The 70,998-nt window shown below is 50.0% G+C and overlaps 1 protein-coding gene across 1 annotated transcript; it reads left to right on the forward strand.

Moving 5' to 3' along the window:
* Positions 1-5,795: 5,795 nt before the first annotated feature.
* Kcnk5 (potassium two pore domain channel subfamily K member 5) lies at positions 5,796-48,069 on the forward strand. The gene is made up of 5 exons (NM_001039516.2): positions 5,796-6,326; positions 41,351-41,462; positions 42,361-42,527; positions 42,674-42,842; positions 45,585-48,069. The coding sequence occupies exons 1-5, from the start codon at positions 6,141-6,143 to the stop codon at positions 46,460-46,462; spliced, it is 1,512 nt and encodes a 503-aa protein (NP_001034605.1). The 5' UTR covers positions 5,796-6,140; the 3' UTR covers positions 46,463-48,069.
* Positions 48,070-70,998: the final 22,929 nt, after the last annotated feature.

Consider the following 70,998-nt stretch of genomic DNA (forward strand, 5'->3'; position numbering starts at 1 on the left):
TTCCTTCCTTCTTTCCTTCCTTTTTCCTCCTCCTCTTCTTCTTCTACAGAATACAACTTTATTGCTATTTGTGAGTTTCTTCCTGGTAAATCTAAAGCAAGAAATGTGCCACTTGGTCATAGATACTGAACTCATTGAAAAAAAAATGTTGACACAGTTTAACAGGAGCCTCCCTTCCCTCATCCCCCAGGTTTTCTAGTCATCTATGAGAAATAGAGAAAGTTCATAAAAAAACTGATAATTTCACACTGTGATTTTATAAGACATTAAATATTGTCCCACTACAACAAGAGTGAAAATGGAATAAACATATTGAGTATTGGCCTTCTGAGGTGAGAGCAATACGACCACTGTTTTCCTGTCTGACACATTGTCTTTTGCTAGCCAGACTGGCCTGGAACTCACTATATAGACCAGGCTAGCTTTAACTCTTCAACTCTCCTGCCTCAGTTGAGCACTTGTCCTAGTTTGCTTTCTCGTTCTATGATAACACATGATCAAAACCAACTTGGGAAGGAAAGTGTTTATTTCATCTGAACGCTTATGATGTGCCGTGAAAGGTGGTCAGAACAGGATTTGGAGGCAAAAACTGAAGCAGAGGCCATGGAAGGACACTGCTTACTACTGTGCTACTCATGGCATGCTCAGCCTGCTTTCCACTACAGCCCTGGATCACCTACCCCCCGGGATGGCATCGATTAGTAATCAGGAATGCGCCTCACAGACTTGCCTGCAGGCCAATCGGATGGAGGCATTTTCTCCTTAACTTTCCTTTCCCCAGATCCATCTAGCTTGTATCAAATTGACCAAAAGCAAGCAAACAAAAATAAAACAAAAGCACCTTACCACCAAGGTATGGGCTTTTTTTCTTTTCGAAGGAGGAACTTACTACATTTTATTTGTGAGGGTGTGTGTTTGTGTGTTCTGGTTCTCTCCTCTCACCACATGGGACCTGGGGGTTGAATTTAGGTAATCAGGCTTGGCAGCAACTTCATTCATCCACTAGGCCATCTTTCTGGGTTTGTTTACTTGTTTTTTTAAGGAAATAAGTTTTTGGTGATTTTTTTCTCTTTTAAAAAGTGAATGTGTTACCCAACCATTTTGTGTTTTTCGTGACTTTTTTTTTTTTAATCTCTTTTGACTGGACTTGACCTTCAGAGGGAAATTCATAGACTGGGCAGCGATATTCTTAAACAGAAATAGGTGATCAACTTGCTGGGTCTTTCACGTGACCACCGTGTAGAAGCGGCCAGTGTAATGTAAAATCTACATTTCCAGTTTAGATCCACAGTCCCTTTCCCAGTACTTACTTGCAGCTAGGCACAGCTCCCGGGAGACACTGAGTCCCCACAGGAAGCTGCAGATCCACCCCACTGTCCAGGACTGCAGTTCTCCGTCCTGGTACTCCACACACCAGTTAGGGGCTGTAAATACACTTTCAGATGTCTTCAGGCCATAGTGGGTTTGTCCCAATGGGTTGTGTAAGTATGTGTGTGGGGGATTGGAAGGGCAGTAATGAAAGGATTATCTAGTGTTTGTTTTACCAAGAGGATAATCCAGTCGCCTATTTGCAATGAGGAAGAAACAAAACTGGGTGTGGATCCTTTGGTGGCCAGAGCCTGCCATGACCTTGGGCTGTACAACTGTTCACTCTGCCAAGTCCTCCAAGAGGGACTCAGGCACATCCTGGGGTAGAATTGCTGTCAACTCAACTCTAGTCTCAAAACCCCCAAACTGCCTCTTAGGAGACAGCGTTCCAAGATGACCATAGTATAGTAAGGGCCAGCAAGATGGCCTAGTGGATAAAAGTTCTTGTTATGAAGCCTGAAGACCTGAATTCAACCTCTGGAAACCTCATGATGGGAAGAGAGAATAAGTCATGAGAAAACTAACATGTGATGCTAAAGGAACTCCATTTTACGTTAGTCGTCCATCTTGGTACCTAAAAGCCATTTATCTCTGACTCAAGTTCCCTGCAGCTTTGATTCCTTGACACTCTCCCAGAAATGTACAGTCTGCGACCATCTGCATGTTATGATGTGACTGACTCCTGATTTCGGCTTCTTCCCACTCCCCACCAGGGTATGTTCTCATATATATATATATATATATATATGTATATATATATATATATATATATATATGAGTACACTGCAGCTGTCTTCAGACACACCAGAGGAGGGCATCAGATCCCATTACAGATGGTTGTGAGCCACCATGTGGTTGCTGGGAATTGAACTCAGGACCTCTGGAAGAGCAGCCAGTGCTCTTAACCCCTAAGCCATCTTTCTAGCCCTTGATTTCGGCTTCTGTACCTGCCTTTGCAGGTACTCAAGGTCTTCCTGAGGTTGTTGCCTTTAAAGACCTATCCCTTACCCTTTCTCATGGCATATCTCTGATTTGGCTTAGAGTCTGTGGCCCTGCAGGCAGTTTTAATAAGTTTGGCCAATTATAATCTAAATTGAATCTGGGGGACTTTCCCAGTGGTCTTAAACTCTGTAACAAGCATCTCTTGCATGCACATACGTACATGTATACCTATATACATACTTAAATAAGTAAGTAAAAGTAATAAAATTTACACAAAAACTTAAAATACATACTTTGTCATCCCCTCTCCTCCCAGTACAGACTTTTCTTTTTTTTTTTTTCTGTTTTCTGTTTTTAAGACATTTTATTTAGACATGTTGATACTGACAAAAGCCCCTACTGGGTGCCCTACCCTTTAGAGGATAGACACAGTTCATGTAAGCAGTGTCCATGCAGCTGTGTCTGCTTCTGATCTCCTGGGGAAAGCTTGATCCAAATATGAGACTAGGGAGAGGAGAAATAGAGAAGGGACTCATTCCAGTTGGAAGGGGACAAATAAGAGAGGAGAGTCAGGGGGAGAGGGAGATACAGAAAGGTCAGGGTTGAAGCTACAGAGGAAGATGGACAGACAGCATGGTGGACACAGCACGGGGAACGCCAGAAAGAAGAAAGCAACAAGAGACAGAGGCACAGAAGGGAAGGACGGAGAGACTAAAAATAAAGACATTTTGAATAACGGAGCTGGGGAAATAGATTTCAGTTGGAGAAATGCTCGTGCACAAGCGTCAGGCCCTGAGCTCGATGCCCGGGTTCCAGGTCTAAACGAGAAGCAGGAGGTGGGAGGGTATTGAATTCCAGTGCTGAGGGGTCCAGAGAGAACGATCTCTGGGGCCTGTTGGCCAGCCGGTCTGACCTAATCCTCCAGCTTCAGGTCAGGGAGAGTCTGTCTCAAAAAGTGAAGCTAGGGCCTAGGAAGATGCTTCAGAGGTGGACAGTGCTGGCTGCTCACACAGAGGAACTGAATTCACACGGAGGAGGCTTACGACTGCCCGTTCCAGGGGACCCAGTGCCCTTTCCGGCCTCTGTGGGCTCCTGCATGTACATGCTGCACATAAATTCACAAAGGCCCTCACTGACGTGTAAATACAAATAAACAAATAAGATGGAGTACCTAAGGAGTGACTCCTGAGGCTGACCTCTTACCTCCATGCATGTGTATGCTGAGAGAGCGAGAGAGAGAGCGAGAGGGAGAGAGAGAGAGCGAGAGAGAGAGAACACTTTGAATAAAGATCAATCCATCTGAGTGTATGCTTCAGTGTTTTTGTGAGGCAGTGAAGTGGAAATAAGAGGAGAGAGGCCCCCTTTCCTTCCCAGGAAGAGAGTTCAGCTGCTGCCAGGGAAGGGAAATGGTAGAGAAATTTTTTTCAGGAGAATCAGGTGACCTCCCAACTGGTGCTTTTTTTTTTTTTTTTTTTTTTTTTTTGATTGAGGTGTTCACACCCCATGCAGTCCCTGACTTTAGAACAAGGAAGGTGAGCCCCAGCCATGAAAAGATAGATGTCTGGACATACTTGGGACAGAAGTCTGGTCTCCACAGTCAGTGGGAGGCTGTGAGATTGGGGTTCACACCACATCGGGAATATTGGAGAGAGAGGGTGCGTAGAGAAAGAGAAAAGAAAGCTGTTTAGGGCAGGCAACACACGGGTCCTGCTGGGGAGTGGGGCCTCTGGGGAAGCAGCATCCCGAGGCGCGGCCCAAGTCCTCCTGATGTCTGGAAGCACCAGGAGGAAGCTGGCACTGACGGTCATTGCGATGCAAAATTATGAAGCCTGAGTTATCTTCCTAAAAAATATTTGTTTATTCAGTGTGTGTGTGTGTGTGTGTGTGTGTGTGTGTGTGCGCCTGCGTGTGCACGTGTGCCCGTAGAGGTCACAAGACAGCATTGGATACCTGAGAGCGGGAGTTACAGGCTGTTGTGAACTGCCATGTAGGTGCTAGAAACTGAGACTCTGTCCTCCGCATTAGCGCATTAGCGGTCAGTCTCTTAACTCCCAAGTCACCTCTCCTGCCCTGGAAACCTGGGCTTTCTTGGTTTCCTGCTCAGACTTCTCCCTTGGGGCACGTTCACAATCGTCAAACAAGATCTACCAGCAACACTTGAGGGCCAGAGCCTTGTCTTTAATTTCAACACTTGGGAAGCAGAGGTAGGTGGATCTCTGTGGGTTCAAGGCCAGCTTGGTCTGCATAGTGAGTTCCAGGGCAGCCAGGGCTACCTAGTGAGACCCTGTCTGAGTGACTGATTGGTCAGCAGTATAGATTCATCCTTAGCTCAGCAGCTGCAGCAAGATCTGGAGATCCACAGATAACCTTCTCGCAATTCTTGGCCTGCGAAGATTAATTACCACGAAAGGAAAAGGCCCGGGGGAGGGGGTAGTGCTGGTGACTCTGGCCTCGGCTGCACCTGTCTCCACAGAGGCCTGAGGTCAGAGGCAGTCTGGTTCCGGCACACAAGTCAGCACCCTTAACTCGAGCTAGTGGAGGCTGCCCAAATGACTTTGCCAGGGCTTCCATTTCTTTCCTGGGAACCGGATCTAACGACAACCCCTGATTATGATACAAAGACATGTAGTCTGCCCAGGGTTGATAAATGCTCAGAAAAGCAAGCAAAGTGAGAAATGGCCCAGACGTGTTTTGACAGATGGACTCACATCTCCTTGTTATCAAGAATTTGTTTATTCATTTTTGAGAGAAGGTTTTACTACCGTAGCCTGGCCGGCCTCGAACTCTCTATGTAGACAAGGTTGACCTCCTATGTACAGAGAGATTCACCTGCCTCTCTGACTGAGACTAAATCGGCGCACTACCACCACACCTGGTCTGTTTATTGCTATTAACGGGCCTGTTGGTAGATGCATCACTGAGCAGAAAGCATTTCTAGTCTCTCCAGTTGATATTCCAGCTGGTGTAATTTTAAGTAGGCTTGGGAGTAAGGAAGAGGTCGCTGCGTTGTGGGTGTGGCTGCCTGTCGCCTCTCTCAGATGTGGCTGAGAACACAGATGGGATGGGTTCTTCACCCATTTGTGGTTGGGATTAGTTTCCAGTAATCCTAACTCAGACCGAATCCCTTTACTCGGGGTAGATAGGCAAGTGCGTGAGCCCAGGAAAGGTTGGGGAAACATCTGGATGGGCTAGTAACACTGGCAATGTATTTATGACCTCAGCAGTAAGGTGCACGGCCGTTTTAGCTAATTATATCAATCTCTAATACGCAACCGGAGTCCCGCAGGCCTCAACAGTGCGGGTCGTGGAAGTCTGATCCGGCCACGACGCCTTGGTCTGGAGCGTGGAGAACCCGGTGCTTGGTGTAATGACTTCAGGCGCTGTGGGCGGGGTCAGGGGCGGGGCCGGGGCGGGTTCTGAGCTGGACTCCACCCACTTAGGGTCTGGCGCGGGCGGGCTGAGCGCTGCTTAAAGAGCGGTGCGGAGGCGCGCTGGGCGTACTGTCGCGCGCAGAGAGGCGGCACACGTGTCTCCCGGTGTGGGTTCTGAGTTTCACCCTACCCTTCAGGATCGAGAGATTGGCGTGGCCCCCAGACCCCTTTTGGTGTACGCTCACCCTGGCCTGTGTGAACGTGATCCTCGCAGTTCCCTGCGCTCAGGGAGCCAACTTGGTCAAGCAACTGTCCCGGGAGCGGCGCGCGGGGGGGTACCGGGCACTGCGCATGCGGAGCTCCAAATTCAAACAGCTGTGTCCAGGGCTGCAGGACGGGTGAACCCGGAGCTGCTGGAATTAGGGGACTCTTTCTCCTGGAGGTGGCCTTTCCAGAGCCATGGTGGACCGGGGTCCCTTACTCACCTCGGCCATCATATTCTACCTGGCCATCGGGGCGGCGATCTTCGAAGTGCTGGAGGAGCCACACTGGAAGGAGGCCAAGAAAAACTACTATACACAGAAACTGCATCTACTCAAGGAGTTTCCGTGCCTGAGTCAGGAGGGCCTGGACAAGATCCTACAGGTGAGCCGTCGGCCGCTGAACCCCCCACATGCACCTGAAGCTGTTGAGGCTATAGCGGTTTTGAAGGGGAGACTCCCTCTTACAGCTTCAGACAACCTCCTCACCCCAGCCCCAACCAGAGGTCCCGGGGTGGCGGGAGAAAACGTCCAATTAGGTGTCAGGTTGCAAAGATCTGTGTCTTTCGTCCAGGGGCAGGGAGATTACCCCACGCGCTCAGACTTGGTCAGAACCTAGTAAGTTCTGAGAATTCGGGGTTGACTCCAGCATGAACTGGGCCCCGCGGTGGCTCAGTGTGGGTGTGCGGGTGCCCCCCTCTTTGGAGGGAGGCTGTGGGGCGGATAAAGGAGTTTATCTTTCCTTGGAGACGCTCCCGGAGTCCGGGAGCAGAGCCGGGTGCCACCCCTAGCGTCTCCACCTCCCGCTGCAGGGCCGTTGCCGCGCCCGCTCGACCTTTCTTAACTTGAATACAGCAGAGGGCCCCCAGACCTGCTGTGAGCAAAAACATATCCGCCGGTCGCTGTACTTTGAGTGGGGCAGGGGGCTCGGACATGTCCTATGAACCACGGAGGAAGGCCTGTGGCTGGAATGCCCGGGACGCTCCCAGGCTTCCGTGAAGTCTTACCAAACTGATAAATCCCTCAAGGAATCGGAATTGAGCTTTGTCAAAGCAGCAGGTTGCACAAATGAACACCCAAATCCAGGTAGTGCCCTTTTAGGGTGCGAGGATAGCGTGGGTGAGGGGAAGTTTCCCTGATGTTGGCTTGTGAAGTCTCTTATCTGAGAGTGCACACACCCAGTAGACCATTGACCTCACCATGGTAAACTTGGCTGACCATCTCAGCTGGAACCTTGAGCCAACTTGGGGTCAGAGGTTCCTCTCTGTTTCTTGAAGGCTCAGCCCCAACCATCCATCCATCCCTGTGTTCATGGTCTTCTATCAATAACAGGATTAAACTGGAAGCAGGGAGTAGATTGTTCAAGTCATTACAGATCTGATCGGGTACATTTAGTGGACATCACCTCCCCATTTCTTTCTCGGTCCAGCCTCAGTTAACCTGTTTTGTAAAATGGGAACAAACCCATCTTTATCTTTGTCCGGCCCTGGACTACTGTAACGTTGAAAACCGAGAAAGCCTGAACACATCTTACTGGTACTACCTGCCTCCTAATCGCAGATGGACACTCACAGAGACATTTTAGGTGCCTGGGGGATCCTGGGCTCTGCAGAGAATTGCCCTCGGGAGGCCTGTGGGACAGGTTTACACCGCCAGGTGTGTGGTTGCACCTGATCTGTCCCCAATGTTTAGGATTTGGGGCCCGGGCGGGAGGTTTGCATGGTAATGAGGCGAGTTTCAAAAGATTCCTAGTTGGTCTAGCTGCTCTTCCATGGGGTTCAGGAGAGATCCACACCCTCTGATGGATGTCTGCTGCAATCTGGGCTTGCTGAGGAGGAAGAAGGTACTCAGGGTGTGATTACCTTGACAATATCTCTGGAGGGGAGTTTTTGTGTGGTTTGCCCTGGGGGGCTTTGTTTTGGGGAGGGGAGGACGGTAAGGCTCCAGCTACCCTCGAAGTCTCCCCTCCCTGCTGCTCCTCCCGCCAGGGCAGGGGAAGGAAGGAAAGTATTCAAGGCTAAATGTGGGAAAATAAACTTCAAAACACAGGGAGAAGGGAAGGGGGGCGGTGTTCAGGGGGTTACGCAGCCTGGTTCCTCTGGTGGGGTGGCTTTACTGGCCAGGCGGTTTCCGTAGGGTGTTTGAAACGACAAAATGCCCATTATTTTAAGGTCTCGTCTGTCAGGAGTCCCTCCACCCCCAAAGTGGATAGGTAACTTAGAAAAAAAGTTCGAGCAACATCAGGTCAATGTGATTTGGAGAAGATTCTAAGATGCTTGCTTGAATGGACAAGGACAGTCTGACACACACACACACACACACACACACACACACACACACACACACACCCTCCCCTGTAAAAAAAGAACAACCTTGTCAACCGGGCAAATTCCCTCTTTTCAAAGGAAAAAACCCAAGAAATGAAAATGGACCAATGAAAGCATTTGCCAGCCTCAGCTTAATCTGCAAAAATCTGCCTCTCTCGGCTTTCTGATCTGTGTCTTGGGGCGCTGCCTCAGGCCTCAGGAAATTGGTTTAAGGAAAAAATGAAAACTCCAAAATCTTCCTTCTCGTTTGGCTGCCTGGGTATTTTCCACCTGAGGTTCTGGGTTTTAGCCCTGGTCATCACAAAGCCCCTTAGTTGAAAATTCCTGGGGTGGGAGTGGGAGGTAGCTATGCCTGGGCGGGGGGTTGGGTTTACTGCTGCAAACCGTGGGCTGTATAGTCAAAAGCACAGAAAAAAAGGACATAGTCTAGTCCTCCCTCCCCTGCTTATGCTGTGGTTGAGCCGTGCCACACACAGGCTGCCCTGCATCCACCAACCCGGGACCCCACAGCTGCCCTCCTTGCCTCCAAACGATCCAAACGCCCACCCAAGTAATAAACTGCACTGAATTATTACAGTTGTTGTTTTAAGTCAGGGTTTCAGGTAGCTCAGGCTGGCCTGGAACTCTCTTTGTAGCAGAGGGTGACCTTGAGTCCTTCAACCTTCACCTCTTACTGTGAATGCAGTGCTGAACCTAGAACCCTGGACACTTGACCCCACCGAGACATCCCCAGCTCTTATTTTGGTTGTTTTAAACGAATCTTTATTTGTTGTGTTTATTTATTTATGGAAGCAGAGTCTCATTCTGTAGCTCTGTCTGTCCCGGATTTGGACCAGACTGGCCTTGAACTCACACAGATCCATCTGCTTCTGCCTCCCAAGTCCCGCGGTTAAAGATGCATATGTTTAGCTGATTTTGGTGATCTAGACAGGGTTCCGGAGTGCAGCATGCCTTTGAACTCATAACACGCTGCCTCGGCCCCTTGAGATTATAGGCGTGTGCCTCCGTGTTTGGGATCACTGGATTTTTGGTGGCTGGTTATCCTAACTGTTTAAGTATTTTCCTTTAAAAAAAAAAAACAAAACTCGGCAAGTCAAGTTAGCTTTGTAGTGCATGTACTGTATTGGGCACTGCGGTTAAAATTATCCTTATTCTGTGGGGAGACATAGCTGTTATTGCTCTCTGGCGAGGGCATTTCCTCATCAAACCAGTTAACTTACTTTAGCCTCAATGTCCTCATCTGCAAAATGAGCAGTTTGGTAAAGCTCCAGGAAGGGGCACGAACAGAAGAAGCAGGAAGGTTCTTGCTGCTAGCATTTACTGAGTTTTATGGTGTGCTCTCTGAGGAAGGCATCTCGCCAAGAACCCTACCTGCTTGCTTCAGGTGCTTTGTGGTGACCTCATGCATTAAGATAAGGTAACTGACACCTGGGGAAGTTAAAGTGGCCACAAGGACAACAGCTTCAGGCTTGGAGGTGTCCCCCACACTTTATCCACCTTTGCCAGCCCACTGCAGGAGGACTGCTGTCTCTAAGTGAGCTGAGTTAATTGGTTCAGCTTGCCTTGACTGCTGGGAAATTCTATTTCTTTGTTTGCCCTGGAACAGGCACAGAATCTTCTCCGGTATGGCTGCCTGGCTGACTTGGCGCTGTCTCGGTCACTGACACCCTTCAGCCCTGCATGGCTGTTTTTGGAAGTCCCTCTTTCTTCTCCTTCCCCCAAAGCTGAGGACTGAGTTGAATGGACGGGCCGACAGCTCATCTAAGTCTTTTAGGGAGAGAAGGTTAAACAAACGGTGTTAAGGCATCCATACAGAGGCGTCTTAATATGGGATTAAGTCTAGCTAGGTAGGAAGAGCTCTCAGGAGGTCAAGTCAGTGGAGAATGGACTGGGGGGCGGGGAGGGGAGCCAACAGGCTTCTTGACAGGATCCCATGTCCCACTGTCTACTGGGTCTGGAACAGGGTGGCAAATCTTGTTTTCTGCTCTGGTACCCCAGAGTGAGCCCTGGGTTTCCCTGGACAGCTGGTATGGCTGACCCATTCTGAAAAACCGCTTGGATCCTGATGATCACTTTCCCACCCAAACTCTAAAATTCGATTTTTGTTTTTTGTTTGTTCTGGCACGTGAACTGGAATGGAGGCCTCCCGTGAGTTAGACCAGTGCTCTCCCACCGAGCTACAGGGCCCATTCTCTCCACGCTTCCTACCACATTCTAGGGGTGTTCAGGTATACCTCCTTACATGGCTAAACCCTTAAATACACCCCAGTTTTGAAATTCTAACACCTGTTCTAACACTAATCCTCCCCCAAAGTTATGAAAAACAAAACTGTGGACTGTTTAATGACTTCAGACCAAAATGTTTAAAACGAGGACTATTGAAAGGTTTAGAGAAAAACTGGTCTGAGCCCTGTTTAGGGGAACAGAGGGGTTAATTCCAGTACTCACCTTGTTTCAAGCCACAGTAGACACTGTAAGGCCCACTGATCTCCTTGTCCACCTTTGATATAGGAGTCAGTAAGTCTTTGAAGCATTGATCTAACCTGGCTTGAATTCTCACGGTCTAGAACTGCAGAGCTGGAAAGTGGGTAAATTTGTTTTCTAAGAAGAAATAGAGGGCTGGAGAGATGGCTCAGTGGTTAAGAGCACCGACTGCTCTTCCAGAGGTCCTGAGTTCAATTCCCAGCAACCACATGGTGGCTCACAACCATCTGTAAAGAGATCCGATGCCCTCTTCTGGTGTATCTGAAGACAGCTACAGTGTACTTATATATAATAAATGAATAAATCTTAAAAAAAAAAAGAAATAGAAAGACAACTCCCTCCCTCCCTCCCTCCCTCCCTCCCTCCCTCCCTTCCTTCCTTCCTTCCTTCCTTCTTTCCTTGTTCTTTGAAACAGGGTTTCTCCGTGTAGCTCTGGCCGAGCTGGAACTCACTCTGTAGACCAGGCTGACCTGAAGTGAGAGATCTCTGCCTGCCTCTGTCCCCTAAGTGCTGAGACCACCACACCCCTGGGCCAAGCCATTAGAAAGGACAACCATTTCTAATGGCTCAGCTTTTCTTAAGTTGAAGGGAAAAAAAAGCAAACAAACAAACAAACAAACAAACAAAAAACCGAAGCAAACAAGAAAACCCCCACAACACTACTTCAAAAAGTCTGCCTTAGTTAACTTGTACCAGTTAGAGTTTCACCCGCTAAAGCGAATTTTTATTAAGCTCTCTCGGGAGTTTTAATGGAGCCATTAGCAGGGTTAGATGACACAGTCACGGAGAACCATCCCGTGAGGGAGAAATTTGCATGCACTGGAAAGTTGAAAGTTTCCTGAAGGTGGCCTGCAGGAGGTGGTGATTGTCACCTCTAAGTATTTTCCTGGGGTTTTGCCCCATTTATAGGCTGGTGTTTAAGAGAAACTCAGCTCCTTGGGTTTTGAACATTGTGTTTGGCTGGCCCTGACCTGCAGCCAAAGGCTTTCATCTTGAACTTGGCAGTTTGCTGTCAAATTGGTCTCAGCCTCTTTACTCTGTGTGAGTTTGTGTTTGGGGGGGGGGTGCAGAAGAGCTAGGCTTCTGAGAAAGAACCCCTGGGAGAGTCTTGATATGGGGTGATGTAAGGCCAGAACTGGGGATGCTCCAGAGAGAAGTGAGGTGGATAAACCGTCAGGAAGCGTGGGAAGAGATCCATGTCTTCCGTTGTTTGCTGAGTCCCTGTGACTTGTCTGTGTCCATTGCTCTCCCTGCTCAGCCCTGCGTGGGGTCTGAAGTGACTTGGGTTTTTACACATTTGGGAGTGTCTGCAGCCACGTGACCAGCGGGAGGACGGGGCCCTAGTCACACCATGAAACTCTTGTTTCGTGTACACGGTGTACACACAGCTTGTGAGTGGTTTTATGGATTGTAGTACGCCCACGCCGTGGTTCAACGCGTGAGGTCAAGTATAGAATTTTCCACTCGGGATGTCCCTTTAGTACTTATTCAGAAAGGTTTGACTTTTGGAATGTTTTAGGATTTTAGAGAAAGGATGGCCATCCTGTTCAGGACTGTATGGGGTGTTCCATGCGCAGACATAGTGAACTTCTTGTTTGGTTATTGTAAAGAATCAGAAAGACTTGTAAGAGTGGTGGGTCTTCAATCCCAGCACTCGGGAAGCAGAGGCAGGAGGATTTCTGAGTTTGAGGCCAGCCTGGGGTACAGAGTGAGTTCCAGGGCTTGTATAGCCAGGGCTACACAGAGAAACTCTGTCTCAAAAACAAACAAACAAACAAAACCAAACAAGAAACCTTGCACATTATTTTGTGTGTGTGGACGGCCCTAAAGCACACACACTATGGCCATGCCGTTGAGGTCAGAGGACACAAGTTGACCGTTCTTCCACCATGTGAGTCAGGCTGGTCAGCAAGTGTCTTACCCACTAGCTTAGTGCACAAGGCCTTAGTGCATGCTAGACACATAGACCATACCAGTGAGCTGCTTTCTCAGCTCTGAATTTATTATTCATTCATTTATTTGTTTGTTTTTAGTTTTTTTTAAAAGGCAGGGTCTAGACTCCAAGACTACCTACCCTTGTATGATGTGCACCTGACTACAGACACAGACACAGACACACACACACAACACAGACAGACAGGCACACACACACACACACACAACACAGACAGACACACACACAGTTTCACACACAGACACACACACACACACAGTTTCACACACAGACACACACACAACACACACACAGTTTCACACACAGTCACACAAAGACACACACACAGTGTCACACAGACAGACAGATGACAGACAGACAGACACACATAATTAAAACATGTCAAATGTTCTCTCTTCAGCAGTTTTGTGTATCCCTGAGTGATAGCTAGGTTCTCAGTGCTGTGACTCAGATCTGTGTTAATAACCCTTTCTTTTTGTAGAACTGAAACTTCCCACTAATCTGCACCTCCACCTCACCTTTTCCACCCAGCCACTAGTAAACCGCCATTATGCTTTCTGTTTATGAATTTACTGCCCTCAGACATGTTGGCTAGATTAAATCATGCAGTGTTTGTCTTTTGATGTATAACATGGCCCGGCCATTGGGAAATAGTATGGAGGTCCTGTCAACAGTTAAAAATAGTCCTGCCACACAATGTGCTCATCGAGCTTCTGGGTCTATATCAACCCAATTTGTTTGCATTCTATTTTTACCGTGATGAGAACGGAACCCCAAGCCTGGCATATGCTAAGCAAATGGCACTCTCGCCAAGCCACATCCCAACTGTCAACTGAGTATTGGATTTTATTGTCATTCTTTTATGTGTATGGGCACCTTAACTCCATGTATGTCTGTGCATCATGAGGAAGGCAGCAGAGGGCCTCAGGTTCCCTTAACTGGAGTTACAGATGCTCACAGGGTGCTGTGTGGCTGCTGGGACTTAAACCCTTGTCCTTCTGGAAGAGCAGCCAGTCTATTCTGCCGCTATTCTGAATTCAACCATTGAGCCGACTCTCCAACCCCTCAATGGAATATTGGAGCTACACGAAGGGGCTGGGAGAGGAGAGAGTGGATCTTCCTCTTCCCAAGTCCCCAGAGAGGTATAATTTAATTTAGCATGATGGTACTTGAGGTGCAGCACAGGCCAGGGAGGTGAGGGTCAGATGGCAGAGCCTTGTGAATGTAGCCAAGGAATTTGAACTCCATCAAATGTTTGCCATTTTCAAGTAGGGGTGGGGGGGAATGGATAACATTACAGAAAGTTCCCTCCTTCTTCACAGCCATTTACAACTTGCAAACAGTGGAATATTCTGACTGAAATTAAATTTCCGTAGGCTGAGCCCACTCACTTTGTGAGCCTTCTGATAAGGACTCCTCCTCCTTCCTTTTAGCTTCTGGTGAAATGGAGTGTGGCTTTCCCCCAGAACACCCATAGAGTCTTCAGCCCTTTATTCACCCCAGACCTCTGTTAAGGTGCCTCTTTCCCTGTGCAGGTCCGTGTGTGGGATCGATCGTCTACCTTGACACTCCACTCCAGGCTACCTTTCCCGTTTGTCCTTCGTGTCCTTTTGTGGAAAAGGATGGATTACTGAAGCTCTTGTTTTGAAGCCTTTTATAGGCTTACACCCCAATCTCCGAGTAACCAGAAACCATAATAGGGCAGAGAGGGGGCCTTCTCTTGCTGTGTAGAAAACCCTCAAAAAAAAAAAACACACACAAAACCAAAAAACCCAGAGGGTCTTGAGCCCTTGAGCGTAGTGTCGCTGGGGAGAGGAAATTGCACCGGGGTGGTGGAGTGAGGGGAAATGCGGGCTGACGTGCTGAGTGATAGGCCACACATGGTGGAGGCTGAAGGGGAGGACACGGTACAGGGCCTTGGAGGTTTCAGTTGCCATTTCCGGAAGTCTGTAGAAGAACCCTCTCTCTGGGGGAGTCAGGCTCTGCAGGAAGCTCTCAGCCTCTGCCCTCAGGGGAACCCTGGTCTGCAGGAGAAAGAATGGGAAGGTCGGTGTTAGTGAGTGTACCTGGAATATCCAGCCATCCATCATGGACACATGGGTTTTTCTTCTCTGACTTAGAAGAAAGGGTGGTGAACCAGTGTGGCTAGAAGGCCTGTGAGCATCCCGTGGGCTCCTGCTTGCTATGCCAGGCAAGGGACTGACTGGCACATTTTCTGTATCCCTAGAACTATGGGCCAGGACTCACTGCTGTCCTCCTTGGACAGCAAAGTCAAGGGCTGAGGCTCGCTCTCCAGTCAACCAAGCCTTGGTCTTGCCCATGAGTAGTCAGTAGAGCTAGTGACTGGAGAACAGGTGTGGGCAAGGAGGAGAAGAGACTATTACTAAGAATTTCCTTGGCCGTGAGCTGGGAGAACCACTGACACGTACTGTCTTTCCGTAACAGGCGCCACCATCGCCTCACAGGAAAGCAGCCGCAGGACAGAATAGACCACTGTGGTGGTCTTCACTGTCAAGTTGGCTGGCTTTAGAACTGCCGTTGAAACACACCTCTGGGTGTATCTAAGTGTTTCCGGAAAGATTCAGCTGATCTGGGAAGACACCCCTGAATACAGGCAACCCCTTTAAAAATTATTTGTATCTTTTATAGGTACACAAAGTTTTGTACATATGAATGTTTTGCCTGCATGGATGTGTGTGCACCATGTGCGTGTCTGGTGCTCTGCCCACAGAAGTCAGGAGAACGCTTCAGGTCTAGAACTGTGCTTATGGATGGCTGTGAGCCACCATGTCAGTTCTTGGGATTGAACCTGGGGTCTCTGCAAAAGCAACAAGTGCTCTTCACCACCGAGCCACTCCCTCCGGCCCCGAAGACCCTCCCTGTCTTAAGTTTTTGTTAGGTATTTTGTAACATTGGTGAGAAAGGTAAAATGGTATCAGAAATGAAGAATGTAGAAAGAGTTCTGAGCTATAGGCTAGAGAAGCCCCAGATGCTTTCTGTAAGCCGGAGTTACGTGGGCCATTTTGGTAGAGTTTGGAAGACCAAATGCCAATGTCTTCTATGCCATGATGGACTATATGCTCTTGACCTATGAAAGCCAATGTCTTCTATGCCGTCTTGGGCCATATGCTCTTGACCTGTGAAAGCCACGAAGCCCTTCTTCCTAAAGTTGTTGTCAGGTATTTGGTTGCAGCAACAAGAAAACTAACCAAGACAGCCACAGTCTCCCTTGCGACTAGGAGAATGATGAAGACCCAGTCTTCATGCTTGGAACCACTTTGCTGTGTGTTCTGTTTGTGTTGATGGTCAATGAAACAAAGGGAGGCTGAGAAATGGAAATGGAAATACGCCGCACAGGCCTGGTGTCTCAGAACCTTTTGGTGCACAGGCCTAAGCATTCAGAGTGGTGATGGGTGTGGCCATGAACAGTCTGTCTCCTCCTTTCGATTCAACAGTGGTACTCCGCTGTATCAGTGCTTACAACATGCAACAGAGGACCTAAGTATCAGCTGCTCTCCGTACCCCCTTTCTCTGGGCATCTTGTCCCTGACTGACCCACAGCCTCTCCTTGCATTGCGTTCTTAATCTAGAGACTGGTGACAAGGGGGTTGGGGATTTAGCTCAGTGGTAGAGCGCTTGCCTAGGAAGCGCAAGGCCCTGGGTTCGGTCCCCAGCTCCGAAAAAAAAAAAAAAAAAAGAACTGAAAAGAAAGAGACTGATGACAAGGAGGATGATGAAATCCAGCAAGCCCTTCTTCATGCCGCCCACCATTTTCTTCTCCTTCCAAATCAACTCAATTCACTCCCTGATGGTTATAATCAATGCTTAAAAAATATGTCTTCTCCCTTCTAGTCTCAAGCCTTGCTTAAATCTTTCCTCCCAGAGAAACCTGGCTCCAGGTAGCTTCAGGACCATCTTCCTTAGGTAGTGACGATGCAGGGTTGGCGGCCACATTGGACCTTCCCTAGAGTCAAGACAGTACCAGCACTCTTGGCTCTCTTGGTGGCCAGGGCTCTTTGGTTAGCTTTGCAATATGCATTCTTTTTTTCTCTTACCCATCTAAATATTTAGGCTTCATGCTGAAATATTTAGGTAGGACTGTGTACTTCTGGCTGTTGTCACCCACTCCCCCGTGCCCTACTGTAATCTGACTGCAGCTGTTTAATCAAGTCCTTCTTCCTACCAAGGAGGACACTTGTCCTAAGCCTGTGAGAACCTATGCAGGACAGTTGGCGGAAGGACTAGCTTGGCTCTATTGTGTAACTTGGAGACTGACCCTGTAGGCCACCAGGAATCTTACCAGCCTCATCTGGGGGGCTGCACACCTCAGGGCTCCTGTACTTGTCTGAATTGACCTATACTTGGGGAAGGGGAAAGGAAATCTTCGTTTGTGCTGTGTGACCCTGGCCAGATTTATTACATCATCCATTTATGAAGGATTGGAGTGCCTTTAAGTTAGACCATAAGGACCCGACACGGTCCATCTCCCTGTCCCCAGACTTGTGTGATAAGGCTCAGTTCTCAAGATGTCCAGTGCAAAGGTAAGCACTTGCTTCATGTTCTGTCAGGCCCAGGTTCTAGGTGGCCTGCACCTTTTCAGGACAGTCTGATGAGGAAGAGGCCAGGGCTCTCGAAAGATTAAAGTGAGGTGACTTTAGCCAGGTAGAGCTGCCTTGATCACTCACAGGCTTTGTGGTCTATGTTTACGATAGTGAGATGGGCAGGCAGGTTAAGGTGCTCACTCCCAAGTCTGATAAAGGCCTGCGAGAGAACCGACTCCTGAAAGTTGTTCTCTGACCTCGCACACTTGTGCCATGACGTGAACACGCCCATACGACAATAAAAAAAATGTAAACGCAATAAAAAGGGTTTATTCCCGTGCTAGATAGTTTTATGTTAACTTGACATAAGCTAGGGTCATTTGGGAAGAGGGAACCTCAACTGAAAATTATGCCTCCACCAGATGACCCCGGAGCATGCCTTTGGTGCCTTGCTTTGATTGATGGTTGATGTGGGAGGGCCTAGCTCACTGTGGGTGATGTCACTCCTGTGTGCTATAAGAAAGCAAGATGAGCAAGCTAGTAAGTGGCATTCCTCCATGGCCTCTGCCTCAGTCCTCGCCTCCAGGTTCCTGCCCTGACTTCCTTCAACGGTAGACAGTGATAGAGAAATATAAGCCAAATAGCCTACCCTTCCCAAATGGCTTTTGGTTGTGGTATCTTATCACAGCAATATAAACCCTAGGACGATTGCCAACACCACCCCACCTTGCCCCTTCCAACCTGCCCAGCCCCACCTCGCCATATCCCTGCCATCCTGGGTTTTGTCTCTGTTTCCCCAAGCTCTTCCTAGGGTGCTGGATGCCCATCTTGTGGTCACCAAGTCCTGGCCTTCACGTCTCGGCTGGGTGCTGGGGTTGGAGCGAGAAGCTGTGGTTTCTTCTCTCAAGAACTCGAAAGCACACATGTCCAGGTCCTCTTGCAGCAGATAAGAAGCACGTGCTGCGTGTGCAGACTCACTAAGCACGAGCACACATCAGGTGCTTGTCTCCATGCCCATGGATGTTGTGCCTACTCCTGGTCCTTCCTGCCTTTTCGGGAATGCCTTTGCGCCGTGTACTGGGGAAACGAGGAAGGTAAATGTAGTGCGGATGGGCTGGGGGGGGCCACCTGTATGTGTGCGTGCCCCTGCCCTTGTTTAATCTTCAGAGCCTTGCAAGGAGGAGCTCTGAGGCCAGGACTGTTTGCAGGAGAGGCGGTGCCTCTGGCTGACAGGGCCTGTGGTGTGACAGATCTAGACCACAGCCACATTGCGCCTTTCCACCCCTTGGCCTACCATACAGGGAGGGAGCAGAAGTGTTTGCAGGGTGTTTCCTATAACACCTTGGTGATCCCGCCCAGTCTCCTAAAAAGCTTGCAGATGCAGGCTTTGTGCCCACCCTACCCTCCCATCCCTCCACCTTGCCTTTTCCAAGGGCTCTGCAGAACCATTCGTTTGACACCTTTATTCTGTGTCTTCCATGGGTCGGACACAGGGAAGGACCCTCTCCATCCTCCTCCCCCATGGACAAGTGCATGCCATCCCCTTCGTTGGATTGGAAACCAGGGCCAGCTAAGGGGGTGACTAAGCTGGTGGCAGAACTGTCTTGCAGGGGGTGTCTAATGAATTCCATGACGCAATATGTGAATATATTGGGTTAAATGTGTGGCTCTCCTGGGATGCACGTGACCTGTGGGCTGCAGGTTGGATGTTTCTGGCAGAGAGGCTAAGTCAGGTTAATGGAACAGAACTGCTCACAGGTCTGGCTGTGGGCCTTTCTTCACAGAGATACTTCTCAGCCCATTTCTAAACACGCACATGTGTGTTTGACATCCTTGTGTGTCCATGCGCGTTGGTGTGTGTGAGTGTGCATGTGCCCTGGTGCAGCATGGGGGTTAATCCTTTCCTTTCACCTCATTTGAGACGAGTCTTGTTCACTCCCTCCCTCGTACAGCAGGCCAGCTGGAATTCTCCAAGGGGTGCAAAGTCTCCCGCCACACTACCTCCTCAGGTGACCCTGTGAGGTGTGACTTGGCTTCTGGGTTCGGAACTCTGTAGCCCTCCAGGTCCTCATAACATTGCTTTTAAACCATAAGGGTATCGAGTGTGTTTGGGGGTACAAAGCCTCCTTATGTTTCACTTCTTATCCTATCCTGCCCAACATGGCCCTCCCTGAGATCTGGGGGGCTAGCTTCCCTGTTGACGAGCATTGGTGGAAGAAAAAGTACATGTTTCTAGAGTGGAAGCTCCTAGTGGCACAGAAGGGTGTTTTTCTGGGCCAGGCTAGAGCCTGGGGCAGAAGGGCTCTGGGTGAGACCCACTCCCGCCCTCCACCCCACTCCCCAGGGACTTTCTCCAGCACCGGACCAGAGAGCTATTGGTCAGCTGGTGTCTCCCGCCCGTCTTGGAGGTTGCAGGAGGGGGTTTGCGTTGAGGGCACCTCTCCTGGCTACAAAGCTTGCAAACAATGCAAGGCTGGAAGAGCTTAGTTGGTTATTGAAGCCGCCTCCCGCCTCCCGGAGCCAAGGCCCAGCCCTTCAGAGAAAGTTACACAACTTCGTCTAAGACATCTGTGCTTACCAGGGGTGGGGAAGTGTAATGAGAGCAATTACGGCTGGGGGGCAAGCAATTAAGGCAGGGAAGGCTTTGCGGGAAAGTGGCCTCAGAGGGCAGGTCAGTCAGTCAAAGGTGTTACCACATCTGTCAGTGGCTCTCCTGGTCACCACCCAAGGCCTCTGGCGACACATCCTCCCTCATGGCGGGGTGGGAATAGGGAGGCGAACTGTTGATCCTGAGTTCTGCTGATCCTGGTGGGCCTTGAAGACCGGGGACTCGAGGTCAACCTTCCGTGGGAGAAGGGGTATTCTGCAGCCCCGCGTGCCCGTAGCATTTGACAAAGACCTTTGAGGTTTATGTTGTCCTGATTCCTTTTTGCGACAGGGTCTCTCGCTCTGGTAGCCTTGACTGGCCTCGAACTCACCGTGAAGATCTGACTAGCTGGAACTCATTGATCCTTTTGCTTCTGCCTCTGGAGTGTTGAGTTAAAGGCATGTGCCACCATGCTGGTGACTTTGAGATCCACTGTTATAGGTGACTTGGCAAGGGTGACAAAGAGAGGCACACAGCAGCAATGAATGGTATGAGGTAAGGATTCTTGAATAACGTAACCAGGATTATCCAGCTGAGTATCTGCCTGCACCCAGGCAAGTCTGGAGCCAGAGAGCTGCAAAGCTAGCAAAGCTAGAGACTTTATTTGTTCTGTTTGAAATAGAGTCTTGAGTAGCCCAGGCTGGCTTTGAACTTGCCACATAACTAAGGGTGACCTTGAACCTCTACCCTCCAGAGTAGAGCTGGAATTGGAAGCGTGTGCACCACCATGGCCACTTTCCTTTGGTGCTGGTCATGGAACCCAGAGTTTCATGCATGCTAGGCAAGCATTCTAACTGAGCTACCCAGTCCTCTTCAGAGCCTGGTCTTCTCCACCCTCCGCTGCTCCTAGCTTCAGGGGCTGCCCTGAGCAATGCTCTTTGGAATTCTGATACTTAGGGCACCTTGTTTGTCCTGCCTGAATAGGCCATGTGTGTGTGTGTGTGTGTGTGTGTGTGTGTGTGTGTGTGTTGTGTGGTTTGTTTACTGAGTTAGGCATAAGAACGTTTAAATGGGGGTTGGGGATTTAGCTCAGCGGTAGAGCGCTTGCCTAGCACGCGCAAGGCCCTGGGTTCAGTTCTCAGCTCCGAAAAAAAAGAAAAAAAAGAAGAAGAACGTTTAAATGAGGAAAACCTTGGTTATGCAGGAGATCTCAGCAGTGCTGTATCTTCAGCTCATTCCTGACCCCATTTACAACACCCCCAAGGGCCTTAGCCTCTATCCACCTGGTCAAAAGGACCCCACGAGAATGAATTGAGGAACTGGAGGGGAGTGTGATCACTGTCCATTTGTGAGGTCTTGCCTGTCACTTCTCACGCTTAGACCCACACTTGCGACGGGCGCCTCTACTTGGCCTCCCCAGGGTCAGTGACTCCTGCCCTTCGTGGGACACACAGGTTAGCACTCCAGAGAGAATCTCGAGTCTTTCTTTCCTCCAGTGGTTCACATGCCACCCAGACACAGCCCTGCCAGGGACAGCTAGGTTGCCGAGGGCTGAGTGGGAGGAGAGAACTTTATGGATGTTGGTTTTGGCCAGGGTGGCCTTTGTGTCTGCTATAGGGTTCTTGGCTGCTCCTGTGCCCCATCCCCCAGGCAGGATGGACGTAGGCACCTGCCCACAGACCCTGGAGTAGAACGAAGGACAGACCCATTCCTCCCTATCACTGCTGTTCAAACAAAGCTCATGTCCCCTGGGCTGTGGAATGCATCCTGCCAGTGTTGGCTTTGGAAGGATGCCCTTCCCCTCCCACCATCCCTGCCCCCTTCACAGTTGCCAAGGGGTAAGTGCTGAGCCGGCTAAGTGGGGCAGGCGGTTATGGGAGTGTCTTGTCAGCACCCCCAAGGTAGATAGCAGGAAGAGGTTGTCCTGATTAATAGCTTTCTACACCCCTCCCCAGTCCCCTCTCCTAGACTCTGAACTTAGCCCTGCATCTATTGGAATGGCCCAATGAGTGGGGAGCCTCATGTGCTGTGTGACTGTACCTCTCTGCCATTGTACCTCTCTGAGCCAAAGCTAAGGCCAGTTAAATGGGGAGTGCCAGTTGTATGCTCAGTACTATGGAAAGGGCTGTGGGAATGAAGAGGGTACTGGGTGCCATGTACCTTCCTTTGAAGTCAGAGGGGCTTAGGGGGTGTTGGGGTTACCATACAGTGCTTAGAAACAGGAGGGAACATAGCAAACTGTAGCCACCGCAGGCCTTCCCAGTTAGAAAATGAATGTGGGATGGGACATTATCCCCTGCGTGTTGGTATCCCCTGATGCTGGGTCTGGGGGTTACCTTCCTTGGAGCCCCATCTCTCAGTACACTGCTCTGGAGTTTGTCTTGTCCATTTTCTTCCCCACGCTCTCCATGGGGCTCTTGATTTGTGCCCTGTTGCATCTGAAACCCAGGACCCTGTAAGCAGGGTAATCATTAATGAACAACCATTAATGAACGGCTGGAGCCGAGGTAATTCGTTTTCCTTTCCACCTCTTTGACTGCCAGCATCCCTCCAAGGCTAGATGCAGTGCTGTCCCAGGCCACCCCCCGGGTAAATGTCACTGTGCCCACCTTCAATCCAGAAGATGGTCCAGGCAGGTTATCCCCATCCAGCAAGCACCCTGCAGCTGATGACACTCCGCCCCTTAATCTGTGCAGCACTCTTCGCCGGGACACTTTGTCTGTCATGCAGGTCCATAGGTTGCTGGCGAAGGTGTGTCAGCAACTCCCTAGGATTTTGCCTGGCATTGCCCTCCCACCCCCAGCACAGGAGATGCAACTTTAGCATCATGGAGGACACTTTGGGGTACAGTTCTAGAAGGTCCGTGCTGCTGCCTACTACACTGGAGATGAGCAGAGGTGTGTTTTGACATTCTCAGGATGCTCCCGCGTCATCATTTCCCCTGCTTGGTCTGTTGGGGTCCTTGTGTATCGTCACACTTGTTTGCTTTGCAAGCACTGTCCCCAGACCTTATTCATAGCTTAAATGTCATGGGACACTAAGCTTCCTGAAGCCAGTTTCCCATCTGTCCTCATACTCTTGCACACTGCCCCATGGCTCTGCTCCCCCCAACAGTTTTAACCTGTGTTTATTGATCATCAAGTTGGCATGCTTCAGCCTGAGGCATGGCATTCCCTGTCCAGACAGTATGGAAGCCTAGAAGCCTGAATTGCCCGGGGCAGGGTGGTTTCCATTGAGTGATTTTTTAAAAAGCAGGTCTGAGGTTCAAACCACACTTCAAAAACAAGCCGGGGGATGGATGTAAGTTTAGCACTGAGTCACAGAAACTCAATTTAAAAACAGAAGCTAGGCAGGGCCAAGCTTCGGGGACTGGATTATTGATGGCTTTTTCCCTTTCTGCCTGCACATTTTCTGTAATGCAGTTGCATTGTGTTTACAACAAAGAACTTGATTTTCTTTTATGGCACAGAATGCACGTTCACCCGTTACACACTGGCTGTTTCTAAGGTGTGGGGGAACACAAGGCTGGTTTTAACAGAATGTCCTCTAAAGCTGGTACCCTCTTCGGTAGTGAACGGCGGGAAGAGAGGTCTTTCAGCTCAGTTACTAAAGCGTGACCTGCTGGGAAGCCAGTGCTCAGAATGACAAGAACTGTGTAAAAACCATGTAACCTGCTAAGGAATAATGCCATCAGCATGTAGAGACTCAGGGCCTGGAGGAAACCGGTTTAGAGGATTGAGACCAGACTGGGGAGGGGGTTCCATTGTCTTAACCGAGTTCAGATTTCCACACCCATTTGAAAAGCTAGCCACAGCAGTGCGCGCCTACGATTCCAAGGCTGAGAGAGCAGGCAGGAGGGTTCCTGGGGCTTGTCGGTCAGCCCTGCTAGCCAATCAGTGAGCTCTAGGTTCAGCGAGAGACCCTTTCTGAAAAATAAGGTAAAGTGATTGAGGAAGGCACACGAATTCGAGTGTGTGCACACGCACACACACAGACACACGTGCACACACACACACACACACACACACACACCACACACACACGAGGTTTAAGACTGATCACCTGGCCTAATACGTGGACAAAGACGTAGCTTCACTGTCCGGCCAGTGGCCTCTTCCCTGTGGTGGTTGGTGTCTTGCTCAGGGGAGGACACTTCTGGAGCTCTGTGAAGAAGTTGGATCCTGACCCCTCTATGCCTCCAGCTCTGCCATATCCCTTGGGGGGCCCAAGAAATCTCACCCTGTGTTTGAGATTACCAGGAAACAGGGCTCAGGCAAGAAGTGAAGTAGGTTATTGTGGACTGTAACCCGAGGCTTCGGTCAGTCTGACGGTCCAGAGAAGGCACATGTATCCTAGGAGGAGATGCAGATAGGGTATGCTTGCTAGAGATTCTCCAAGTGGGATGTGCTGAGATGTGTGCCTTCATTTTTTTTTTTTTTTTTTTTTTTACTGTGATATCTCTCATCGGAGCTGGTTATAAAAGAATAAGTGAAGGAAACTCAGATCGCATTGCTCAGTCACTGGCCGAGTTTCAAGTACTCAGTAGCCACATGGGACTGCACAGTTGAGCCTATCTCTTAGTGCAAAGTTCTGCTGGACTGCACGCTGGCCTGTTTTCTCTTGCTGGTAACGCAACACCACAGATGACTTTGTACGTTGTGGAGAGGTTTATTTTGGCTCAGTTCCGGCCCATGGTCAAGGGGCTGTGTCTGACGATGGGCTTCTTGCTGGCAGTGTCCTGAGGTGGCGCATTATAGCACATGGAGAAAAACAAGTATCAGAATATGAGACTGGTGTGTGTGTGTGTGTGTGTGTGTGTGTGTGTGTGTGTGTGTGTGTGTGTGTGTGTGTATCTGCTCTCTTATAAAGCTACTAGGATTCAGTCATAGGGGCCCCACCCTAATGACTGTATCCAATCCTGATCCCCTCCCTAAGACACTGCTCAGAAAGCCATAGTTGGATTAAATTTCCGCCCTCTTAGCATCTCACCATGGGGATTAAGTCTCAGCCCATGAACTCTTGTGGGGGCGGGCACTTACATCATATCTCAGCCACAGGCATATAACACGAGGGTGCTGGTAATACCACCTACTTGAGCGTGCCTAGCCATCCCATATTCCTGATCTAGGGAGGGCTGATATCATAGCCAAGACATCTTAAAAGACCCTAGGATGGGGAGAAGGGAGGTGACATAGGCTTCTTCTTTTTCTTTTTCTTTTTTTTTTTTTTGGTTCTTTTTTTTTTTTTTTTTCGGAGCTGGGGACCGAACCCAGGGCCTTGCGCTTCCTAGGTAAGCGCTCTACCACTGAGCTAAATCCCCAGCCCCAGCTTCTTCTTTTTCTTAAGTGGATGGAATCTATGCCTGAGAGATTGCCTCAGTCCTAGCTTATTCCTGTCTGGTTTGCTTATTTTTGAGACATATTCTTGCCATGTAGCCCAGGCTAGCTTTGGACTCGTGATTCCCCTGCTTCGGCCGCAGAGTATCAGGATAGCGGGCGTATGCCACTGTGCCTCCACTGGATTGCTATCCCTGTGCCTTTGTTTTCCTACTTCCAGCCTTTGCTTTCCCTTGAAGGGGCCAGTGTGGCCCCAGGGACTGGCCTCTCTTGCTCTCTTGTTCTTTGTCCTCTCTCATGGTATCTTTTTTGCCTAGCCTCTACCTTTCCCTGGTTGCAGATCCTCCTGGGCAGGCAGTGGCTTGTCCTGCCTTTGTTTTGCCCCTTTCTGGGCACATGGCTGTGGCTCAGCAAAGACTTCAATGAATCAGTTGTCTCTGTTCCAAGCTGCATGGGACAGGGATCAGCCGTGGCTCTGGTCCCACCTTCTTTGGGTTACATGGGTTGAGTACATATGGGTGGGGCGCTGGTCTTTGGCTGGACAAGGCATTAACAGCAGCCAGACACAGCTGCCCCCTTTGTCCCTCTGTAGAGAGGAATAGCTCAGAGGCCCCTGGGGAGGATGGAGGTGAAAAAGCCTCCTTGTTCTCCCATTTCTCCCCTTGGTCTCAGCCTGTTTTCCCTGGGATTGACCAGAAGCCTCATGTTAGAATGGGGAGGGCCAAGGGCCTGGAGAGGGCTGGATGTGTCATGATGCTGATGCTGGGTTGTTTATAATTACTGATGTTTTGTGTGTATGGTGTTTTGCCCGCATGTATGTCTGTGCACCGCCTGTGTGTCTGGTCCCCCAGAAAACCTAGGAGGGAGTTGGGTTCCCTGAAACTGGAGTTAAAAAAAAATGGTTGCGAGCTGCCACATGGGTGCTGGGAATCAAGCCTCGGTCTTTTGGAAGACAACAAATGCTCTTAACCTCCAGGGCCATCTCTCCAGCCTCTAGGGTAGTTTCTAACTGACTCCTGTCCCAGCTGGGGGACTTGGCTTAAGCAGATGTGAGGATAGATGGCCCCTCTGGCAATTCCAAGAAAGTCCGTCCCTCCTGCTCCTCTGTCGGAAAATAGCTCACAGGGGGACATCTGCCTAGCTGACTGACCCGCAGGTGATTTGGGAATACCCTGGCATTTGTTCCTTCTTCTTTTGGTAACCCATGACAACAACCAGCCCATCTTTTCCCACAATCTCTAACATCTATCGGCTGCAAGTCTGGGGACCCTTTTGTTATAATGCTGAGAGAACTCTGTCCTGTGAGCTGGTGTGGAGGTGTTAGTATATGTATTCTCTCTCTCTCTCTCTCTCTCTCTCTCTCTCTCTCTCTCTCTCTCTCTCTCTCTCTCTCTCTCTGGCTTTTCATGACAGTTTTCTTTTCCTATGCAACCCTGACTGTCCTGGAACTCACTCTGTAGACCAGGCTGGCCTTGAACTTAGAGATCTGCTTCCTGATTACCTGATTACTGGGATTAAAGGCATCTATTTTATAAAGGAAACAGAAGCCATGATTTGGGGGATGAGGCGGTAGCTAGCACGGACAGACCTGTCTGCTTGAAGTTCATCACTCAGTAGGTAGCAGGAGGGGTTGCTGGGTTCTGGGAAGGGGTTAAGGACTTAAATAAACAATCTAAGGGTTTGTTTGCTTATGACAGTTGCTTGAAGAAACAGATCTTCTTATGTACCTTGGTCTGTCCTTGAACTTGGGGCCCTCCTGCCTCATTCTCCTGAGTGCTGGGATGACACGCGTGTGGCCCATGCTCTGTATGGAGGAACAAACATTCTTGTTTAAAACACAGCATTCGCTTAGAAGGCTGAGGCAAGAAAATCACAGGATCTAGGCCAGTGAATTGCAGGCCAGTCTGCACTACATAGTGAGACCTTGTTTAAGAAGGAGAGAGGCAGGGGCTGGGGATTTAGCTCAGTGGTAGAGCGCTTACCTAGGAAGCGCAAGGCCCTGGGTTCGGTCCCCAGCTCTGAAAAAAAAAGAACAAAAAAAAAAAAAAAAGAAGAAGGAGAGAGGCCAGGGCACAAGCTGGGCAGGGTCCTGCTTACTTCTGCCCTCCCACCCCATGTTGACAGTGGACCTCTGTCTCTGGTAAGATTTGTGTGCTAAGCCAGCAGAAGTTTCCATTTCCGGTTGCCTAGCTTGTCCCTGGTCCTTGGTCCCAGGTTAGGGAGGGAGGGAGGTTTCTTCAGCTCCTACCGCAACCCTTACCTCAGCCTAGCCCTTCTGTCCTGGAAGAACCCTGGCTGTGTTTTTCCATCACCTCAGTACAAAATGGCACTGTGCTTAACCTGGTCACATCCTACACTATATTTGGCCTGTGATGATCGGTGGACGGGAGACCATTCGTGCAGAATAGAAAAGCAGAGCTAGCTATTCTGGGTGACCTCTGCTGTCCCACATGCCTGAGGGGTGGGGCCGTTTTCCCTCCATGCTGTTCAGGGTTCCTCTACATGTCATCCCTGTGGTCAGAACCCCTGGGGTAATATTTGAGAGGGAGAGCCTATTTGGGGTCATAGTCCCTTGTATCTTATCCAGTGGGTTTGGGCTTGTGAGGTATCATGGTCTCAAGCTTTGACTCGAGTCTTCTAGTGGGTTGACTCTGGGTCGCAGAAGCCATTGAGGCAGAGAAAGTACTGCCCCTCCTCCTGACCCACAGAGTGCTGTCCATGCCAAGATGCTTGTGCCTAGTTCCTGGCAGTTTCTTGTACAATTTATTCCAGAGGGGATGGAGGCCAGCTGTTGTCTGTCTCCAGCCAGAGACTAAAGTAGAGGAAATGGGCTTGGACCACAGCCGGGGTGAGGTGGGGGTGGGGATGGGGTCAGGTTAGAGTCAGGCAATAAGGAAAGGCTTTCGTGACAGGTGGTTGGCTCGCCGAAGGAGCCGGCAGGCAGCCTTGTGAAGACGTTGGGGCAAGATCATGCTCGGAGCATAGATGAATTACAGCCTCTCAGATGGATCCTGGAGGCCAGATTTGGGTGAGAAGGGGACAAGCAATCAGGTAGTGTTTCCTGGAGTTAATATGGCCACCTAGCACCCCAGCAGGCTTTTCTTGTTTTAATTAGTGAAGAAGTTTACATTTTAACCACTGGTCATCTTCAACAAATTATAATCAACGGGCTACTTCATAACCCCTTATCATCAGAAAGCCAGCCTTTAAGGATGGCTACTTAGTTACTCATTATACAGGCTGACAGCTACAGGTGGAAGCAGGGAAGTGCAGGCCGGGTGGGGAAGCTTGCTACATTGTGACATGGTGAGAGACCCAGTGGGATAGAGTCAACCATACTCTTCCAAGGCTGCAGATATAACCTGGAAATAGCACGTGACAGGGGCCAGGAGTCAGCATCCTACTGGGGAGGCAGGAGCTTGGAGACCCTTCTAGTCAGACATGCTCAGAACAGGACTGGTTGCCACTAGACCTGGGATGCTACAGGGATCTGAGAGCACTACCTTCTCCTTTTCCAGGAGAGCCTGAGGTAATGCTATGCACCAAGACCTGTGGCCCGTCAACCACCTGGTCTATCCCTCCCTCAGCCCCGCCCTCCCCTCTCCACCCAGTGTTTCCTTTGGAATCTAGTTCCGAAGTCCACAAGGAATTGGCTCAATGGGCCAGGACCTCTGGGTAGGGGGAAAGCCATTGGGGCTTAGAAGCAGGTACCACCGCCTGCACTAGTGGTGTACCCCACCCACCTGAGCCCTGAGGGCAGGCAGATGTCCCCCAAACCCCATTATCGTTGGTTAATATGGAATGTTCGCTGATGGGTTTTGCTTTGGGTTTAATAGTGTGACATCTGCCATCTCAGCTCTGACCCATAGGCAGTATCCAGACTGAGCCAGATGGACGGATGCCCCTCAGCATGATGAAGTGTGAAGGACTGACCGGAGGGAGGACTGGAGGAGGTAATGGCAGGGATGAAACCTGACTGAAGGAAGAGCATGAGTCATAGGCAGGTGCCTACAGGAACACAGGAGTAGGAAATCATCAAGCTTGAGCCACTGTCCCCATCTCTGAGCATCAGGGTGGTGATGGGCAGAGACAGTGTCTCACACAGCTGTCCCAGGCCCTCAGAACAGAGGCCTCTCAGCCCCTTTGATCTGTGTGTAAGCAGCCATGGCCACGTTGGCTTTTCTTCCCAGTACCCACTTTCAGAGCATGCTGTGTACCCAGCACCGTGATTCCCACATTAGCCCAGGTGAACCATGGTTTACAGATATGGAACCTCTGTGTGATGTCAGGGCATGCCCCAAGTGACCGGCTTAGGGGGTGAGGGTCTGGGATTTTTGCCCCTGAGTTGTTCCCAAGGGAGGGTCCCAAACTGGACACTTGGGAGCTTTGAAATGAGCGTGTTTGGCCATCTACACACACACACACACACACACACACACACACACACACACACACACACACACACACGTGTTCAGCACAGACCTGGACTACAGAGGTCAGGAAGCAAGCAAGCAAGCCTGTGGCGGGGCAGCAGAGCTCAAGGTGAGCCAGCTCTTTCCTATGCTGTCTGCCGTGGCTGGGGAGATGGCTAGTCAGCGGTTCCCACGGTGACCTCCTTTGTAACAGCTCAATGCACCGTTTTTTAGAAACTTTGAGCAGTGTCTTCTTGTGGTCACTCCTCCCATCTCAAGGTCAGACTGAATTGAAGAAAGTAGGGGGCCTAAGTGTACAAGCACCCTAAAGATGTAGTCAGGATGAGATAAGGGTACTCGTCTCCCTGGACACTGTTTTAAAACACATCCTTAGCCTGGTGGGCCTGTGAGGCCTTACTGAACCCATTCCCTGCCCTCCCTCTTACACTGGAGGGTACCCTCGTGGGATTGGTCAGAGCACAGAGATGCCGGGCACTTTGGGTTGTGGGTTCTGGTGGTGGAAAGAGGTGAAGTCACAAACCCAAGGCCCATCATCTCAGATAGGGCACATACTAGCACAGAGCAGGGACTTGATTCACTTTGGGGAGGGCAGTGGTGGTTAATTGGGGCTCAGAGGTGCTGCAGGGAGATGAAAGGTGCCCCTCTTTTCTTGTCTTGTTGGCCGTCGGTAAATTCTAAGAGCTGGGTCCAGAGGAGCCGGCTGGATTCGTGTTTGGGAGGGAAGGGCCCTTTTCTGTTCCCCAAGGGCAGTTCTCAGGCAAGCAGCTGTGTCCTGTGGCCACATCCACACACAGGGATTCCCAGCCCTCCAGTTGCTACAGCGTCCTTGTTGAGACTCCATCCTGAGCTCAGACCTCCAGCCTTTCACCGTGCTCCTGGCTCAGCCAGTCCTGCTGCCAAACTCTAGCTCTGTGTTCATGGGAGGACCACCTCCCAGGCTGAGAACAATGGGGACAGGGCCACCTGCCTTGTTTTCTTTGTCCCTTCCAAGTGAGGACAGGGTTCCCAGGCCTGTGAAAGTCGGAAACCCAGAAGGAACTGTTAAAACCCTGCTGCTCCCTTTTGGCACCAGTGCATTCCCAGGAGTTCGGGAGAGCGTGAGACCTGGGCTGTACCTCTGAGTGCCACGGAGGCTGCTGAGAGACAGCCTCAGAGGGGAATCCCAAAGGTGAGTGAGAGGACATTCACATACAAAGTGCCGACTGGGAGGGTATGTGGCGGGCGGGGCGGGAGGGGTAGACCTTAATCCCTTGGGTTCAGGGCAACTGTTTGGAAAATTGCTTGAAAGGATGGGGAAGATGATTTAGTTAGTAGATGTGGAGAACCTGGGTTCACATCCAGTACTAGAGTAGAAATCTAGGTACAGAGACGTGTGTCTCTAATCTCAGCCCTGGGAGGTACAGACAGGTGAATTCTTGGCGCTCTGTAGCCACCGAGCTTAACTGAATCTGTGAGTTCAGGTTCAACGAGAGACCTTGACTAAAAAAATTGAGGTAGAGAGGAGCCAAGGGACACTGCAGAGGATGGTCTCTGGTCTCCACATGCATACACGCGTGTGCATATACATGTTTACACAAGCACTCCACTTGCACGTGAAAACTGGCTGTATAGTTGTTAACATCCCCTGGGAAAGATTTTAAATGTTTCCCGATCGGGATCCTGACTTTCTCTAGGGGCTAAGACGAAGTCTCACTCTCCCTTAAGTTAAGGTATTGTCCAGGTCAAGAAGCCACAGAACAGTAATCTTCCTTTGCGGTTTCACTTTCTACAACTTCTGATTACCTATGGTCAGCCGCGGTCCAAAAGTATTCAACAGAAAATTCCAGAAGTAATTCATGAACTCGAACTAACACTGAGTCACGTGGTGAAAATTCATGCTCTTTGCCACTTCCTGCTGGGACATGAATCATCTCTTCTCATCCAGTATATCCACTCTGTGTCCACCACCTACCCATAACTCAGTCAACTGTGTTGTGTTACCATAGTACTGGTCTTATGGGTCCAAGAAGTACACAGCTCCCTGTTTTCTGGCATCTACTAATGTTGTCTTGGAAAACACCTGCACGGATAAGGAGGATAATTCTACAGTGCAAAGAATAAAGGTGTCATTTTCCACCCTGCTCCTCACGAGCTGCTACAGTCTCTGGGTCTGTGGGTTTCACTGCATAGCTGCTGTGGCAGCACATGTGTGCGTGCGTGCGTGTGTGGCAGCTTCCCTCATCTGTGCTCTGGCTGGTTGCTCCTGCAGTGGGTAGAGGGACAGCAGGCTTGGTTGGCACTGGACACACTCCTTCAAGGACAAAATATGAGTCTAGACAGGAAAGGGGTCTCCCCTCCAGTATGAGCTGGGTTGGGGAACACAGAAGGCATCTAGTCCTGACAATGGAACTACTAAGACGGGAGCGTCTAGGGCTCAATTTTCGATGTTGAAAACTACACACACACACACACACACACACACACACACACACACACACACACACACACACATATGCTAAAAAGGAGAAGGCGTAGGTGAGGAAGGGTACTGGTCTGAGCAGTAGAAAACTGGTATTTTTGGAGGTTGCAGTTAGATCTTGTTTTGTAGAGAAGGCGTGGGCAGAAAGGCTAATGGCTCCTGGAGACACTCAGTTCTTGGTATACTCCAACATCCAAGCATCCTAATGAGGGAACAAGTGGTGTGGCCCTCCCTTGGGCCATCCATCATCTGTCCCAAAGGGGATGCTATTCATCATCTGCCTTCTCTCTGGGTAAGGCAAGGTGGCTGTGAGCTTCCGGCTGGCACAAGGAGGGAGTTGGTACTAATAGACTCTTTCGTATACCTTGCTCTGGACTATGGCTGCCCTCTGAGCCGCACCCCGGTCACCCTGAGCTGGGGAGAAGGCAGTGAAGAAATAGCAGGAATTCCTTATCCCTGCCCTATGCTCTCTGCTCAGGCAGAAGGAGAGAAAGTTGGAGCCCCACAGCCCCCACTCCATGCCGCCCTGAACTAAAGCAGCTGCTAACATTTTTGGTTTTGTTCTGGTTTTCATTTTGCTTTGAGAGAAATTGTTTTCTTCTTGGTTTGTTTTGGTGTGTGTTTTTAAAATAGTGTCTTGATGGATAGATAGCCCAGGTTGGCCTTGAACTTGTGATTCTCCTCATGCCTCTCCTGGACTGTTAGGAGTCCAGGTGTGTATCACCATGGGGATTTATTGTTTGTTTGTTTGTTTGTGGAGACAGGGTTTCACTGTGTAGTCCTGGCTGTTCTGGAGTTCATTTGTACAGACTGCTGGCCTCAAACTCACGAAAATCTGCCTGTCTGCCTCCTGAGCTCTGGGATTAAAGGTGTGCTCTATCACTACACAACACCTTTTGGGCAATTTTTAAAAATCTGTGAACGTGTATGTGTATGGCTTGGTATTTTAAACTTAAAGATGGTTCCTTGGGCAGTCTAGCCTGGGCTTGAGAATCCCTGCACAGTGGCTCCATATTGTCAAAGTCTTCGTTTCATTTTCTATAAGCATGACTAGCATCTCTTCCCCAATTCCTAATTAACGCTGAGAAAATAGTTTAAGAGGCTGGCCTGGCCTGGAATGTAGAGGCTGGCGTGTGTGTGTGTGTGTGTGTGTGTGTGTGTGTGTGCGCGTGCGTGTGTGTTGGGGTGCTCATGTACTTGTGTCTGTCAGCCAAAGGTCAGACTCAGAGGATGCCCACCTCACTGGTTGAGACTGGTCTTACTGGTGCCCTCAGGCTCACTGATTAACTAGGCTGATTCGCCAGTAAGCCCCTGGATGCTCCTGACTCCACCTCCCCAGTGCTGAGATCACAAGCTTGTGTCACTGTGGTTATGCAGGACATTTTACGTGGATGGTGAAGATGGAATGAGTCCAGGTCCTGTCCCGTGCTTGCGTCCCAAGCCCTTCACTGACCGAGCTCACTCTGGCCCTTCCCAGATATTTTCATATGTCCATCGGTCCCAGTGGGGATTATGGGATTGAGTGGGGGCCAACTGATAAGCTGGGCACACTAGCGTTCCCCATGCCCCCGTTTCCCACCCGGTCCTGAATTGCCTTGTTGCATGAGGGATGGTTTGTGGTCTCCCGCCTTTCACCTATGCCTGTCTGTAGCTTTAAGAAATTTGACAGTTGCTGTACTTAGTCGACCCAAACTACAAATGTTTGCCCAACATGTAGCTAGCGGTTAACTTTTATGTAGAGATTCCCTCCATTTTCCCTGTGGTCTTCATCCACCCTTGGCTTCCCACCTGGGAGGGGACCATATATATGACAGCACAACATGGACAGCAAGTGAGTGTGAGGCCAGTGTCAGGCAGACTTTCTGTTGACTGGAAGCTTGAGGCAGCAGGGGGCGGGAGGAGTTAGGAATTAAGTTCAGAGAAGGTGCTGTCTGTCCCCTCCTGGCCTCCACTTCTCCTGGGGAGTGTAGCACTGACACCTACGCGCCCCAGACACCGTGCTCCATTGCTCAGTTGGATGGCAAACTGTTAGGGGAGGCTCAGAAGTGGAGGCAGGGTGAGATAAGGTTTCCTCCTGAAGGGTGGGTAAGGGCACTTTATACGTGCCTGAGTTTCTTCACAACACTAACTGTGGAGACAGTGGTTTCTCCACGTGGTCTGAGGAAGCCAAGTGATAAGAGGCTATTGGAAGAGAAGACAGTTGTCACCTCTCGCTGGTCCCCCCTTCTAGGCCTGGGCATCCACTTGTGGGCAAGTGGACCTTTCCTTGGATCTCGTGTCTACACTACCTGTGCTCTCGGTTTAGACAAAGACAGATGAGCTAGCATGCTGATAACATGGCTGATAGCACTTGGCCAGCCTTCACTGGGCCTTGGATGTTCCCCTTGTGTTCAGAAGATGCAGGCCAAGCGCACCCAGGTACTTTTACTCAAGCCTCGTTGCTAGCCTTCGGAAGACCCTGTCCAGCTCAGTCCCAGGTGGGTCCAACTGGCTCGGTTTGTCCTCATGGCAGTGGGCTGTCTGTGGCTAGGGCTGAGTGTAATTGGAGAGCAGGGCTTGGCAAAGAGTCAGGAGGTGCCCATCAGTCAGCATGCACTTCTATACTCCTTTTCCGGTTCTCACTATATATCCACTGCCTTTGTGAGGGTTTCCGGAGGTGACAGGTGTCCTTCCTGCAGGAAGGACAATCTGGTCACCCCATGGGTATTCCCCTAGCACAGCCATTGCGTGCTCTGTTGTCTTGCGGCCTTTTCCCCTGCCTCTTTCTGCCCCACCCCCGACCCCTCATCCCCTCTCTAGTCTGACTCCTTCCCTTCCCTTGGGTGGGGAGAACTGTCCTTTGGCTGGAGGTCATCAGTCTTCCCCAACCCAGTTCTCAGCCTTATCCTGGATACCCACTATTTCTGGGGTCTGCATCCCCTTACCCCCCTTTCCACTGGACAAAAGGCTCTACTCCGTCCATTGCAGATAAAACTGTTTAAAACCCAACTATAGTTAGTGGTGATGGAGCAAGCCTTTAGTCCCAGCACTGAGATGCAGGGGCAGGTGGATCTCTGTATAAGTTCGAGGCCAGCTTGGTCCATATAGGAAGTTCCAGGCCAGCCAGGGCCGCACAATGAGTGTCTTAAAAGAATATAACAACTTTAGAATGTCGCCCAGCGATGTTGGGGTGTGAGCTGAGGCCCAGGGCCCTAACAGGCATTAACATTCACCTAACAGGTACTAAATTGTGCAGCAGCTGCTCCTCGAGGCAGAGGAGGCCGAGCGGCCTGAGCTGCAGGAATACAGTCTCTCTCGGAGTTTATACTACAGGAATCTCTTCTTTCCATTCCTTTGTGGTTGCCCGAGGCGATGTGTTATAGACCCGACTTTGTACTAAACAGCCTAAGCAGTCAGTGTTCTGCCTTCTCCCTCTGTACCCAGTGGTCCTGCCAGAGTTCACATCCCAGCTCTGCCACTTGCCTTGGACTGGAGCCTGCTTTCTCATTTTTACAGTAGGCTTTACAGTACTTGCTTTACAGGGCCTAGCCATTCAGGGAGAGAAGCGTTGTGAGCACTTTGGTCAGTACCTGTCCCCATAGGTGCCCAGACACCACCTCAGCAGCTATAGAGCTAGGAGGTGTTGTCTTGTCTGGAAGAGCCACGGGAAGGATCAATAATGGTTTCAGTATCCGTGGTCCCAAGCACCGTGGACAGGTGAGGTGATTTTCCAGAACAGAGGGACCGTGGGAGCACCGAGGACTGAGGACAGGATCCAGAGGCAGCCAGCGAGAGCATGGGGATTCTGGTTCTTGGAGCACCCTAGGTCTGCAGTTCTGCAGGGGCAGGAGTGGAAGAGAGGCTGTGTTCGGGAAGCCACGGGAGTCGTGAGAAAGACCGAACGCTGCTTGGTGCTTGTTAGCTGGGACCCCTGCGACAGTCTCATGCCCTGGCCACAGTTTCCCTCACCCAAGCAAAGCAGAGTCCTACCTGACTGTGATGGTGTGGATGGCTGGTGTCTATAGGTTAGAGTGGGGGTGTGGGTGTCGGCTCACTGGGTGGGAATGGCTGGGCTGGTTTTCCGTCACTGTTTTCTCAGCTGGTGGGAAGGGGTGGAAGTGTGTGCATAGGTCTCCTTCCTGTGGCCTCTGTGGGGGTTAAGGGGACAGGATCACCACGGTTAGGACCCAGGTGGCCCCGGGTTCTAGTCCCAGCCACGTCGCTTTTAGAACCGTGACCTCTGGCGACTCCCCTGCTATCTCAACCTCAGCCCCATTCGCAGTGTGGAAAAAATGATGGTGTCTTCCCAGCAGAATCCTGTCCTCATTAAATGAGCTAAAAGGCACGTAAAGTGCTGAGTACAACCCTTGGCACGTAGGAAGACCTCAATAAATCACGCCGGCTTTATGATGAAGGTGACAAGCGGGGAACTCGATTCCGTCCCCAAACAGGAGCCTGGCCTGGATCGTGCAGGCTTCGGCTCCCTCTCTCCATCACCCTCCAAGCTTAGGGGGAAAAATGAAAATATTGTCTCTCGTGAGTTTAGGAGCCAAGTTAAAGAATACTGCAAACGAACAGGGGCCACCTCCTCCCGGGAAAGCTGTTTCTCTAACCCTGAGAACAGGACGCCTTGTCTAACAGGGTTTGCCTGCCTCCCCCACAGCCCTCCCTTGACCCAGGGATGGCCCCCATCCTGGGTCAGCTCTTTTGTTCTGGGAGACTAATTCAGGCCTCTTCCTCGTGCTGTGGGATCCCAACCATGGCCAGCCATGCGTCTCTACCGTGCCTCCACAGTGGGGAAAAAAAAGAGTTGCTGGCCCTCTCCAAGTTCACATTCAGACCTCAGCTTCGTGCCAAGTGATACCTGGCAGAATCAGGAAGAGACAGGCAGGTACTGGACGTGTCAGAGTCCAAGCAAGGGGGTGTCTGGCTGCAGCGGTGCTCTTGTGTCTCATCCTGTGGTCATCCCTCCCCCTCCTCACCCTCGTTCTAGGTTTGTCACGGAGCCATGCAGATTCCCAACCAGCCATATTTAGGGATAGTGGGCGGGGGGAAGAAACAGAGGCACCGGGGAGCTGTGAATGTCTGCTGCCTCTCTTGCTTTTAGGATACTGCACCTTTCTACCACTGTAGTACTTCCTGGTTATTTCATGGGGTCAGGGGCTTTTGGAGAGTGAACGCCTTCCATAGTTATCTGTCCTTGATGGATGACTCAGAAGAACTCACGAAAGTCACGGGGAAAGCAGGTGAGCAGTGGCTCCTGATAAGCCAGGGAGAGGCTGAGGCTGTGAGCCTCGGAGGACACCATCACCAGTGGGGTGAGGGCTGGAAGGCCAGCATTGCTGTCCGCTATGTCCTGACTTTTCCAAAGGGCTCTTGTGTCAGGGGGTCGTTTAGTCCTTTCTGACCGATTTCCGAATCACAGGTGGTCTCCGAGTCAGTGTGTCTCCAGTGGAGCAGTGAAGCATTATGGGTAGGGCTGTCCCGTGAATGCTATGGCATTTAGCGCCTTTGGCCCACCACCCACTTCACGCCACTTGATAACCGTGAGAGCAAACCTGTGAGAAGACAGATTCTGTTTGTTCACAACCGTATTCCCCGTCTGACATACAGTGCTCCCTGTGACCACCTCCTCCTAACCTTCCAGGAAGTAAACTGGTCCCGAGTAAGGCCTCCTATCCTGTGTGCACCATATCTATAATCTCCTCACGGGCGTGTTCGCCCCCATCCTAACCGATTCTCTCAGTACGAGAATCCGCACAGGCAGATCGTTACCCTCAAATGCATCCCTGACGGCTCTTCTTGGCCTTCAGCTCATTGATTAACATGACCTGTCTAGTCTGACACAGAGCGGAACGGCGTGTGATGTGTGGCCTGACCTTGAAGCACAATGGACTTGGTATCTCCAGCTCTGGACAGATAACTAACACACCCTGGGGTTTACCTTTTACCCTTGTGTTTGCTTTGTCCTATTCTGACTCTTTTCCCTTTCCTCCCTTGCCAGTGCGTGCGAGCGGGGTGTGTGTGTGTGTGTGTGTGTGTGTGTGTGTGTGTGTGTGTGTGTATCTGTGTGTATGTGTGTCTGTGTGTGGCAGGTGGGTATGTATGTGTGTGTGTGTGCGCACGCGCCATGGGTAGGCGGGTGTGTGTGTGTGTACATCTGTGTGTATGTGTGTCTGTGTGTCCATGTGTGTGTGTCTGTGTGTGTCTGTGTGTGGCAGGTGTGTGTGTGTGTGTGTGTGTGTGTGTGTGTGTGCGCGCGCGCGCCCCCCATGGGTATGTGTGTGTGTGTCTGTGTGTGGTAGGTGTGTGTGTGTGTGTGTGTGTGTGTGTGTTTGTGTGACAGGTGGGTGTATGAATGAACCTGTATGTAGAAGCCAGAGGTCCACACTGAGTGTCTTCCTCTGTTGTTTGAGGCAGGCTCAGTCAAGGGAGGTTGCTGTTTCGGCTAGATTGGAATAAGCCCCCACGGGTCCGCCTGTCTGTCTCCTTGCTCTTCGTCCAGCCCCGTGGATGTAGAGACACACTGCCCTACTCAGCTTTTATGCGGGTGCTGGAAACATGAACTCAGGTCCTGGACAGCAGTGGGCTCGACGGACCATCTCTCTCTCTTTCACCAGCCCCCTCCGCTTTTCTGATTCGAAGTGTGAAGACTTGAAGATTGGAAAGATTAATTTTGTATTGATTCCCACCCTGTTTCCCCATTGTGGTGGTGTAGTCATACTTCTTCCTGAGTCTGAATTTTGCATCTTCTGTCCACGCAAGTGGTGAGCTCTTGATCTGTCTACCACTGAGTAAATGAAAGAAGCCATTGTAGAGACCTCTGTCTGGATTGATAACGAGAATACTGTTTAGGGATGTTTTAGCTGCCTTTGAATGGACCAAGACGTTTCTGTCTTGTCCATAAGAGTGTGTTGAAGGCTCCTGCAGCCGCCTTGCTGACTCTGGGATTGAGTGCCTTCAACATACATGAAGCTCTGTGGCCCTTCAGTGAAGGAAATGCACTCAACTTGTTCCAAATGTTCAAGTCTCCCCACATGGAGGGTTTCAAGAGTCAGACTTGGTGGTGCACAACTGTAAGTCCAGATCTCAGGAGACCAAAAAGGGACTTTGAGACCATACTGGTTCCTTAGACTTTCAAAACAATATATCTACAGTTTTACCCTTTTTCTTTCTGAAAACACACAGGCAGCTTCTTGCTTGTTCCTCAGGATTTCAATGAAAAAGATCAGAGGTGGCAAACCAATTTATTTGTATAACACACACACACACACACACACTCACACACACACACACACACACAGACACGAGTGCGCACGCCTCTGCATTTGGGTATGTGCATATGCATGAAGATGCCCCTGGAAACCAGAAGCATTGGCTCTCCCTGTAGCTGGTATTACAGTTGTGAGCATCTTGGAGCCTCAAAGAGTAACATAACACACTCTGTTAATCTCTGAGCTGTCTCTCCAGTTCCTTATTTATTTTTGAGACAAAGCCTCTACACAGGCTGGCCTTAAACTCTTAATCCTCCTGCTTCCACCTTCCAAGTTCTGGGGTTGCAAGCGTGCCACGGGGGGGCCTCATGTGTGCTGGGTGTGCACTCTACAGTTGAGCCACACCGCCGTGCTTGCATACCCTGTCTCTTTTCAGGTTTAAGATTTCTATCCGGTCACAGGTAGGGACCGAAATGCTTCTGCTTTTTCTCCCTCCCATCTGTTTAATGTCAACACCCTTTCCTCATTCTCCTGCTCCAGGCAGATTTTTAAAGGCTAAATAGGGGCTGAGGTATGGCTTGGTACCAGAGCCATTTCCTAGCAAGTAGGTTCAGTCTCCCAGAGTTGAAGGGAGAACCTGTCGGATGCTCCTAAGGTCCGTAGCACCTGAGATGCTCTTACACACAGAACATGTAAGAGATCCTGCCTCCCGTGTCTCTTAGGCTTGGGAACGGCGGTGGGAGGTAGGGCAGCAGGCAGCCTGTGGTCTGACGGGGTGTCCGGCAGGCAATGTCATCATGGAAAATTCTTCGCCAAAGTATGCGGATCCATTTACACAGCCTCTGCTGCTTCTGCAAACTGTGCATTCCTTCGGAGCCATCCATGCGTTCCCTCCTTCCCTCCAAACCTCAGTCATGCTTCGAGTGGCTTCTCCACCTCGCCTTTGTTTCCACCCTCGCTCTCCCGTCCCCCGCCGTCCTTGGCTTGGATTTTATAGGAAATTTGGCTGGGTCCCTGGTCTCTAGTCTGATGGGTCATCCCGGGGCTGACCTTGAATGACAGAACTAGAACCCCAGATTTAGAGCCCCTAATGGGCCCGTTGGGTACAGTCTCCGGCGGCTCTTGGTACAGCTCCGACACAGCTCCAATGGTCGGATGAGTTGACAGGTAGCTGGTGTTTATAGTGAGGCGGGTGGAGGTATGTAGACCCGGGTGTGGTACTTCTGGGAAATTCCTGGAGTAGATGTTGCCTGCCTTTGGGCCTCCAACCAGTTGGAACTGTGGAGACCCTGAAGTATACTTGATCTGTCTCTGTCCTGACCATTGCTCAGCCCAGGGCAGAGAGGAGAAGGAACTCAGGGAATGGGGAGCCTGTCAGGATGAGGGCACACAAGGGACAGAAGGTTTAGATGGTTTACATATCCTGATACGTATCCTTGGCCTCGAGGATGATCTCCGTGGTCATCCCACAATGAAATGAATGGTTGAAGGCTCCTTCCCAGGCCACGGAGGGCTAAGGTATAGGGGACATCCGAGGAATCTGCTTTCTCAGCTCTGGGTGATTTGGGAACACGTTGCTGTCAAATTTTCGAACCAGGTTCCTGATTTATCTGTCTGCCTAGCTGTATGAACCTGAGGTTCTCTTTGTAAAATGTTTCAGCTATAAAAGCAAAGACCCTACTAGCCACCTTGGTGTTGTGGTGGTTAAATGAGGACACTTTGGATGTGTTGTTGCTGCTGGTGGTGTTAGTTTGGGGCAGGGTTTTGGTTTGGTTTGATTTTTGAGATAACGGCTTCTCTATGTAGCCCTGGATGTCTTAGGACTTGCACGGTAGACCAGTGTGGCCTGGAACTCAGATTTCCCTGCCCCTCCCTCCCTCCCTAGCGCTGGGATTAAAGACATGGGCCACCACATGGGATCCTTCCTGGTTCCTCTCAAGTGTCCGCTTTATAGGTTTGTGCCATGTTTATGCACACTGGGAATGGAGCTTAGAGTACGTATACATGCTAGGCAAGGAGGACGCCATCTCCGAGCTACCTCTCTGTCACCGACAAATCATCTCATCTCTGACCTTCCCTTTGCTTCTCTGTTTTAGGTGGTGTCTGATGCTGCGGATCAGGGCGTGGCCATCACCGGGAACCAGACTTTCAACAACTGGAACTGGCCCAATGCGATGATTTTCGCAGCCACAGTCATCACCACCATCGGTAGGTCCCTTTATACCTTCAGCACACCCAGATCCACATCCTCACCCCTGAACCTTACGGGAATGGCCCCGATGGGCAGAGCCGTACAGGTGAGACAGATGCTTACCGCACAAAGCTCCAGGATGCTCTGGCTACGTGGCTTAAGTATCTTCACCCTCTCAGGGTTGGCTGGGTTCAGCTAACAGTTCTTATGTGGGCTCTCTGGCTGCCCCACTAGCCTGGAGGCCAGCCTGGCTTCTCCCACCTACTGCTTGACTCTTGGTGTTGACTGTTGGCTGAGGCTGAATGCTCAGGGCCTCTGCTTGTGGCTCTGCCGCCGGGCACTAAGGAGACGTCTTCGAAAGTGAGTGATTCAATGTATGAAGACAGGGAGCAGCAGCGGGCTTTCCCAGGCTCTCCTGTCTATCACTTCTGGCCAACGAGCCCCTGGTACTCAGATTCCTAGACTACTGCTTCCATGTGAGCATCTGGGTAAGGACAGAGGGACTCAGAATGGCTATCGTTGGAGTCTATCCTCCACACGGCTTCTGGGTATCTACCCAGTGAGGGCAAGCATCTCGGCTTCATTTGCATAGCAGTGCCCAATCAGCAGCGGAGTACCTGTGGGCTTTGTCCTGCCCACAAGGAACTCCCGATACAATGGAAGGGACAAAGCCCCTACTGTAGACATAATTGTATAAATGACTAGGGTCAGAGCATGACCAAGGGATCATACATCGATGTTACTAGAACCGGATCAGTTCATCTTAAAGAGTGTGTCCCTCTCAGGCTGGGGTGTGTGTGTGTGTGTGTGTGTGTTGTTGTTGTTGTTGTTGTTGTTGTTGTTGTTGTTGTTGTTGGAGGGGGTGGCTCCATCATCTTTGCTATGACCCTGACCTCCCTCCATCCTCCCTCCCAGGTTATGGTAATGTGGCTCCCAAGACCCCAGCTGGGCGCCTCTTCTGTGTCTTCTATGGCCTGTTCGGGGTGCCACTGTGCCTGACATGGATCAGTGCCCTGGGCAAGTTCTTCGGGGGACGTGCCAAGAGGCTGGGCCAGTTTCTTACAAGGAGAGGAGTGAGCCTGGTATGTTCCTAACCCTAGACACAGAGTTGAGGGGCGGGAGGGACCATGACAGAGGAGGGGAGGTGTTGGGACAGGTGACACTTGTCCCGCTGGGATCTTGGAGTCTCTTACCCACCGCTGACTTGCTTTCCCACCAACCCTGCTAGAGGAAGGCTCAGATCACATGTACGGCCATCTTCATCGTGTGGGGCGTCCTGGTCCACCTGGTGATCCCGCCCTTCGTGTTCATGGTGACGGAAGAGTGGAACTACATTGAGGGCCTCTACTATTCCTTCATCACCATCTCCACCATTGGCTTTGGGGACTTTGTGGCCGGTGAGTCCCTGCCTCCTTCCTCTGACCTCTGCCACATCTCATTCTAGTTTAAGACAGGCCTTTGGGGGACCTGATAGATGTTAGTCTTTTAGCTCTCTCTTGCTTCACATTCCCATCCTCACGTAGGTTCTCTCTCTCTCTCTCTCTCTCTCTCTCTCTCACATACACATACACACACACACACACACACACACACACACACACACACACACACACAGACACTGAGCCAGGATGGCTGCCAGACAAGGGAGGCCTTCTCCTCATTGCCCTGCCCCCTCAGCCCAGCTCTCTTCCTCCTCCTCTGCTTAATCCCCACAGGCAATGAAGAGGTTCTTTGTCCCCTTTGTGTGAAGGCCTGTGCCTGTCCCAGCCGCCCATGCTCAGTGTCTGGTGCCTGTGGCCTGCACAGCCTCCTGGTTCCTAATCTTGAAACCATTCTGGACCAGCGTCAGCCTGTGCCCTCCCTTCTGACCTGCACCTCGGCTCCCAGAGGTCACTGCGCCAGCTGCTTTGCCTAGAGGGCAGGTGGAGGTCAGGCCTCTGCCCCCTTCTGTGTGGAATGCTGTGAGGGGGCAGCTGAGTGGGTGGAGGGAACAGGACACTTGCTTCAGTGAACACTCCTGACCCTAGCTTCATGGGGCCTGCCTGCTGTCTGGACATAAATTTAGAGGCATAACCCTATCATTGTTTAGTCTCAGGGGCCCAGAGGCTGCTGAGGGGAAGCCTGTGGTATTAAGAAGTGCAGTGGTAGGTATCTTTAGGCATACTTCGGTGTTCCAGCGAGATACCAGATCCATCCTCCTATCTTGTCTGTAACAATAGCCACCACACAGAATACTGACTGCACACGGAATCCCTCCAGCTCCCGGGTGCTGAGGATAGAAACCAGGCCTGTGAGCCTGTGACATCATTGTTGCCGTTCTCAGACTTCACTTGTGATCAGGAGTCCAGGGCAGTATTGCCTTCGGAGCAGGGCACCTCCTAAGTCAGGGCGTCTGGCGTCTGGCTCCTGGGAAGGTTATAATGAGGGCTGGAGGTTTCCCCCTCCAAGCCCTTCCCTTCCCTTACTTGCCACCGTGGAAGGCAGGATACAAATGAAGAAGCTACAGAGGATAGTTTTTACAGTTACTTTTGCTTATCTGTTTTATTTATTTGTACATTGGGGTTTAGCGTATGTGGAGGTCAGGGGACAGTTTTTAGGAGTTGGTTCTCTCTCCTTTCACCCCGTGTGTGTGTGTGTGTGTGTGTGTGTGTGTGTGTGTGTGTGTGTGTATCCTGGGAGCAAACTCAGGTCCTCAGACCTGGCAGCAAGCCCCTTCAGCCCATTGAGCCATGTCGCCTGACTGACTGTGAAGGGAATCTTACCTAATTCTAGAAAAGAAAGGGACCTCAGGAGTTGTGAGGCGAGGACGGGAATGACTTCTGGAGCATGTAGTCACAGAGGGGCATACAGAGAGTGGGGCCACTGAGGACAACCAGAGAGAGGGCTATGCTGAAGACGGCTGACACAGGGAGGCGGGTTCCACCTTGGAGGAGGGTAAAGACAGTTTAGAGTGGTTCTTGCCAAGTCAGTGCTTCCTGGGTCATCTCGACCCAACCACGGCATCATTCACAGTAAATCTGTTAGTCCCTCCCCGGGCCTGAGGCTGCCAGCACCCCCAATGTTAGTCCCTCCCCGGAGCCGAGGCCGTCAGCACCCCCAATGTTGAGTTTTTATTCCGTTTTTAACTGCCTTGATGCACTCACTCTCTGAGAGGAACAGAAAACGGAGCAGAAATATGCACGCTCGCAAGCTGGTCATTCAATAAACAGTCGCCCCAAAGAGCCCCTTTAACTCCCCTCACCCCTTAAGTAACCTTGGTTCTGACTTTGTGCAGTTGGAGAAACTGCGGCTCAAAGGTGGGCTAGAGCCACAGTCCTTTAGGAAGGAGATAGGTGAGGACGTTCTAGGCCTCGAGTGCGTGCGTGCATGCGTGAGTGCCTGCTTAGATATGTAAAGTCAACGCCAGGTGTCATTGTTTAAAAGCCATCTAACCTTGGGTTTTTTTGTTTTGTTTGTTTGTTTGTTTGTTTTGAGACAGATTCTTGTTAGCTGGGGGCTCACCTATTAGACGAGGCGATTGGGCAGTAAGCACCCCCTCTTCAACACCCCAGCACCGGAATTAAACCTCATTCTATTATGTTGGGTCTTTTATGTGGATTCTTTAGAAAAAAAAAGTGTATGCATGTTTTGCCTGCATGTGTATCTGTGTGCCACATGTGTGCCCGGTGTCACAAAGAGGCCAGAAAGAGGGTGTCAGAGCTCTTGGAACTAGAGTTACCGATGCTTGTAAGTAGCCATATGGTGCTGGGAGTCAAACCGGGGTCCATCTGGGAGAACAACCAGTGCTCTTAGCCGTTAAGGCAACTGCAGCCCTTAGGTGGGTTCTGATGGTGAAACTCAAGTCCTTGTCTTACAAGCACTTTTACCTCCTGAGCAGTTGATTTCCCAGGTCCTTCCTTCCCTGAGGCAGGGTTTCTCTGTGTTCACAGCCCTGGCTATCCTAGACTCACTTTGTAGACCAGGCTGGCCTCAAAAGTCACAGATATCTACCTGCCCCTGTCTCCCGAATGTTGGGATTAAAGGTATATACCACCGTGCCTGGCTCCTAGGCCCTCTTTTGAACCTGGGCGCTGCATGGTGTTATATCAGACAGCACGGCTTCGGCCATTGCTGACCCTCTGGGCTTCTTGTCTTTACAGGTGTGAACCCCAGTGCCAACTACCACGCCCTCTACCGCTACTTTGTAGAGCTTTGGATCTACCTGGGGCTGGCTTGGCTGTCCCTCTTTGTCAACTGGAAGGTGAGCATGTTTGTGGAAGTACACAAAGCCATCAAGAAGAGGAGGAGGCGGCGGAAGGAATCCTTCGAGAGCTCCCCACACTCCCGGAAGGCCCTGCAGATGGCCGGAAGTACGGCTTCCAAGGACGTCAACATCTTCAGCTTCCTATCCAAAAAGGAGGAGACCTATAATGACCTCATCAAACAGATTGGGAAGAAGGCAATGAAAACAAGTGGGGGTGGGGAGAGGGTCCCAGGACCCGGACACGGGCTGGGAGCTCAAGGCGGGGATGGCTTACCCAGCATCCCTGCATCCCTGGCACCTTTGGTGGTCTATTCCAAGAATCGAGTGCCCAGTTTGGAAGAGGTATCTCAGACTCTAAGAAACAAAGGACACGTGTCAAGGCCACTTGGTGAGGACGCTGCGGCACAGACCCCCAAGGAAGGTTACCCAACCTCCGAAGTGTTTATTAACCAACTGGACCGTATCAGCGAGGAGGGTGAGCCGTGGGAAGCCCTGGACTACCACCCGCTCATTTTCCAAAACGCCAACATCACCTTTGAGAACGAAGAAACCGGCCTCTCTGATGAGGAGACCTCTAAGTCTTCCGTGGAGGACAACCTGACCTCAAAGGAGCAGCCTCAGCCGGGGCCCATGACTGAGGTGCCCTCGAGCAGCACGGGTGAATTCCCTTCATCGGATGAGTCCACCTTCACCAGCACTGAGTCAGAGCTCTCTGTGCCTTATGAGAAGCTGATGAACGAGTACAACAAGGCAGACAGCCCCAGGGGCACGTGAGGCGGGCCTGGCTCCCAGCTGCTTTCCAGTGGCTTCCTCTCACAAGGGATGTCCTACGATGGCCAGACCCTGGGGAGAAGGCTCTGGAAATGAGATGAGGAGCCAGGGACCTGCCTTTCCTTCTGTCCTCTCCAGTTGGTTGCTTCCATGGGATGCAGTGTTGGCCCAGGACAGGCCTCCATTCTGTGGCCCAGTGAGGAGGCTGCTGTCCTGGGCCTTCCCGGCTGGAGTATCTGCTGACTCAGAGGCCTACATGTAGACCTCAACACTCACCCTGGAGGTCCTGTGTTTGCTGCTGAAGCCTTCCCCCATCGTTCGGTTGACTGTCTTACGGTTCTCTGAGGCCAAGAGCCTCAGCTGAGTTCACCAGTGTTAATGGGCAAAGCCCTTGTGCCCGGCACTAAACTAGACATCTGGAAGGAGGAGGAGGAGGAGCTTGTAAGACCCAAGGGGTTAGCATGCGGTTCTCGGGTGTTCTGGGAAGGCACAGACATGATGGGGGTTTGGGGCACCTTAGTACCCCAGCAGTAGCAGGGCCTACTTGCCCACCTGTTCATCACCTCCCAGCAAGCCCCTTACTGCAAACCTCAGGGCAGGGGCCGTGGGAGAGGGGACATGTGTATCTCGTATGTGGAGCCACGCTCACCTCGGATCCCCTCTGAAGAGCAACAGCAGGCCAAAGGTCTCCTAGGCCCTGAAAGTGCAGGAGAAAGATAGAAGCTCCGGGTGTGGTCAGAGAGCTCAGTAATGAGGTGCAGGCCCCTCCGCCCCAGCCTAGGCGCCCACACTCCCAGCCCACCGTCTCATTTTGTAGAGATCCCTCACTGCCCCCCCCCCCCGCCCCTCCACTTTAACGGGGCCTGTAGAGTGAGGCCAAACTGCTCTCGGCTCACGGAACTGTGAATTGAGCCCCTCCCCTGCCTCCAGCCACTGTGTGGTGTGAGCATGCGCAGGTGCCAGTGGGCATGTGTGCGTGCGCATCCTGGCTGGGGAGAAAGGAAAATGTGAATCTTACTGGTCCAGCTCCTAGCGGCTGGGAACTAGCTGCCGTATAAGTGCTTGATGCTCAGCCTTCAACCAGCCCACTCTGGCCTAAATGCTTTTTTTGTTATTAATATTTTTTTAACGAACTGTCTTTTTTTTTTTTTTATACCCAGAGCCAGTAAAGAACAGGGTCCCTGCCGTTGGGATGGAGGTCTGTCTGTCGGGCACTCTGTTGTCCTCCCAACTCAGCTTGTCCTTTGTCTAGCGAGGGAGAGAGAGACAGCCGCAGGTCTCAGGTGTGGGGCAGGAGATATGGAGTTCCCAGCTCAGCTGATTACCTGCCTCAGCCCCTCCCCTTGCCCTGTTCGTTTGCCAAGGGGCGTAATAGGGCCAGAGCCCCCACGTTATGACAGTGAGAGGTGTGTGTCCATACGTCCGCCATCCTCAAAGCGGTTGCATAGGCCACACCGGCCTCGGGGTGGGAGAAAGAGCCTGGCTCCTGTGAGATGTCCTAAGCTGAATGTCCCGGAGCCATAGTAACCACACTGTATGCATGTACTGGTGGTGAAGACAGGTGTAATTTATTTTAACATTTTTTTTTACAATAAAACACATGAACAAGCCCGATTGGTGCGTGGTATGTTTGGGGTGGAAGCAAGGTGGGAGTGAGGGGTGGGCAAGGAAGATTCAGGACAGACTGATGTCAGTAGGTCAGAAGGATCAGTATAGAGCTGAAGTGGAGATTAAGGAAGAAAAAGCAAAGAACATCTAGGAGCAGGGCAAAGGAGATGTTCTTCTCGCTTACCTGATGCCGTGACAATATTCTGCCCCAAAGCAACCCGAGGGAAAGCTATTTGGCTTATATTTCCATCATCAAGCCAGGGCAAGAACCTGGAGGCAGGAACTATAAAGACCATCATTGGCTGACTCGGTTTATGACTCATTCCAGCCTCATGCTTAGCTGAGTTTTTTGCACAGCCCAGGACCACTGCCTAGGGATGGTGCTGCCCACAGTGGGCTGAACTCTTCATGAACTGTAATCAAAACAGTCTTCCACAGCTATGCCCACAGGCCAATCTGATCTAGGCCAATCATTCCTCAGTGGAGACTCTCCCATCAGATAGAAGTGTCAATTCGACAATTAAGGCTAGTCAGGTCAGGTAGGATGGCAGTGGCACAGATTTTACACTCAATAAAACACACAGTAACACTTTTGCCTTGCTAAGATGATAGAAGCAAACTGAGCAGGAGGCAGACAGGTGTCTGAGGCACAGAGTTTTGTAGACAGTAAAAATGGAGACGCAGGCTTTGAACCCGGATAGCACGGTTCCCAGCCAGTAACACAGCCGACATGCTGCTATGAGAAAATGGCTAGTGGGTTTTTTGATTGTTCTGACATCACTGGAAGGACCTTACATCTCCAGCTGGGTGAATCAGAACTTTTCCCAACTCGAGGGGTTCGGAAGCAGAAAACAGAGCCAGGGCGTAAAGCACCCTGTTTTAAAACCTGTGAGCGGAAAGATGACTCACGGGTAACATTTGGAAGTGGCCCTGACTGCAGTGTCCCCGGTGCACACTCAAAAAGCCACATGAGGTGTCTAGAGCCCCAGCAAGCAGTCCTAGAGTAAGTTTGGAGTTGGAAGCAGGAAACTTTATGCACAGTGGCAAGAATAGTGAGATCCTGCCTTAAAAGCAAGGGAGGAAAGAGAACTACTCCGGAAAAGTCCTGACCTACCCCGGCATACGTGCTTGATTTCATGAGAGAGCAAGCAGGCATGCGCGTGGGCACACACAGACCAGTCTTAAATGTCCCTGGTTGGGCCCGTTCACACCTGTGATCGCAGTACTCAGGGGGCCAAAGCAGGGGCATCCTCGAATGAACGTCTTTCATGAGGGCATGGTCCACAGACAGATGGAGAGTACAACACTTTTAACCCACTGAGCCATCTTCTCAGCACTGTGCCATTTCTATTAGGAACCCTGAGATTTGGGTGTCCCTCAGAGGCCCTGGAAACAACGTCCAGTGGAATTGGAGATCTTTCCTGACTACCTGTCCCTGTCTTCTCTCCTCTCCTCCCTCACGCCCTCCCACACAAGTGCACTCACGCATAGCTCTGTGGCTTCCCAGTTTGACCTTAAGATAACAGCATCCCAACGCCCACGCCCTTTATTTAGCATCAGGTTGCTTCACACACTCTGCCGGTTGCTGTTTAAAACAGCACAGCCCCAACCACACCAGTTGCTGGGCAGCAGCGGAGATGGGAGTTGGGGAGTGGCTTTTGGGGACAGAGCTGAAGGGGGCACTGGGCACCAACACACATTGAAGAAGGCTTAGTCTTAAAGACTGAGCTTAATCTGGAGCTTTCTGAGGTAGGAGAGGCTGGATAACAGTTACAGCAGACCCCCTGGCCAGGCTCCCCAACTCCCTAAGAGGTCTTGGACTGAGAAAGGGGATGCTGCAGGGGGGAGGGGGAGGAAGCAGTGAGCTGGGCCCTGGCTTGGAAATCCCTGGGCATTCTGGCTGGCACAACCCACCACTGAAGCCACAGAATTAGCCATAGCCTGGGGCAGCGTTCCAGAGGGGAGAGATCAATAGACTCAGTGGAAGTCCATGGTGCTGTTCCTTTAGGTTCTGCTGCCTCCAGACGCCTTCCAGCCTAGCCTGAGATAGCTCTCCTCTCTCCATCAGTGTCATTGCACAGACTGCTCTGCAGCCACTGTTAACTGGTCACCTGCTCTGTGCTCAGTTCCGGTGCAGCTAGGCGTGGGACTGACAAATGGCCCTGCATCCAGGGAGTGAGAATGGTGTCTGTCTGTCCTTCACAGGGCACCTTCCCATGGGTGAATCCATACCTTTCCTTGTTTGTTTTTCTCTCTAAGACTTCTAATTTTAGATTATGCGTACAACTGTGTATGGGCGCACATGTGCGCAGGTACCTGAGAAGCCCAGAAGAGGGTATCACGTCTCTTGCAGCTGGAGTTACAGGTGGCTTGGAGCTGCGTGGTATATGTGCCGGGATCTGAACTCAGGTCCTCTACAAGAGCAGTATGACTGCCGAGCCTTCTCCCTAGCTCCTAGAACTTAAGAGCAAAAACGGAACAAAGCAAAAATAGGATTTTATTCTTTGAGAACCCCAGGCATGCATTTAACAATTTTAATTATATTGACCCCCTATTCCTCCCCACCTCTCCCAAGTTCACATCCTCATTTTCTTTAATAACCTATTAAGTCCAATTTTTACAAATGGGTGGGTGGGTGGGGGAGCAGAGGAAGTCCTACCAGGGGCCACACCTGTAAAGAAAACTGACTGCTTCCTTTTTAGTCATCAGATTTTTTTGTCAACAGCTCCTTAGTTGGGGCCGGGGGCTGGTGGATCCATCCCCCACCCATGCTGGAAGGTTGGCCCAATTGATCTTGCACTGTTGTTGTGTCCCTGAGTGCACTGGCCCTGTCGTGTCCATCCAGAAGATGCCGCTTGCCCCAGTTCTCCCGGACCTCCGGCCCTTACAATCTCTCTGCCCCCTCTTCCGTGATGTTTCCTGAGCCTTGGGGGAGGGGTTATGCTGTAGCTGTCTCCTCTGTGGCTGAGTACTACATGGTCCTTGCTCTCTGCTCTGTAGAGCTGTGAGTTCTTGCATTAACCAGCATGCACCACGTTAAAAAGCCTCAAGATCCCTTTTATCTGTGGCTTTTAATCCTAACATGTTATTAACTCCGTTTTACAAATGAAGAAGCAGAAGAAAGTAATTTTCCCCAAGTTCAAACAACTATGAGGTGGCAGAAAACACCTGCCCAGGCTTGCATTCCTGTCCCTCGCACCGCCCTCTGGCAGTTCTGAATCTGATATGGGGAGACACCCTCAAAATCTGTTGGAGGTGGCTGAAGCTCTGACCTTCAAGGAGTCTGCAGTCTGAGGGGGAAGGGAGGCCAGAAATGGAGAGAACAACTATCCCAGCTGCCTCTCTACCTTCCTGTGAGACCCCAGAAGAGTCGCCATGCCATTGTTCAGGAGGACTATAAAAAACCTGCTTGGGTGTCACCTTATCCTAGAATGGGTCTGGCAAGGGTAGGGTTGCTTGGGACGGTTCTGAAGCCAAGGCTACCATCTGAGAAAACAGTGGGCAGGTTTGGCAGATGGCCCTGGGAGAGGTCTCCAGCAAAAACAGCCTCTCTTTGGGGGCACCAGAAGTTTGGTCTCTGCTCTGCCCATCTTCTCTCCATATTGGAATAACAAGTTGTCCCTGCTTCAAAACAGACAAACAAACCCACTTATTTGGTAAGGAGGGCAACCCTACTGTACTTGAAGTCAGGACAACTGAGTGGACACAGACATCTTTTTTTCGGAGCTGGGGACTGAACCCAGGGCCTTGCGTTTGCTAGGCAAGCGCTCTACCACTGAACTAAATCCCCAACCCCTGGACACAGACATCTTTTTGTTATGTGTGTTCTGGTGATCAAACTCAGGGGATCACTCTTGGCAGCAAGTGTCTTTACCTACTGCCCAGATTTCCAATTTTGAAACCCAGGTCCCAGGTGCTAGTCTGAGTCTCCACTGCGTTCATGTTATTCATGACCCACATCTTCACCTGCCTTTATTTTCTCAGGGGCCACCTGCTATCACCTTTCTGCACCAACCAGTCAGCCCTCCCTGAGTCTGGATGGGTGCCTTTCCCATGTGGCACTGTCCCCTTAGGAAATCACCTCTGTTCAAATTGCTGTGACCCGTTCAAGCTCCCTGTCTCCGGCTCTTATGCCTTCTCCCCAGCAAAGAACCACTCGCTGTTGGTATTCAAAGACTGGGTTACTCTTGTGTGTATTCCCACCAAGGTCTGGACATGGAGATGGGCTCTGCTCCCTGGTATTGAAAAATGCAGGGTGAAGGTCCCCCCTACCCCCCCCTAAGTCCCATGTGTCTCATTGGCAATTCTGTCCCTCTATTCCTGAAGCAGAGGCCAAAGCAGGGGCAAATCTTGCTCCACGAGGGCAAGTCCCAACAAAGCCAGGTGGATGAACTTGAGGGACCTAGTGGCAGACTGAGGTGGCCCGATGAATCACCTCATCTTATGCCAAGTCACCTGAGTCTAGAGGGCAGGACCAGGACACACAGCACACCCAACTCCTGCCCAAGAGCACTGCTGCTGCTAACATCTCCTTATCTTTACCTCTCTGTGTTCCCAGGTGATTAGGAACAGAGACCATGGCCCCCCAATGCTTCCTTTCCTGCCATCCTTCCAGCCTGGACTATCTCCTCCTGTTAGCCCAGCAGAGCTGTACGGTCTCCTGGTTTACAGAGCCCTTTCACACCTATGTGGGAGATTGCTCAACAAATTAAAGCAGACAGGTGTAGTGTTTTACAGCCCAACGGAAGGGCCTTTTACAAATTAGGAAATCTGATACTTTGGTTTGGGGCCCTGGAGAGCAAGGCCTCAGGCAGGATCTGGGGTGTGTGTGTGGGGGGGGGTGGATGGTCAGAAGTAGCAGACAGACAGGGAGGTGGGGGTGAGAATGGAGGAAAGCGAAGAAGCAGCAGAGATAAACTTCTAAAACATTGTTTAAATTTGTACCTCTCTCTCTCTCTTTCTCTGTGTGTGTGTGTGTGAGAGAGAGAGAGAGAGACAGAGACAGAGAGAGACACAGAGGGAGAGAGACACACAGAGAGAGACAGAGAGAGAGAGAGAGAGAGAGAGAGAGAGGTAAGGACAGATAAGGAGACCAGATGTTGTCAGAGCCCCCAGGAGTTGGAGTTCCAAGCAATGGGAACCACCCAATATGGTGTTAGAAACAGAACTTAGATCCTCCCCAAGAGCTCTTAACTGCTGAACCATCTTCCCAGTCTGGAGTTACACTTTTGAACCAGTCATGCTGGGTTCATCCTGCCAGGTCACTTCTGTGAAGCTGTCGTCCAGCATTGCCCTCAGGCTGGTTTCTCTGAAGGACAAGGGCTTCTTTCACCCACCAGTGCCTATTTCCAGTGCTTGAGAAGCCCCAGGGAAATCATCCCTTATCTTCTTCCACTTGTGATGGATAGAACACCCTATACTGGTCAGATGGCCTCAGATAAGCATCTTCCCACTGCTGACTTGTTAGCAATGAGAACCGGCTCCTTCCACCTACAAAAGAAGCCCCCGTGGTTGCTTGGTTCTCAGTTCTGGCGAGAGGAGCTCTAAAACTGAACCATATCCCAGCTCACCTGGGCTGTTTGGGTCTATAAACGAGAGGTGATTCCAGTCGCTTTTGGACCTGATGCTTCTGTGCTCTGGGGGGAGATCACAATATAAGAAATCCAAGTACCTTGAGACTCAAGCAGTAAAGAAGCCCAACTTCAGTCGTGTGACCACACGGCCAAACTAGACAACATCTTGATCACCCCAGCCCTAGGCAATGTTTCAAAAGGACATAGCCAGCCATCCTATAAATTGCAGACTTACCAGGAAATAAATGACAGTTGCTGTAGTGAGTCTGTGTTTTAATCTGTTTTGTGTTGCTACAACAAAATGCCTGAGATGGGAGTACTTTATAAAGACAGAGGCTTATTCACCTCAGTGCTGGGGGAATCTCAGAGCATAGTGATGGCATGGGATCCTTCTGGTGAGGGCTTCAAGGTGGTAGCATCCCACGAGAAGAGGGAAGAAGGGAGAGAAGGAGAGAGAGAGAGAGAGAGAGAGAGAGAGAGAGAGAGAGAGAGAGCCGAGAAAGCTGAACTTGATTTTTATTTTATTTTTTGAAACAAGGTTGGCTTTGAACCACCATTGAGCTAAGGGTTAAGGGTGACCTTGACCTGCTGAGTCTCCTGCCTCTATCTTCTGCCCTTGTGCTTGCTACCTGGCAGTTTAAAGAGTGTCTGCACTGAATCCAGGGCTTTACACATGTTAGCCAAGGACTCTACCAACTGGGGGTGTGGTTCAGCCCTTAACATGCCCCTTTAATCCCAAAGAATGAAGGTCAAATTAGTTTGTAAAAGGAAACACCCATGTTTGAGAGTGGCAGACCAAGTAATAAATCAGAGAAAGATTTGACAGACTAGGATATGCCGGCCTCTCTGAAGAAGAGAGGAGAAAGGGAAGCTACTTAAGGGAGAGAGGGACAGCACAGGAGGAAGAGAGTGCAGTCCAGGAATAAAATGGTGTGTGTGTGGAGACTACAGTAGAGTTCAGAGGGAGAATAGAGCGGCAGAGAGGGAGAAGGAGGCTGGTTTACCAGGAGAGTTCTACAGAGACAAGTTGAAGAGAGAACCAAGTAGACACAGGTAAAGACAGAATGAGCAAGCAAATGAAAAGGAGCCAGAAGATTAGAACTAATAGAGTTAGTTTGAGGCCAAGCAGAGCAGGTCAGAGGTTGAGAGAAAAACCAGACTGAATAAGTCAGGTGGGAGAGGAGTTTGAGTGAGATCAACTGAGTTGAACTAGCCAGTCACAGAGATTGAAAAAAGAACGAGAAAGGGTGAGGTTATTGAGCAGTAAGTCTCAGAAGCTTAAAACATTCTAGGCCCAGATTAGATGGTACAGAGGCTAGACCCTTCCAAGACTAGGCCTAGGTTAGCAGACTGAGGCATAAGCCCCAGGACGACAATTACATCAGGTGACTAATAGGTGAATTTACACTCCACCTCTTAAAGATCCTATCACCTTCAACGTAGTTACACAAGGGACCAAGCCGCCAGCTCAGAAACCTTTGGTAGACAGTCTGTCTGTGGTCTGAGACATTTGCTGTGATATCCCAGGCAAATGGCTGTCTGCTGGGCTGCCAAGAAAGAAGGTTCTGAGGTACAGAGATAGCCCAGCACCTAATACCGTAAAATGTAAAGCTACAGTAAGATGTAAAGTGGTGAGGTGTGGGGCTGGAAAGATTGTTCAGTGGTTAAGAACACTTGATTTTGCAGAGGACCCAGGTTCTGCTCCCAGCATCCACGTGGTGGCTCGGAATTACCTGTAATTCTAGTTCCAGGGGATCTGATGTCCTCTTCTGCCCTTCCAGGGCTCCTTCAAACACGTGGTGCACATAAACCCATGTAGCACACACAGATGCACACACATTCTAAAAATTGCAAAGTTGGACCAGATTTCGGCTATACCTGACCCAAAGAGCACCTGCTACCCTGACTGGAGAACTCTGTCCTTGGACGCAGCAAAGCTGAGACAAGACTCCTGCCCAACGTCTTTTTGTCAGATGTTGAAGATCCATCTACTTCCAGCTCTCCAGACCTCTGTGTTATCTGTCCAGTGCGTTGGGAGGTCTGGAGTCTGTGATTATCTAGGCAGATGACTGGCAGCCATTTCTGTGCGGGTAAAGATGCACTTACAAGGGCAAGCATTTAATTGGGACTCGCATAGAGTTTCAGAGGTTTAGTACACTATCATCACGGGCAGGAAGCATGGCAGTACTTAGGCAGGCATGGTGCTGGAGAAAGAGCTGAGAGTTTTACCTCCAGATCTGCAGGCGGCAGGAAGAGAGAGACAGTGGGACCTGGCTGGGGCTTTGGAAACCTCAAAGCCCACTTCCGTCCCCCATTCAGTGCCGTACTTCCTCCAGCAAGGTTACACCTCTTAATCCTTCTAAGTAGTGCCACTCCCTGATGAGCAAACATTCAAGTAAGTAAGCCTATGGGGGGAGGTTCTTATTCAACCCCCAACATGATGTGCTACCTTGCTGGCATGAACGAAGATATCCCAAAGAGATACTTACCCACTATCTGACTATTGAAACAACAGTCCCCGAGAAATTGGAATTTTATGCTGGAAGAAGGAACAGGCTGGTGCCAGCCATCCAGAAGAAAACTTGTCTCCTGGAAAGAGACTTACGACTGAGCTGAGCCTTGGTTGTTAGGGCTGCCAAGGTTCAGGCTCTGTCTCCAACAACTGTGGTACACTGCATGAGGCTGGTGTGATTATCCTCAACGGAGAACTGAGGCTCAAAGTCACACAGCTCCGCAGAGGCAGAGCCTGGCTTCTCAGATGAAAACCGGTCCCAGCCGGTATTATCTGCTACTCTACATGGGGGACACGACTCACCTGCTCCAAAGGAAGGGTGCGCAGAGACAGTGACCTTCCCACAAGTCACAGCCACGCTCCATAGAGTGTGTGAAACCAGTGAGTCAGAACCAGCATCCCAGCCCAGCTTAGCAGTGATGACTGAGACCACCCGGGGATCCTGGAGCTAGCTCAGCTGCTGTCCAAGCAAGGACCTAAGTTCAAATCCCCTACACTCACACAAGCCGGACTCAGCAGTGTGCATCGGTCACCCCAGCGCTGGGCAGGTAGAGACAGGACTTGGTGCTCAGTCAGCCCAGCTCAGTAAGAGACCCTGTCTCAAAATATAAAGTGGTTTGGGGCTGGAAAATTGGTTCTATGGTTAAAGCACACACTCATCTTCCAGAAGATACAAGTTCACTTCCCAGCACCTGTGTTTAGTGGTTCAGGATTGCCTGTAACTCCAGCTCTAGGAGGATCTGACACCCTCTTCTGGCTGTGTAGGAGTGTGCACACACGCACATGTACACACACACACACACACACACACACGCACACATGCACACACATACACACGCACACACACACACGCACACACGCACATGTACACACACACACACACACACACGCACGCACGCACGCACACGCACGCACACGCAATCACACTAAGGGTTATCTGGGCTCTGGCTTAGTGAGATCCTGATTAAGAAGTAATAGGAGAAGGAACAGAAATACCCAAGTCCTGGGAACACCTGGCTGGAGGTCTCAGGGGTCATGCATTTGTGTTTCCTATGTCCCTGCCAAGCCACCCTGCCTGTGTTTCCCCCCTGCATTGAAACGCCTGTTTACCCCTTCATTCTCTGAGTCCTTCACCTGCAGCCCTGGCCAGCTGAGCTGCTCTGTCAGGGCTGTTGACATCACACGCAGAGCAGATGACCCGTGTTTGTTGAGTCTCATGGAAGTTGCCTAGGACACCTGATGATGGTGATTGAGGGGGAAGGAGAATCTCAATATCTTTCTCTGTCTCTCTCTGTCTCTCTCTCTCTGTCTCTCTCTCTGTCTCTCTCTCTGTCTCTCTCTCTCCCTCTCTTTCTCTCCCCCCCCCTCAATTCAGATCTCTACCCTCAACAGTTCACTGCATGGAAAAAGACCTGGGAGCCTGGAGTCCACTTAAGTCAGCTCACGGGAGCCGAATGGTTTGCTTTTTAGAAGTTTTGTAAGCTGACTATCAAACTAGCCCCTCGGAGAAAAAGAGAATGGAATAAAAGAAAACTAAACCACAGGGCTGAGAGGCAGCTCAGATGGTAGGACCGATTAGAGTTTGAGCCCCAGCTGCCCCCTCAAAAGAAAACTGTGTGATTGCTCATCAGTGCAATCCCAGGACTGGGAGACGGAGATTCTTGAGGTGGCCTAATGGATCCCTCCCTAGCCTGTGAGAGGCCCTGCCTCCAAACACAAGGTAGCTAGCACACGAGGAATGACAGCGAAGGTCCGTCTCGTTTCCACATACATGCACAACCAGGGGCTTGCACACTTGCATACTCGAGTGTGTGCACACTATGCTACAAAATACTACCAAGACTGGACACGGGCAGTCATCTTAGCATTGGGAAGCTGAAGTAGGATTATAAATGGAAGGTCATCCTGGGCTATATGTATCAAGATCCCGTCTCCGAAAATGAAGTTGAATTATACAAATATATTATTAAGCTGGGTCAATTTTTCCACCAGGATCAAGTGACACTGTGTCGACACTGTAGGCAAAAGGCAGTGCCCCACACACACCTGTGTTTCCTGATGAGCCCGGGAAGACGCTATGGTTGGCATTCAACAGCTTAAAAGGATTGACTGTTTGGATCGTTTGGTGCCCATGGCTGTGGTGTGACACACTGATGACGCTAGGCAGACATGGCCACAGCGAAAGGTCAGGCCCTTCAGTCCCACCCCAGAATCCTCTCATCTGAACCAGGATGGTAGCACCAGTCATGCCATCGGACACCCTGCTGCACACCCATCTGCCATGCCGATGAATCCGGAGTCTCACGCAAAGCTCTGGCCCTAGCAGGTAAAGTTACTTGGCTGTATCTCGAAGATCATTGAAGAGTCTCAAACTTAGGATGGTATAGCTCAGGGGACTTGGCTCTTTACAAGGGGACTTAGGGAAAAGATCTTTTATTCATATATGTGTGTGTGTGTCTATGTCTGTCTGTCTGTATGTCTGTCTGAGTGCACAGTGAGAGGTGGAGGTAGAGAAGTTGGAACTATGGATCTTTGCCTTCTGTTTATTTGCGTATGTGGGAGGCAGCACGCATGCGCCACGGGGATGAGCGGAGGTCAGGGAACAACCCACACGATGACTAACGTCATCATGCTTGGCTGCAAGTGCTTTGATCTGCTAAGCCACCCATGGGATAGGATTTCTCCATAAGCCAGCCTATGGAATCATAGATTTTTAAGGTTACATTGCAGTTCTGCTCTTCAGGAAGCAGATGCTGTGGTGGTGGTCACAAGCGACCCTCGTGAGAGAGGCTGGCTTCTGCTTTCCGTACTTCAGGTTGAACGCCAAGTGCCTGTCGAAGTATCCTAGAGTGCCAAAGGGCCTATGGCTGCTGAGATGTCCTCCAAGCGAAGGGGACCCAGGGAGGCCCATGCCTGTGCTTTGGTCCCTCCCGGTGTGTTCCGTTCCCTGCCAATAGTCACTGATGGCCTGGGGACAGACTTGGGGTGGGTTAGAGAGACTTTGACCAGTACTTGGAGATCTCTGGGGAAAGTTTTAATGACACTGAGTTATAGAGGAGCAGATAGCATGGTCATATAAAAGTCAGGTAGGAAGGGATGGGGAGATGGCTCAGTGAAGTGTTTGCCACACATACAAGAGGACCTAGCATACCCAAAAGTCTTGCCCCACAGGGAATACCAAAAACCTATTACAGCAAAGAACCGCGGTGCACTTTCAGTTCGCACTCTAGCCACAACAGTAAGTACTGAGTCTTCTGCCATTGAAGTTGCTCAGCCTAAGAGTAGGTGTTTACCTATTGCAGAAGTCGACAAGTTGATCTCAAAGGTCTCACTCAACTGTGTGACCCTGAGTTTCCACAGCAGGTCGGGAGGGGGTATTTTAAGATTGTTTTCGCTCCTTCTTGGCACTCAGTGCCTCAGGCTTGACACTTGGCAAGGAAGCTTGTACCTCTGGGGACAGCTGTGGAGCAGCACAGCAAACAAAGGGTACCAGAAAACTCCTGCTGCCCCCTCCCCACCTGGGCATGCGCACGTCCCACGGAGGGAGAGTGGCAGGGCTATGGAACAATGGGAGCCTATGAGTCACGAGGTAAGGCCGGATGGAGTTTCTCTAGCAAGGCTCCCTCTAGCCGCCGGAGGTGCTGACGCAGGTCCCTGACAGGCGGCAACTGGAATAACGGCTGATTCCCAGTCTTGCCCGTATGGTCTGGACTTTTTTTTTTAATCTTTTTAGATCGACTTTTATTTTTAGCAAAGTGATAGCTATAAACATTTTCAGATAGTCAAATTCTACTACACAATGGAAAATAGCAACCGCCTTCCTCACCTTCCCCGAACACCGGTCCCAGAGGTCCTTTCCTTTATAGCCCCAAGGTTTAGTTTTTTTTCTTTTTAGTTCCTCTTAGTTTTCTAAGGTCCCTTCCTTTATAGCCCCAAGGTTTAGCTTTTTTTCTTTTTAGTTCCTCCTTAGTTTTCTAAGCAACATCTAGCTCGCGTTAAAAAAAAGTCCCACGATAATTTTAAAAACTATTTATTCATTTAATGTGTACGTGTGTGCCCGTGTGCAGATATGGGCCGCATGTGCACGCAGGTACCTGTAGATGTCAGAAGAGGGCATCATCGGGTTCCCTGGAAATGAAGTTACAGGCAGTTGTGACATGGGTGCTTGGAGAAACCAGGACGTCTGCAAGAGCAGCATGTGTACTTAGTTTCCGAGCCTTCTCTCTAGCCCTTCCCGCAATTGTCTTTTGTTATTCTACTTCAGTTAGTATAGATTCTCTTTCTATGGTGAGGGCTGGGGATATGGCTCAGTGACAGAGCGCTTAACTTACCTAGCGCGTGTGAAGCTCTGGCTTCTTTTCCCACCATAAAAAAAAAGTAGACAACTACTTTTGGATCGGATTTAAGGACCATTCCACAAAGATTAAATTCATTCCTGGCACCATTCTAGTAGTGGCAACCTGTAGCTAGGCAGGTCATAGGCCCTAGAGAAGAACATGGTACTATTATTCTGCTGAACATAATACTATTGAATATAATATGAATTATATATGAATATAAGCCAGTTCCTAATGACCTATCATTATAGCCATAGATCAATGCATCTCTCAGTTCTTAGCTTCTATTGGCTGACTGACACAGTGACCTACAACTGGCCAAGGTGCAGAGAATGAGAGATTGAGGAATGTCCAGCCCTAAGGGCGACATGTGTATGCATTGCCTCCTCCGAAGACTCGGGGATCATTGCAAAAGAAGGGGAAGAATGCACAAGAGCACAGGAGTGGTGTCTCACTGCGAGGAAACTGTGTGTGCAAGCCCAAGACAGCCCAAATCCCAACATGGAGAAGGGAAGCTGGTCATAAAACCCCACCCTTACACAAGGAGCTATTGGCAATTCCTAGTTGCTAGCAAAGGAAAGGTCAGTCTTCTCTAAGAACGCAGCCCCTGGTAAGTTGTCTAGGCTCCAGTGGTCACATATGCTTGGGCAGCACACGTGAACATCGATGGGAGGGAAAGGACAGAAACTGGAAGGGAGGTTGAGGGGCGGGTCTGAGAAGAGGTGGCTGAGGGAGATTAAGTGTGAACAAAACTTCTTGTGTGAAATTCTCAAAGAACAACTAAAATATTTAAAGAAAAGAAAGCAGGGGTTGGGGATTTAGCTCAGTGGTAGAGCGCTTGCTTAGCAAGCGCAAGGCCCTGGGTTCGGTCCTCAGCTCCAAAAAAAAAAAGAACCAAAAAAAAAAAACAAAAAACAAAAACAAGATGCCATCTGACACACACACACACACACACACACACACACACACACACACACACACACACACAAACACACACCTCAAACACTGGCACACAAGCACAAAATAAGTTACAATATAATAAAAAATACAAAACAGAGTAAAACAGATACAAACCCACTAAGAAACAGCTCCATTCTATCCCCAATACTCACACCCATAACTTCCTTCAGCCAATATAGTAAGACGTTAATTTATGGGCAGATCATAATTCAGTGTTTACATTGTTAACATGGATATTACAGAAAACCGGGAGTTACACCCGCTCTCTTCCTTCTCCCAGGACGTTTTCTCCTCCCTGCTTTTCAGTTTGCTTGGATCTGTATGTTCCTACCACTCATCCACTCCCCATGTCCTGCTATAGTCAGTTGTAAAGCTCTTAAAATGGTTATCTATCAGTCCCATTCATTTTTTCCATATAAACACCTCTTCTAGCCTCTATGATCTTTCTGCTTCTAGCCAGATGATTTCTCTCTGGGTTTGTTTTGTACCTAACTGCCCTAGAATATCCCTTCACCATTAACTGGGAATTCTCTTAGTCTGTTTCTTCCATTACAGCAGGTTTTCGGAACCCAGTGCTTCTGTCTCCCTTCCTTCCTTCCTTCCTTCTTCCTTCCTTCCTAGTTTGATGGGGTACGCTCTGAAACAGTTCTCTGAATGATGATATAGGGAAGAAATTAACCTTTAATTACACACACACACACACACACACACACACACACACACAGACACACAGACACACACACACACACACACACACACACACACACACACACAGGTGATTATGAGCCATCTGACATGGGTGCTGTAAACTGAATGAACTTGGGTCCCCTGGAAAAGCAGTAAGTTCTCTTAAGTATTGACCCATCTCTCTATCCCCAAGATTTATTTTTATTGACCCATCTCTCTATCTCTAAGATTTCAAGTGCTATTGATGTTCATAAAAGGGTGTCATGTCCCCTGTTGCTTGTGGTATAGGTGCTGGAAACTGAACTTGGATCCTCTGAAAAAGCAGCAAGGGCCCTTAAACCTCTGAGCTATATATACCCCCAGTTCTTTACCCTAAATCTTTGTGATAGTTTAGCTGGGTATCTAATTGCACAGAAACTTTTTTTTCTCTCAGAGTTCTGAGACCTTTTCCCTTTGTTTTCCAGCTTCTGATGTAGTTGTAAAGTTCAGAGACACTGTTAGTCCTGGTTTTCACATGCGCTGCCCCTAAATTTCTTTCTTTGCTGTGCTTTAATTAGCATAGTTTCCCATTCGAAGCTCACACCTGTCACTCCTTTCTGCATTTATAAAGCCTCATCTTTTTGAGTGGGCTACTTAAACGGTCCCTCTGGTTTTAAATTTTGTCTCTCAATTTTCCTAATTGAAAAGAAAAAAAAACTACCTTATTTTCATTTTATCATTTTCTTCTTATTTAATTAGGGGGATTGCAAAATCACATTTTTTTTTAAAGTGGCATACTTTTTTTTTGATTCAATTGATAAGATATAATTGCCCACCTAAACATACAAAGCCCAGTACACATCCATCCCTTAAGAACATCCATAAAGATACAGTGTGGAATCTTAACATCAGCTTCCATGTTGTCCCATGGCTACCTAAAGTGGCATACTTAATGTTCTTTTCTCTCCATTTAGGTCAGTGCTGTTCTGTGGCAGTATATGAGCCATTTATGCAAGCTTCCTATTGTGTTTTGATGGAAGTTGAGTTTGGGACTTCTTGTATCCTAGGAAAGAGTGCCACCAATCAGCTATGCCCCATCCTTAGTTACCAATCAGCAATGCCCTGGTCCTTAGTTACCAATCAGCTATTCCTGGTCCTTAGTTAAAAAAATTCTAGTAAGATGGATGAAGCAAAGAAGTGCAGACCGACAGGAGCCGGATGTAGATCTCTCCTGAGAGACGCAGCCAGAATACAGCAAATACACAGGTGAATGCCAGCAGCAAACCACTGAACTGAGAACGGGACCCCCGTTGAAGGAATCAGAGAAAGGACTGAAAGAGCTCGAAGGGGCCCGAGACCCCATATGTACAACAATGCCAAGCAACCAGAGCTTCCAGGGACTAAGCCACTACCTAAAGACTATACATGGACTGACCCTGGACTCTGACCTCATAGGTAGCAATGAATATCCTAGTAAGATCATCAGTGTAAGGGGAAGCCCTTGGTCCTGCTAAGACTGAACCCCCAGTGAACGTGATTGTTGGGGGGAGGGCGGCAATGGGGGGAGGATGGGGAGGAGAATACCCATAGAAAAAGGGAGGGGGGGCTAGGGGATGTTGACCCGGAAACCGGGAAAGGGGAATAACAATCAAAATGTAAATAAGAAATACTCAAGTTAATAAAGATAAAAAAAATTCTAGGAAGCTGAAGAGATGGCTCACCAGTTAAGAGCACTTGCGGTTCAACCGGATTCAATCCCCAGCTCCCACATGACAGCTCACAGTTCTAGGGGATCTGACATCTCACACAGATATACACCAATGCTCGCTAAAAAAAAATCTAGTTGCCATATTAGAAAGATAAATGAAGGGCTGGAGAGATGGCTCAGTGGTTAAGAACAGCGGCTGCTCTTCCATGGATCCTGAATCACAATTGTTACAAAACAACCCTCCCCCTCTCTCTCTCCTGATACAGGGTCTCACTGTATAGCCGTCACTGGCCTAGAACTCAACATGTAGACCAATCTGGCCTTGAACTCACAGAGATCTCTAGAATCCACATAAAGGTGGAAGGAGAGAATCAATTTCCCCAAGTTGTCCTTGAACCTCCACACATGTGTCCTGGCATGTGCATACATGTACACACACACTAATAAATATAATTATTATTCAAAAAATAAAAACTACTCCAAGCCAAGCATGGTGGCACACCTCTATTCCCAGAACTTGGAGGTAGAGGCCAGCAGATCTCTCTGATTTTGAGGTAGCCTGGTCTACAGAGTGTATTGCAATGCAGCCAGATCTAAGTAGCCCCTGAAAGCCCCCTTGTAACCTTCCCAAAAATCTTTCAGTTTGCAGATCCTAATATTACAGACATTCTACTACATAACTGTATGACTGTTAACACACCTGTGAAAAATTCATAACTGATATCTTTAACACCCTTTCTCTATTCAGCATTCCCTAGTGGTGTTCGCAGGATCTGGTCTCATTTGGTTGGCAAATACCTTGGCTTTCATGGAATCTGTTTCAACCTTCCTATCGTTTCTCTGCTTTATTTATTTATTCATCACACAGAAATAAACTTTAACGTTTTTCTAAAGATTTATTTTTATTTTTTGCACATAGGTGTTTTGCTTGCATAAATGTGCCCCATATGTGTGGCTAGTGCCTTCAAAGGCCACAAGAGGGCATTGGATCCCCTGGAACCGGAGTTAATAGGTGGTTGCAGGTACCACGTGAGTGCTGGGAACTGAACCTGGGTCTTCTTCAAGAGCAACGAGTGCTCTTCACTGCTGAGCCATCTCTGTAGCCCCTAATAAAATATTGTCTTAAGATTTTAGAGAAAAAGTGAGAGAGAGAGAGGGTACACTTTTAGGTTGGGGAAGTAGCTCAATGTAGAGGGCGGCCTTAGATTGTGCAAAGCTTTGGGTTCTATCCCCAGCACCTCACGAAAAACAGAAAGTTAAAAACGTGTTTCTCTGAGGTACTCATCACAGCCATGAAATTCTTCACACCCTACAATTTTTCTCTCGTCGGATGGGTGTGGCTTGTGGTCTTGGATTGATCTTAGGGGGAAAACAGCGGCAGCTTCCTCTTTAGTAACAGCCAGCCTCTGTAGAGGACCGGAAGCTTGGAGAGACATTGTAGAGGCCCTACACTCATTACTTTGTACCCAGGAAGTGACGCACTAGGAGTGTTGGGAGAAGCTGGGGGAACCTGGTGTGCTGACGTCTATTTTAGGACGGACTCCTCCCCGACTGCTGCTGTTACTTGGCTGCCAAAGGGGTGGGCGTTCCAGACCCTCCTCCATTTGTCCCTTACTTTTCCCTTTGATCAATTAGGACCTTTCAAATCACACCAGTGATTTCTGGGTAGGGTTTCTCCTTAGTCTCTCCCTAGATGATATCTGCTATCTCGGGGCCAGATCGGGCACCACTGTTATCTGGTAGGAAGAGGGCCCAGAACAGTCCCTTATAAGACAGAATCCCCAGCCCCAAGTGTCAGTAGCCAGCAGATTGAGAGATGCTGCTCTCTTGTAACCCCTGGTTCACCCACATCCCTGATCCTCAGAGAAAACAGGAGTGGAGAACAGAGGCCCAGAGCGGAACCACTGCGTGCTGCAGCCTGGGGTGAGCAACCCAGACAGTGGGTGGGCCACAGCCTCCGGAATCGGCTGCTGTTGGTTTTGGCCTTTGCAAGATCAGACGATCTGGTGGGAAAGAGTTCCTCGGCCACTTCGGCTGCTGCTGTTAGCTGTTTACCTGACTGGCCTTGGTTCAGGGAATGAGCACACAGCCGGTCCTCCACCCACCTCACACTTGCCTCTCCCACTGTGATGGCACGAAGGAGCCGCAGAAGGGGAGAACTCCGACAGTGTGAGTGGGAACTTGCTTCAGTCCCTAGCCAGGAAGCTTCCGGGAACTCAGCGTGGGCCGCAGGGGAGACAGCCAGTGCCAGGCTGCCCTTCGGTCACTGCAACCCTATACTACCCAAACCTCTACAGGCCGAGTCCACTTCCTGAGGTCAGCAGGACTAGCGTAGACAGGAGCAGGAGGGAGCCTGGGTCTGATGGAGTTGGTGAAGGAAGCCAGAGCACCGCAAGGCCAAGGGAGGGACTATGGTGAGACCCAGTTCCAACTCTACCTTTAGATCTTGGGTCACCCCATGTGGCAGAAACTACTTTTTGCTCCTCAAGTAGACAAGATTCCTCCTTTTGTTTCAGTACTGGGCGTGGAAGGCAAGGAGTTATACATGCTAGGTAAGCACTCCATCATTGAGCTATATAGACCCAACCCACCAAGCTCCTTTTTAAAGATAATAATTGAATTTCCCAGGCTCTCTTGCAGCTAGGTATGACCACATGAGGCCAGTTGACCACTGAGATAGGAATGATAGTGGCATGTTCACTCTGCGGATCATGTCTTTAGAGGGAAAGGGTATAAATGTGATGACAAGAGCTTGGACTGTAGGGAATAGCAGCTTTGTGTTATGACATCAGCACATTAGAAGGCCCCTGGCTCCTCCACTAGGTTGTCTTACAACCGCCCAACAGCTCAAACTTTTACATGAGAGTAAAGTGAGGTGCTTTGGTCTTTAAGCCTCCACGTACCAGTTTCTTGTTACTATGACAAATGGCTGACAAAAGTCAGTTTAGGATAAAAAAGTTTTTTTCTGGCCTGTGATTTGAGGGGACATAATCTACCATGGCTGGAAGGCACATGGGGAGAGAAAGCTGGTCACATTGCATCCATGGTGAGGAAGCAGAAAGATGAATGTGGGTACTCAGCTCTCTCTCTTCTTTTTATTCAGTCTGGGGTCCCAGGGAAGGGGATGGTCCTGCCTGTGTTCGGGGTAGGTCTTCTCATTTAAAGCTCTCAGAGAATGTTCACATTCCACCAAGACATGAGGAGATGAGGAGCTCCACTGTATACTCCTGTCGTCACAGAGCCTTCTGCTACTATGTCTTCCCCTCTATCATAGACTGTATCCCTGCAAACATATCGTAAGCCAAAATAAAACCCTTCCTCCTTTCTTGTCAGGTGTTTGTTTACAGCAGTGAGAAAAGCAACTAATGTATCCATTAAACTTTCCAGTGGCCCCGGAGGGCCTCAGATTGCCTTTATCTCCAACATTCTATCAATGTTCTTTCTGAGCTTGGTCCCCAGCTGGAGCCCCAGAGCCTGGCTCCTTAGTTCAAGGATGCCATCTGAGATCCAGATCTCACCTGTCCAACCGACGCACCACACCACAAACTGGCAACAGCATCCAGGGCACCGTTCGTCAGCACTACTCTTTGCCTGGCTAGCTCTCCATCTCAGTATCCATGGCAGCTAGAACACTCTTGGATCAGAGGCATGTTTTAAGTATGTGCTTTTCCAGGTTAATTAACTTTGTTGACTTTAAAATATAAAGTCTCAGGTGGCTCTGTGGTGCAATGGATAGCGCATTGGACTTCTAGTGATGAAAATATAGAGTCTCAGTCTCTCTATTATTTATTTATATACATATTAATATATACATATATGTATTTGCATTTGCCATATACGGCATCTCATATACTATATATAAATATATATTTAATATACATAAAAATTATATCAGAAAAGTCTGCTCCCAGACAATGGAAAAGTGAATGTAGGCTTTAAGCTTTTGTGCAGCAGGGTCCCCCTGGTTGTATGGTGCTCTGTGTGTGTGTGTGTGTGTGTGTGTGTGTGTGTGTGTTTGTGTGTGTTCACAGGTCCTTGGTGTTGATGCTACTGTAGGCTCTGTGTCTCCTGAGACTTCTTCAGCACTCTGAGTTCTGTGGTGGTCATCTAGCTCTAGAAGGAGAAGGTTGCAGAAACATCATCCCCCTCCCTTTCTCCCTCATTGAATCAGCACCTGGCCAGCCCCTCAGACATGCAGAGTAGCCCCAGGGTTCACACACTTCCTCTCATTCCCTCAGGCTTAGGACTGGCCAGACCTGCACAGGAAGTCTGGACGAACCATAATGCAGGCATGGGAAAGGCCAAGGCCAGAGGCTCCCAACCAACGGAAAGGCCAGGCCAGAGCAGAGGTACCTGTGTCACAGCTATACAGTGTGACTCCATGGCTTGGGAGAACAATGCAAGCAGGTCTCCCAAGCAAAGTGGGATCCACACAATGGCCTTCCCAGGAATGTGTGCTGGCTGTGCTATCACCAACAACCAGTCCTCCTCTTTGACAGACTCACCTGCAGCAGAGTGGAGAACAATGGTCCAGAAGTCCCCACTGTACAAGCTAACCCAGCCAGCCATGCCAAGCCAACTCCCTAAGTGGGAGCTCCACATAATGACACAAGACTACTGTCACTTAATGGGGACAGGTGCTCCTACCACTCTGAACTTCTATGGTTATACCTGTTTGGTTCCCTGGACTACAGGGAAGAGAGTTGGCACCCTGAAGTTGTCCCTTTCCTTCATGTCTCACTCAGGGTGAATTCCAGGACACAGCCTCTGATTTCCATGGTTACGAATAGTTGGTGTCCCTTTTCCTGAGACAGGAAGTAACTAGGTTCATGTAAATGTAAATGTTTCGGGATTAGAACAACATTTGGGGTCCCCTCATGCTCACGGTCTTTTAAAAAAATATATATTTGTTTAATTTTATATGCATGGTTTTGCCTGCATTCGTGTTGCGTGACTGTGTCAGATCCCCTGGAGCTGGAGTTACGGACAGTGGTGAGCTGCCATGTGGGTGCTGGGAACTGAACCCCGGTCCTCTGGAAGAGCAGCCAGTGTTCTTAACCACTGAGCCTTCTCTCCAGCCCCAACAGTCCAGTCAAGGGTGACGTGCAAATGTGCAAATTCCTGAATGACACCTAGCCTCCTGCTGTCGCTGGCGGGGAATGATGATGGTCTCTCCCTTCCTGTGGGCGTTTAGACGTCTGGGTGGTCAGCTCTGCTTCTCCTAAGTCACCAGTCCCTCCAGTAGCCGACATGCATGCTTCCTTGTAGCCTTTTTTTCCCTCAGCAGCCAGGCCAAGAATCTAAGCCTGTGAGTCTGGAAGGAAACAACTGCAAGGCGGAGCTCGCACACCATCCCTCTTCCTCTATTCCAAACTCCCGACCAGAACCAGCTCCTGAGGGCCGCAGCTCCCAGAGGCAGGGAAGGTGCACTTCAGTCCGAAGCCTCTGAGTTCAAATAAGGACTGGAGCTTCACCCTCAGCACTAGGAGTTCAAGGCTTTCCCCCACTGTGATTCACTGCCCAGTCAGGCTCTCTAGAATTCTTGGAACTGGGAGCCTGCGTCCTTTGGCACTAATTAAGATAGGAGCGACACGTTGACGCTTTCCTTCTAGCCGGGCCTGGTGACATCCATCTGTGATCGATCCCAGCACCTGGGAAGCCCAGACAGGAGGATTTTAGGTCCAAGATCAAAACCCTGTTTTAAAATGGAAAATTAAGAGAAGGGAGCGAGGGACACAGCTGGGTGTGTGAGGTCTGACGTGTAGTCCCTAGGAAGGAAAAGAAAGGAGAAACAAAAGAGAAACTTCTCTGTGTGGATATGTAAATGTTTCCGTTTCTGTCAGTGCTTATGTGTGAGAGGGCAGGACAGATAGAGACTGAGGCAGGAAGGCAGAGCACAGTGTCAGGGACACAGCAGGGCACCGTGCAGAGACCCTCAGAGATTAGACATCTATCTTCCTCACCCCAAACTGTCTGCCCTGCCCTTCGAGCAGAGGTTCCCCAATGACAGGTCATGTCTCCTTCAGACCGGGGCTCTCTGAGGACCTCCTGGGAATGGGGCATATTTGAACCACTGCACAAAGAGTATATCCATTCCATGGGTGTGATGAGCCCTCTTGGGTTTTTTGCAGCTTCCCTGAAAATGTCTAGGGACTAGTGCCGATGTTCTGTGCTGACTTGTAAAGTTGAGCCCAGGGATCCTTGTTAACAGATGTACCTTGGATAAACTTGAATTCTGAGCCTCCCCAGGGACCAGCCCATTTCTTTGCCAGTTGACCCCTCCCTTCAATCCTCACTCTTCCCTGCTCTGTGCCAGGGATACAGGAGGCAGTCTCATTCCTTAGGCACTGTCCACTTAGCTTGGTTTTGGAGCCAGAAGGTTGCCAACTAGGCTAGGCCATCTTTACCTTCCGTTGTTGGGATTACAAGCCTACAGCATTGACCTAAGCTATTTTGCACACAACATTAGGAATTAAACACAATAGTGTTAACAACCGAGCGTCTTCCCAACCTCTGCTCTGCTGGGGTTTCAACAGCTACGAGTTTCTTCTACTCATCTCTCACTGACTTCTTGTGCCGAGGGAGGTCATATGGGGCAGACCAGGAGCTCAGGAGACCTGGGCTCCAAGGTAATGTGTGCCCTTCCCGAAGTGTGTAGCCAGGCAAACCTCTGACATTGTTCTCAGATTTTCGTACATGATTCGGGTAGTTTAAAGACTGCCTCCTACCCCCAAGCAGTGGAGTGCTTTCTTCAAAGAGGTTTGTCTTTCCTAAGACAATGTCTCTCTTTGTGTAGCCCAGGTTGGCCTCGAGCTCAAGATTCCCCTGCGTCATCCACCAAGTGCTATCTTCAAAGGAAACCTAAAATAGCTCAAAATAACCAGGCAGGGTGGAGAAAGCTTGTAGCCCCGGCGCGTGGAGAGGCTGACGCGGAGCGATCATTGAAAGGTCAAGGGCAGCCTAGTCTACACAGTGAATCTAGGCTACAGCGCAAAGGCCCTTCTCAGAGAAGGAAGGGGAGGGGAGGGAATAGGGAGAAGAAAGTGGGGGGGTACTGCTTACATCCCCCTGATGATGTGAGGATCGGGGCTCTAAAGAGGAGAAAGAGCACTGGTACCCAGTGGGTCCCCTCGCATGTTCTTGATGTCCCCTGGAGCCCAGTGAGCAATCTCACA

Source organism: Rattus norvegicus, chromosome 15 (genome assembly GCF_021556685.1).
Source record: "Rattus norvegicus strain SHRSP/BbbUtx chromosome 15, alternate assembly SHRSP_T2T, whole genome shotgun sequence".
NCBI lineage: Eukaryota > Metazoa > Chordata > Mammalia > Rodentia > Muridae > Rattus > Rattus norvegicus.

What these genes read in the sequence shown, in the direction of transcription:
- Kcnk5 (NM_001039516.2), top strand. Translation starts at nt 6,141, where the DNA reads ATGGTGGACCGGGGTCCCTTACTCACCTCGGCCATCATATTCTACCTG. An exon ending in CAAGGAGAGGAGTGAGCCTG is followed by an intron (nt 42,528 to 42,673) that starts GTATGTTCCTAA and finishes CAACCCTGCTAG; the next exon opens with AGGAAGGCTCAGATCACATG. An exon ending in CTTTGGGGACTTTGTGGCCG is followed by an intron (nt 42,843 to 45,584) that starts GTGAGTCCCTGC and finishes TTGTCTTTACAG; the next exon opens with GTGTGAACCCCAGTGCCAAC.